At 46.2% G+C, this 72,089-nt stretch overlaps 2 non-coding genes across 2 annotated transcripts; both read right to left on the bottom strand.

Moving 5' to 3' along the window:
* Positions 1-15,449: 15,449 nt before the first annotated feature.
* Positions 15,450-15,522, bottom strand: TRNAA-AGC (transfer RNA alanine (anticodon AGC)). The gene has a single exon. It is a non-coding gene; the product is annotated as a tRNA-Ala (tRNA).
* Positions 15,523-16,316: 794 nt separating this feature from the next.
* Positions 16,317-16,388, bottom strand: TRNAE-UUC (transfer RNA glutamic acid (anticodon UUC)). The gene has a single exon. It is a non-coding gene; the product is annotated as a tRNA-Glu (tRNA).
* Between the last annotated feature and the right edge of the window lie 55,701 nt (positions 16,389-72,089).

Genomic DNA, 72,089 nt, shown 5'->3' on the forward strand with positions numbered 1-72,089 from the left:
CATCCTTTAGGGCTTCAGAAAGACCCTTTCTAAAAATTGCTGCCAGGGCACACTCATTCCATTGAGTAAGCACAGACCATTTTCTAAACTTCTGACAATATATCTCCGCTTCATCCTGACCCTGACACAAAGCTAGCAAGATTTTCTCTGCCTGATCCACTGAATTCGGTTCGTCATAAAGCAATCCAAGCGCCAGAAAAAACGCATCTACATTAAGCAATGCAGGATCTCCAGGCGCAAGGGAGAATGCCGAGTCTTGAGGGTCGCCACGCAACAAAGAAATAATAATTTTTACTTGCTGAATGGGGTCACCAGAGGAGCGGGGTTTCAAAGCAAGAAACAGTTTACAATTATTTTTGAAATTCAGAAACTTAGATCTATCCCCAGAAAACAAATCATGAATTGGAACTCTAGGCTCTAACATCGGATTCTGAACTACATAATCTTGAATGCTTTGTACCTTTGCAGTGAGATGATCCACACAAGAGGACAGACCTTGAATATCCATATCTACACCTGAGTCCTGAACCACCCAGAGGTTAAGGGGAAAAGAGAGACAAAACACACTGCAAAGAAAAAAAAATGGGTTCAGAACTTCTCTTATCCCTCTTTTGAGATGCATTAACACTTTATGGCCAGCTGTACTGTTATGGACCTGGTGGTTAGGAGTACCCGGAATTACCTGATGAGTAAGTCGGGAGAAAGGAAGTTGTTGATTAACCCCATGAGAGCTGGATCCAGCACTGAAGATGTGCTGCTACAGCATGATAAAAGGTAATATTGCTAAAATAAACACAGTAGATGTTTTCAGTGGCACATAATAGCAAGATTTATGAAAAGAAAAAAAAAAAGGTTATAGTAGTGGACAACTTCTTTAACATGTCCGCAAGTCCCATAGGGAATGAATGAGGCCGAATCCTCATATATGCCCATGTAACTCTTTCAAAGACAATTTCAGCAATATTTTTACATGTTAAGTCCATTCATCCGAAATCAATTTGCATACGTATGCAAATGAGGGAGTAGATCTGTTACTCCAGCTCTATACCCGCTCAGTGCCACCTCTTCCTGATCGACTTACAGCTCTTTTTTCCAGAAAGAAACACAGCATAGAGGCTGTCAGTGAAGCAAAAGGAGGTGGCACTCTGCGGGAAATAGAGCTGGAGTGACAGAGGGTTAAGATCCACCACAGTCGTTAGGCATTATTTATATATCAATTGAAATGCTGATTTCTGAATAAGGCTAGGTTCACATTGCGTTAACAGCAGCCCATTCAACACTTGCGTTAATGGGCTGCTGTTAACGCAAGTGCCGACTTGTCACATCGCTAGCGCAGATAGAGCTAGCAGATGCTCTATCTGCACTAGCAGTGACGGACCTGGAAACGCTGCAGCCCAGGGTCCGTCACTCAATGACGGCACATCACTAGCGCACACCCATTGTAGTGATGCGTCCGCCATAGGGCTTAATGGCGGCATTATCGGACTGCGTTACACCGCGTTATGCCACTGTGTAACATAGTCTGTCTAACGGACTGCTAAAACGCAGTGTGAACCTGGCCTTAAGGAGTTTGTCTTTGAAAGAGCTACATGCACATATAAAAGGTTTGGAGGGGTGAAATCCTGCAGATAGTCTGCCTTTAAATAAATATACTGTCACTGTCCCTGTGTTTGTATGGCTAAGTAATGAAGAGAAAATGAGTGGCGGCCATAGATCTCACTTCCAGTTAATGTCCCATGAACCCGAGAGTCGACACTGGTGGAACAGAGGCAACACAAGTGGTCAGTCTTCACAGAACTGCGGCGACAGTGAGGGCAAGGCTTTCGCTAGGAATTTTGGGGCCCCATACTGGCAAAATTTCTAAGCCCCCTTGAGACTGCCCAGAATCCACCTCAGTTCTGCCTGCACGCCCTCAAGCCTTCCACAGTCCCAACTGTTATTGACCTGGTGGTTAGGAGCACCCGGAATGACCTGATGAGTAAACTCAAAATCGGGACTAGCTCTGGGGAAGTGGGAACTCTGCTGACCGCAAACCCTACTCCTATCACACACACTAGAAATAGCCGTGGAGCGTACCTAACTCTCCCTAGACGCCTCTTCACAGCCTAAGAGCTAACTACCCCTAAAGATAGAAATAGAAGCCTTACCTTGCCTCAGAGAAATTCCCCAAAGGTAAAGGCAGACCCCCACATATATTGACTGTGAGTTAAGAGGAAAGTCACAAACACAGGAATGAAACAGGTTTTAACAAAGGAGGCCAGATTTCACTAAATAGTCAGAGGATAGAAAAGGGAACTATGCGGTCAGCACAAAAGACTACAAAAAACCACACAGAGTAAGCAAAAAGACTCCCCACACCGACTCACGGTGTGGAGGTGCCACTCTGCACCCCCAGAGCTTCCAGCTAGCAAAGGAATATCATGATAGCAAGCTGGACTAGAAATTAGCAGTACTAAGAAATATATTCAGGAAGCAGTAACAACAAATGAACTAGCAAAGACTTAGCTTCTGCTGGAGTAGGCAGGTCCTCAGAGAAGTCCAAGAGAGATCTGAACCAATACTGAAACATTGACAGCTGGCATGAAGTAACGATCTGAGTGGAGTTAAATAGGGAAGCCAGCATAGCAATAAACGAGAGCAGCTGATAAAGCCAACCTCAGTGACCAGCAGTTCCGCTCGAAGCCACCAGAGGGAGTCCAAGAGCAGAACTAACCAAAGTACCATTCATGACCACAGGAGGGAGTCCGAGAACGGAATTCACAACACCCAACGCCCACTCTGGGAAAAACTCATCTTCTGCACCACGTCCTCACCAATCTGATATTAACAGTTCTCAGCAGACAGCAGATCACATACATAGCTGGCAGCTTTTGTTTTGGCCAAAAGAGTATTTAAGGCGCCACCACAACAAGATAGTCTCTTTTGGTCAGACCCTACTCTGCTCTAACCCATTAAACATTTCTTAAAATATCCAGTACTCTTTTTAGGTATGTTTTTATTTATTTTTAAGGGATTGAGTCACATATATTTTTTAGAATGACCATTAATACCACATACAAGAGAGGAATACCATCAAACCATGACCAGACAACATATTACCACCACATAGTGATGGAATAATACCACAAACAAGGAACAAATACCTCCTTACCATGACCAGATCACATATTACCATCACACGGTGACCAAATAATACCACATACAGGGAGAAATACCTCCATACCGTGACCAGATCACATATTACCATCACACAGTGACCAAATAATACCACATACAGGGAGAAATACCGCCACACCATAACCAGATCCCATACTACCACCACATAGTAACCGAATACTACAATACTGATCATTAATAAGAAAAACACAACATTAGTGCCATTATACACAGGAGCTCTGTATATAGTGTCAGTGTACAGGTAGTACAGTGACAACCAATGACATTATACACAGGAGCTCTGTATATAGTGTCAGTGTACAGATACTACAGTGATCACCAGTGACATTATACACAGGAGCTCTGTATATAGTGTCAGTGAACAGGTGATAAAGTGTATAGTGTCAGTGTACAGGTAACACACTGACTCACCAATGACATCTCTAGCTGAAGTCCTTCATCTTTGCTGTTCTTTTTCATGCAGCGCTGACCGCCATAATTTTTGTCTCTGCATATAATAACACATAGTTACCTAGAGCACCGCTTCCAGAGCCCATTCCCCACTTTTTTCCTTTTTTCTACTACACTACACATCTGAATACAGTCGTGCACCCACCATTAATATATAATTAGTTAATATTAATCCACCAATATGCCCCCACCAACTATAAATAGCCATTTTCCCCACTTAATATACATATACATAAATTAGCCCCTGTACACTTTCCCACAATTCATTACCAGTCACTGCATCCTCAATGCCCCCACTATGTGCCTCCAGCTCCCCCGATTCATTATATTTACATGCCCCTTCTGACCCAATTCATTGTCATGTCTTCTCTCTCTCCCACCCCCACCCTCTATTCATTATCAACTGCTATCCCCCCACATTCAATACATCATTTACTCCCAACACCCTCAAAATTCATCATTATTTGCTCTCAACACCAACTATCTTCAATTCAATTGCTGTCCACCGTCCCTCACTTCATCTTTTGCTGTCGTCCTCCCCCTCACTTCATCATTTGCAGTCCCCCTTCCCCTCACTTCATCATTCGCAGTCCCCCATTTTCCCTTCACTTCATAATGTTCAGTCCCCTTCCATTCATGTGCTGTCCCCGTCCTCTCCCTCACATCATTTGCAGCCCCCTCCATCATTTGCAGCCATCCCTGTTGTGAATTCCGTTCTGGAGCTCCCTCCTGTGGTTGCTAATGGTATTTTTGTGAGTTCTGCCCTTGGGCTCCCTCTGGTGGTTTCGAGTGGAACTGCTGCTCCTTTAGGTAGCTGTAGCAGCTGACTCCACTGATCGCCTTGCCTGGGTTTGTTATTTAAACCTGCTCTGGGCTTTAGTTCATGCCAGCTGTCAATGTTCTTGGTTGGATTTGGTTCTCTCCTTGGATTTCTCATATGGCCTGTCATTGTCAGCAAAAGATAAGTTTTTGCTAGTTTTTGTTTGTCCATTTGTTTGGACTCTATTGCTCTGCAAATATGTCTCTTTTTGTCCAGCTTGTCACTGTGTCATATTCAGACTAGCTGGAAGCTCTGGGAAAGCAGATTTGCCCCTCCACACTGTGAGTCGGTGTGGAGTTCATTTTTGTAAACTCTGCGTGGATTTTGTAGTTTTTAATACTGACCGCACAGTATCCTTTTCTCTCTGTCTATCAAGTTTAGTATTGGCCTCCTTTGCTGAAATCTGATTTCATTTCTGTGTATGTCTTTTCCCTCTCCACTCACAGTCAATATTTGAGGGGGGCTGTCTTTCCTTTGGGGGTTTTCTCTGAAGCAAGATAGCTTTCTATTTCCTACTTTAGGGGTAGTTAGCTCTTAGGCTGTGATGATGTGTCTAGGGAGAGTCAGGAACATCCCACGGCTATTACTAGTGTTGTTGTTAGGATTAGGAACTGCGGTCAGTAGAGATACCACCTCCTCAGAGCTCGTCCCATGTTGCGTTTTAGCCAGCAGGTCATATCAGTGTGGCCTCTTAACCACCAGGTCATAACAGTACAGCTGGCCCACAATGTGTTAAATGCATCTCAAAAGAGGGAAAAGAAAGTTCTGAGTTGTTTTTTTTTCCTTTGTAGCTTGTTTTGTCTTTTTTTTCCCCTTAATCTCTGGGTGGTTCAGGATTTTGGTGCTGATATGGAGGTTCAGGGTCTGTCCTTGCGTGTGGATCAACTCGCTGCAAGGGTACAGAGTATCCAAGATTATGTTGTCCAGACTCCGGTATTAGAGCCTAGAATTCCTATTCCGGATTTGTTTTTTGGAGATTGATCTAAATTTTTGAACTTCAAAAATAATTGCAGATTGTTTTTTGCTCTGAGACCCCGTTCCTCTGGTGACCCCATTCAGCAGGTGAAGATTGTTATTTCTTTGCTGCGTGGCGACCCGCAGGACTGGGCATTCTCCCTTGAGCCAGGAAATCCTGCATTGCTCAATATTGACGCATTTTTTCAAGCGCTCGGATTGCTGTATGACGAGCCTAATTCTGTGGATCAGGCAGAAAAGACTTTGCTGGCTCTGTGTCAGGGTCAGGAAGCAGCAGAAGTATACTGCCAGAAATTTAGAAAGTGGTCTGTGCTCACAAAATGGAATGAGTATGCCCTGGCAGCGATTTTCAGAAAGGGTCTTTCTGAAGCCCTTAAAGATGTTATGGTGGGGTTTCCCACGCCTGCTGGTCTGAATGAGTCAATGTCTTTGGCCATTCAGATCGATCGGCGTCTGCGTGAGCGCAAGGTGGTGCACCATATGGCAGTGTCCTCTGAGCAGAGTCCTGAGCCTGTGCAATGTGATAGGATTTTGACTAGAGCAGAAAGGCAGAAATTCAGATGTCAGAATGGCCTGTGTTTTTACTGTGGTGATTCTGCTCATGCTATTTCTGATTGCCCTAAGCGTACTAAGAGGGTCCCTAGGTCTGTTACTATTAGTACTGTACAGCCTAAATTTCTCTTGTCTGTTACCCTGATTTGCTCATTGTCGTCCTTTTCTGTTATGGCATTTGTGGATTCTGGCGCTGCCCTGAACTTAATGGACTTAGAATTTGCCAAGCACTGTGGTTTTTCCTTGGAGCCTTTGCAGAGCCCTATTCCCTTAAGGGGGATTGATGCTACGCCATTGGCCAAGAATAAACCTCAGTACTGGACACAGTTAGCCATGTACATGGCTCCAGCACATCAGGAAAATATTTGCTTTTTGGTGATGCATAATTTGCATGATGTTGTTGTGCTGGGTTTTCCATGGTTACAGGTACATAATCCAGTGCTGGATTGGAGATCTATGTCTGTAACTGGCTGGGGTTGTCAGGGGATACATAGTGATATTCCTTTGATGTCAATTTCCTCGCCCCCTTCTTCTGAGGTTCCTGAGTTTTTGTCGGATTTCCAGGATATATTTGATGAGCCCAAGTCCAATTCCCTGCCTCCTCATAGGGACTGCGATTGTGCCATTAATTTGATTCCTGGCTGTAAGTTCCCTAAGGGCCGACTTTTCAATCTGTCTGTGCCAGAGCATGCCGCTATGCGGAGTTATGTAAAGGAGTCCTTGGAGAAGGGGCATATTCGCCCTTCTTTGTCACCATTGGGGGCTGGATTCTTCTTTGTTGCCAAGAAGGATGGCTCCTTGAGACCATGTATAGATTATCGCCTTCTCAATAAGATCACGGTCAAATTCCAGTACCCTTTACCTTTACTTTCTGATTTGTTTGCTCGGATTAAGGGTGCCAGTTGGTTTACTAAAATCGACCTTCGAGGGGCGTATAATCTCGTGCGTATTAAACAAGGTGATGAATGGAAAACAGCATTTAATACGCCCGAAGGCCATTTTGAATATCTTGTGATGCCATTCGGGCTCTCTAATGCTCCATCGGTATTTCAGTCCTTTATGCATGATATCTTCCGGAATTATCTGGATAAATTCATGATTGTGTATTTGGATGATATTTTGTTTTTTCCGATGATTGGGAGTCTCATGTGAAGCAGGTTAGGATGGTGTTTCAGGTCCTTCGTGCTAATGCGTTGTTTGTGAAGGGGTCTAAGTGCCTCTTTGGAGTTCAGAAGGTTTCTTTTTTGGGTTTCATTTTTTCTCCCTTGGCTATTGAGATGGACCCTGTTAAAGTCCAGGCCATTCATGATTGGACTCAACCCACATCTGTAAAGAGCCTTCAGAAATTTTTGGGCTTTGCTAATTTTTATCGCCGCTTTATTGCTAATTTTTCTAGTGTGGTGAAGCCTCTGACCGATTTGACGAAGAAGGGCGCTGATGTGATGAATTGGTCCTCTGCGGCCGTTGAGGCTTTTCAGGAGCTTAAACGTCGTTTTACTTCTGCCCCTGTGTTGCGTCAGCCAGATGTTTCGCTCCCTTTTCAGGTTGAGGTTGATGCTTCTGAGATTGGGGCAGGGGCTGTTTTGTCTCAGAGAAATTCTGATGGCTCTTTGATGAAACCATGTGCTTTCTTCTCCAGAAAGTTTTCGCCTGCTGAGCGTAATTATGATGTCGGCAATCGGGAGTTGTTGGCTATGAAGTGGGCATTTGAGGAGTGGCGACATTGGCTTGAGGGAGCCAAGCATCACGTGGTGGTCTTGACTGATCATAAGAATCTGATTTACCTCGAGTCTGCTAAGCGGTTGAATCCTAGACAAGCTCGGTGGTCTCTGTTTTTCTCCCGTTTTGATTTTGTGGTCTCGTATATTCCAGGATCTAAGAATGTCAAGGCTGATGCCCTTTCTAGGAGTTTTTTGCCTGACTCTCCGGGAGTTCTGGAGCCGGCTGGGATCCTCAAGGAGGGGGTGATTCTTTCTGCCATCTCCCCTGATTTGCGGCGGGTACTTCAGGAGTTTCAGGCTGATAAACCTGACCGCTGTCCAGTGGGGAGACTGTTTGTTCCTGATAGATGGACTAGCAGGGTAATTTCTGAGGTTCATTGTTCGGTGTTGGCTGGTCACCCTGGGATTTTCGGTGCCAGAGATTTGGTGGCTAGGTCCTTTTGGTGGCCTTCCTTGTCGCGGGATGTGCGTTCGTTTGTGCAGTCCTGTGGGACCTGTGCTCGGGCTAAGCCTTGCTGTTCCCGTGCCAGTGGGTTGGTGGGTTGCTTTTGCCTTTGCCTATTCCTGAGAGGCCCTGGACGCATATTTCCATGGATTTTATTTCTGATCTTCCTGTTTCTCAGAAGATGTCTGTCATCTGGGTGGTTTGTGACCATTTTTCTAAGATGGTCCATTTGGTACCGTTGCCTAAGTTGCCTTCCTCCTCTGATTTGGTTCCATTATTTTATCAGCATGTGGTTCGTTTACATGGTATTCTGGAGAATATTGTGTCTGACAGAGGTTCCCAGTTCGTTTCTAGGTTTTGGCGGTCCTTTTGTGCTAGAATGGGCATTGATTTGTCTTTTTCTTCAGCATTCCATCCTCAGACAAATGGCCAAACGGAGCGAACCAATCAGACCTTGGAAACCTATTTGAGATGCTTCGTGTCTGCTGTTCAGGATGATTGGGTGACCTTTTTGCCGTTGGCCGAGTTTGCCCTTAATAATCGGGCTAGTTCGGCTACCTTGGTTTCGCCTTTTTTTTTGTAACTTTGGTTTTCATCCTCGTTTGTCTCCGGGGCAGCTTGAGCCTTCTGACTGTCCTGGTGTGGATTCTGTGGTGGACAGGTTGCAGCAAATTTGGACTCATGTGGTGGACAATTTGACGTTGTCTTGGTGTGTTGGTCCCCGGCTTCGTGTTGGGGATTTGGTCTGGTTGTCTTCTCGTCATGTTCCTATGAAGGTTTCTTCCCCTAAGTTCAAGCCTCGCTTTATTGGGCCTTATAAGATTTCTGAATCAATCCGGTGTCTTTTCGTTTGGCCCTTCCAGCTTCTTTTTCCATTCATAATGTGTTCCATAGATCCTTGTTGCGGAGATATGTGGTACCTATGGTTCCCTCCGTTGATCCTCCTGCTCCGGTGTTGGTTGAGGGGGAATTGGAATATGTGGTGGAGAAGATTTTGGATTCTCGTTTTTCGAGGCGGAAGCTCCAATATCTGGTCAAGTGGAAGGGGTATGGCCAGGAAGATAATTCTTGGGTTGTTGCCTCCGATGTTCATGCTGCCGATTTGGTTCGTGCTTTCCATTTGGCTCGTCCTGATCGGCCTGGGAGCTCTGGTGAGGGTTCGGTGACCCCTCCTCAAGGCGGGGGTACTGTTGTGAATTCCGTTCTGGAGCTCCCTCCTGTGGTTGCTAATGGTATTTTTGTGAGTTCTGCCCTTGGGCTCCCTCTGGTGGTTTCGAGTGGAACTGCTGCTCCTTTAGGTAGCTGTAGCAGCTGACTCCACTGATCGCCTTGCCTGGGTTTGTTATTTAAACCTGCTCTGGGCTTTAGTTCATGCCAGCTGTCAATGTTCTTGGTTGGATTTGGTTCTCTCCTTGGATTTCTCATATGGCCTGTCCTTGTCAGCAAAAGATAAGTTGTTGCTAGTTTTTGTTTGTCCATTTGTTTGGACTCTATTGCTCTGCAAATATGTCTCTTTTTGTCCAGCTTGTCACTGTGTCATATTCAGACTAGCTGGAAGCTCTGGGAAAGCAGATTTGCCCCTCCACACCGTGAGTCGGTGTGGAGTTCATTTTTGTAAACTCTGCGTGGATTTTTTAGTTTTTAATACTGACCTCACAGTATCCTTTTCTCTCTGTCTATCAAGTTTAGGATTGGCCTCCTTTGCTGAAATCTGATTTCATTTCTGTGTACGTCTTTTCCCTCTCCACTCACAGTCAATATTTGTGGGGGGCTGTCTTTCCTTTGGGGGTTTTCTCTGAGGCAAGATAGCTTTCTATTTCCTACTTTAGGGGTAGTTAGCTCTTAGGCTGTGACGATGTGTCTAGGGAGAGTCAGGAACATCCCACGGCTATTACTAGTGTTGTTGTTAAGATTAGGAACTGCGGTCAGTAGAGATACCACCTCCTCAGAGCTCGTCCCATGTTGCGTTTTAGCCAGCAGGTCATATCAGTGTGGCCTCTTAACCACCAGGTCATAACACATCCCCCTCTCCATCATGTCCAGATCCCCCCTCTATCCTTCATGTGCAGATCCCCCCACCATCCATCATGTGCAGACCCCCCTCCATCCATCATGTGCAGATCCCCTCCATCCATCATGTGCAGATCCCCCTCCATCCATCATGGCAGACCCCCCTCCATCCATCAAGTGCAGACCCCCCTCCATCATGTGCAGATCCTCCTCCATCCATCATGTGCAGACCCCCCTCCATCCATCATGTGCAGATCCCCCCTCCATCCATCATGTGCAGATCCCCCCTCCATCCATCATGTGCAGATCCCCCTCCATCGATCAAACGAAGACCCCCCTACATCATGTGCAGATCTCCCTCCATCCATCATGTGCAGATCCCCCTCCATCCATCATGTGCAGATCCCTCCTCCATCCATCATGTGCAGATCCCCCTCCATCCATCATGTGCAGACCCCCTCCATTAATCAAGTGCAGACCCCCCTCCATCATGTGGAGATCTCCCTCCATCCATCATGTGCAGACCCCCCTCCATCCATCATGTGCAGATCCCCCCTCCATCCATCATGTGCAGATCCCCCTCCATCCATCATGTGCAGATCCCCACTCCATCCATCATGTGCAGATCCCCCTCCATCCATCATGTGCAGATCCCCCTCCATCCATCATGTGCAGACCCCCTCCATTCATCATGTGCAGACCCCCCTCCATCATGTGCAGATCCCCCTCCATCATGTGCAGACCCCCCTCCATCCATCATGTGCAGATCACCCCTCCATCCATCATGTGCAGATCCCCCCTCCATCCATCATGTGCAGACCCACTCCATCGATCAAGTGCAGACCCCCCTCCATCATGTGCAGATCTCTCTCCATCCATCATGTGCAGATCCCTCCTCCATCCATCATGTGCAGATCCCCCTCCATCCATCATGTGCAGACCCCCTCCATTAATCAAGTGCAGACCCACCCCCATCATGTGCAGATCTCCCTCCATCCATCATGTGCAGACCCCCCTCCATCCATCATGTGCAGATCCCCCCTCCATCCATCATGTGCAGATCCCCCTCCATCCATCATGTGCAGATCCCTACCCCATCCATCATGTGCAGATCCCCCTCCATCCATCATGTGCAGATCCCCCTGCATCCATCATGGGCAGACCCCCTCCATTCATCAATTGCATACCCCCCTCCATCATGTGCAGATCTCCCTCCATCCATCATGTGCAGACCCCCCTCCATCCATCATGTGCAGATCCCCCTCCATCCATCATGTGCAGACCCCCCCCCATCCATCATGTGCAGATCCCCCCTCCATCCATCATGTGCAGACCCCCCTCCATCATGTGCAGATCCCCCTCCATCCATCATGTGCAGATCCCCTCCATCCATCATGTGCAGATCCCCCTCCATCCATCATGGCAGACCCCCCTCCATCCATCAAGTGCAGACCCCACTCCATCATGTGCAGATCCCCCTCCATCCATCATGTGCAGACCCCCCTCCATCCATCATGTGCAGATCCCCTCCATCCATCATTTTGCAGATCCCCCTCCATCCATCATGGCAGACCCCCCTCAATCCATCAAGTGCAGACCCCCCTCCATCATGTGCAGATCTCCCTCCATCCATCATGTGCAGACCCCCCTTCCATCCATCATGTGCAGATCCCCCCTCCATCCATCATGTGCAGATCCCCCCTCCATCCATCATGTGCAGATCCCCCTCCATCCATCATGTGCAGATCCCCCCTCCATCCATCATGTGGAGATCCCCATAATGTCCAGACCAGACCAGAGGCAGATATATATTACACCTCCCACCCCACTCACTCTATCTGGGACTGGGTGCAAACAATAGCAGTGCTGCTGCTGCTGTCTGTGCTCCAGCCTCCAGACAGAAATGAGCCTGAGGAGTCTGATCAAAGTGGTGAGTCACTGACAAAGCCGTGCAGCAAGCAGCGTGCGGGCAGGAGGGAGATCATGTTTACTTACTGTGTACTGCTCTGCCGCTGTGAGTCCAAGGCCAGGCCAGCAATGTGTCCCAGCCAGGACGGGGGAAAGGGCGCCGCCACTCCACCTCAGCCCCAACCCCTTGTATGTAGACTGTGTGTCAGCAGGGAGTAGGGAGAGTTGGCACCAGCACCATATGTACTGACTGTCGCTCTGCCACCCCGTCTTCAGTGATGCACCGACATCCTCTCCTCACTCACTCCTCAGCAGTGACTTGCCAAAGACCCAATCCCCCCGCAGCAGCCGGAAGACTGAGGTGGGTGGGCGGGGCGACCCTGGACTTTAAAAAAAAAAAAAAAAAATTAAACTTGCTCAGGTGCCACCACCTTCGAATTGTCCCGCCCTAGGCATGTGCCCTCAAGTGCCTAGTGGCAAATACGGCCCTGACAGTTTTACAAAATTGTAAAAATATTCAAAAACTAAAAAATTACAAATTGATAAAAAAGCATTATACCCATGAATTCATGTTTTTGTAAAAAGCAAACAAAAAAGTACACATACTTGGTATCGCCACGACCGTAATGACCCAACCTACAAGACTGTCAGACTAGTTTACTCCTTCACTTAACACCAAAAAATAACTAAACTAAAAACGAGGCACATCATAGCTTTTTAATCATACAGGCTAACATAAAGTGGAATAAAACGCAATAAAAAAATCGAATCTAAATCAAAATTAGATAATTGAAGACGCCATCTTGCCTCGTAGAAAACAAGCCACCTTAAATGCAAAAAAGAGCTATAGCTTTGCATGCAGGGATGAAAAGATTATTTTATTTATTTTTTTCTATAAAATTGTTTTTATTGAGTAAAAGCACCAAAACATAAAACAATTATACAAATGGGTATCGCTGTACTGACGCGAAGAATAAAACCATGAAAATAAAAGCAAAAAAAATCCTGAATTGCTTGTTTTTGTGCTTACTACCTCCAAAAACTGTAATGTGCTTGAACATGGTACCAATAGAAAAGATAACTTGTCCAGCAAAAAAATAAGCCTTCACATGAATCTGTCAGCAGAACTATAGAAAAATTATAGTTCTCAAAATATGGGGATGCAAAAACATTTTTGCAAAAAAAGGCATCTTTTAATGCGTGACAGCAGCCAAACATAAAAACTCAATATAAATCTGGTATCGCTGTAATTGCACTGACCTGAAGAATAAAGTCATCTAATTAATTATACCGCATGAGGAATGGCGTAAAAAATAAATAAAATCAATTCTTCACTTGCTCTTGATTTGTTCATTCTGCCTCCCAAAGATTGCTGTACAAATCGGCTCACATTTATCCTGCGCACTATGCTGAGTGCTTACACCGGGATTTCCGTGTAAATCTCTGAAATGCATGATTCAGATGGACCCTGTGCCAGAAGATTACCTACAATGAGGGAAATGGAGACACTTTGGATGTTGTCTGGCCTATGATCTGACAGTGTCTGACTTTTGAAGTGTGCATAAAACCGCGGGGAACCACAGTTTTGTGCACTTGTGAAAAGAAGGACACTGCTGAACAGAGGCCAGATGGAGTCCAGAGAAACTCTGCTGCCCCAATATAGTGAATGGATCCATCAATGGTATTATCTGAAACACATCAGTGGGAGATTCAGATGGAAACCCTGATGTAAGTGCTCAGCACAGGATAAACATGATTAATTATGCTCCCAATAAAAGCTTCAACTCAATCAACAAAAACAAAACAAGTCCCCACTCAGGTCCGTCATCTGTTATCGGAAATATGGTGGACTTGAACATTACTGGTACCACTTAGCAATGCAACTAGATGTAGCAGAGTCATGGGACATATGGATTATCAATGGACAGGTGAGTATAAGTTTGCTTTTTTATTTTTGGTTAATAATTGGGTAAAAGAGGGTGGGTAGATTTTATTTCAAATAATGGACTTTACTCTGGTTGTGTCATTATTCAATTTGGCTACTGGGTTTGTAATGGGACATCTGACATAAACATCAAAATCAGACTTTCGGCTGGGAGGGGGCCAATATTTATAGGCTATTAATAGCCTGGGAAGCTCCATGGTTTGTGGCATCTTACCAGAATAACACTTAAATAATTATATATGTAATAATAATAAAATAATATAAATAATTTCCCTCAGCAGGTTAGCAAGAATAAGGGGGACCATTTTTTAAAAAGATTTACTTATTTATTGAATACATATACAGTAACATACACATGCACTGATTCTACATCTAACTGACATCTATTAGAATGCACAGGTGCCAGCTGATAAATAATCTAATCAGCAGCACCTGCTCACACGTCTGACAGTGAGAGCAGGTGCCGGCTTATGGGAGTAGTAGTCATCAACCGACGCCTGACCAGCGGTAACCTTTTTCTGTGTGATAGCATGGGAACAGCAGCGCTCTGACCAGTGGTCAACAACATTGTGACATGGCACCCTCAAACCATTCCAGCAAAATCTGAGCTCCAATATGGCACTTCTTCCCTTTGTACTTTGCCTCAAAAGTAGTTTTTGACCACATATGGGAAATCAGCATACTCAGAAGAAATTGCAGAATATATTATGTGGTGCAATTTTGTTTCTGTTACTCTTGTGAAAACAAAAAAAATTGGGCTAAAACAACATTTTTGTGGTAAAATGTGATTTTTTTTATTTTTATGGCTCAATGTTATAAATTTACATTAAGCACCTTGGAATTCAATGCGTTCACAAAACATCTAAGTAAATTCTTTGAGAGGGCTAGTTTCCAAAATGGTGTCACCTGCGGGGAGTTTCCACTGTTTAGGCACATCAGGGGCTCTCTAAGCCCGACATGGCGTCCGCTAATGAAGTCAGCCAATTTTGTGTTCAAAAAGTCAAATGGCGCTCCTTCCCTTCTAAGCCCTGCCATGCGCCAAAACAGTAGTTTTCCACCACATATCTCGAGAAATTTCATAACAAATTTTATGGTGCAATTTTTCCTGTTACCCTTGTGAAAAAGCAAAATGTGGGGCTAAAACAATATTTTTGTGGGAAATATCATTTTTCATTTTCTCGGCTCAACTTTGAAAAATTCAGTGTAGCACCTTTTGAGTTCAAGGTGCTCATGACACGTCTAGATAAAGTCTTTGTGTGGTCTAGTTTCCAAAACAGGTTCATTTGTGGAGGGTTTCCACAGTTTAGGCACATCAGGGGCTGTCCAAAGGAAGACTTTATAGTTCTCCAGTGATAGTCCATGATTCATGACTGAGAGACTAAGTGGGTTGATCTGAACTAAACAGAATAAAATATAATTACATTTCTCCCTCCATTTGAAAAAAGGTGGAGGATGCGGGCATCGATCCCGCTACCTCTCGCATGCTAAGCGAGCGCTCTACCATTTGAGCTAATCCCCCTTACTGATGGCTTTTGCTTCCCACGTCACTAGGTGGCAGCTCGGCTGATAGTGGAGCATGAAATGATACTTTCTGCTGTAATAATGATTCCCACGGACAGGTGGGACGTCCTCACTGCACAGAGAAAGATAACCACAAACAAACCTCTACTGGTAGATGAGATCTCTCTGCTGATCCTGCTGCTCGTGTTAATTACAGACATTTCACCAGTTCTTGCAGTTTCCCAGGACAGGACATCTAGCTTTGTCTTTGTGTCATCACACAGCAGCGCCCAGATGCAGAGTTTATTATTAGACCATTACCTGTAACCACGATCAATTCTAGAGGAAAGTGATCAGAGAAGGCGACTTCTGTCTGGATGATCTGCGCTACAGTAAGTTAGGAACCGTAATTACCCTAATAGAAGCCCCACATCAGAAGAGTGATAAGGAAGAGGGATTGTTAAGGAAAATTTATATTGTGGTAATGTAATCCCATCAGTAATGTTGCTGATTAATTTTGGACTTAATTCTATAATTCTACTAATAAGTAACAAAATGTCCTTCGAACCGGAATCGAACCAGTGACCTAAGGATGTCTGCACTCCACTACAGTCCTCCGCTCTACCAGCTGAGCTATCGAAGGCTCGTGTCCTGCAGCTCTCCTGCTGTCATCTCCTCGCTGCGTCTCCAGGTTTATGGTCACAAAACACTGGACATTTCTATCATATATTATACATGTGCATTATTTACTGATCAATAAGATTCTGACTGTAACAACAGAAAGGAAACAGCAAAAATAAAAGTATTCACACCTTCCCATACCGGGAGTCGAACCCGGGCCGCCTGGGTGAAAACCAGGAATCCTGACCGCTAGACCATATGGGAGAAGCTGCGAATGTGCAGCTCCAGCAATGAGCCGAGACCCTGAGATCCGACCGGTGGAGATGACACATGAGACACCGAATGTTCTTCCCTTTCAGACTCCTCCATTTATTTGGCAGATACAAGTGACGGCGGCTGCTGGAGCCACATCTCAGGCTTGTGCCGCCCGTCACTTCATGGATCCTCCTCCCATCGCTGCTGGAGGTCTGACATTCTGGAGATATCTCAGTTTTTCATTTTTTCATAGGAGGGATGATTATCTTTTTACTTCTTTATCTTTTAAGTCCTCACCAAGTAGGAGGAGAACTCTGGGGAACTGTGCGGACTTGTGGCTCAGATCACTATGATCTTTCCGCAGAGAGGACATCGCTCCTTGTGCAGATCAGTGGGGAAATCCCGTGTGGCTTTGGTGACTGCTCACTCACCTGAAATGGTGCAGCGTCCGTCACAACTGGGGTAAGCCGGGAAGGGCTCTCCGCTGGCAGCAGCAATATCTCCGGATCTCGTATGATGAGGATCCAGATGGACAGAATATGGATTAAAACACTAAAACTTCTGGCCTATAAAGTCCTGCCATCAGCCGGAGAGGAAATGGTTTGAAAAAAACACATTGTTATTAGACTAGGTTCACATTGCGTTAGTGCAGACCGTTCAACGCATGCGTTAAACAGACTGTGCCGCACAAGTGCCTTTTAAAGATCACATTATGCGATCGCGCTAGCGCAGATGCTCCATCTGTGCTAGTGGTGACGGACCCCAAAACGCTGCAGACCGCTTCCGGGGTCCGTCACAAAATAACGGCACATCACTAATGCATGCCGATTATGACATGCGTTAGCGATGCGCTACATAATGGCAGACAATGGATGCGCTATCGCATCCGTTACATAGCGTTAGTGCCGCTATGTAACGGATGCCGTCAGCGGCTTGCCATTAACGCAATGTGAACCCAGCCTTAGAGCTACACGTTACAGAAAGACTCCAGCTCCTTCCTCAGGCTCCTACAATACAAGTGATGAAGGCTGACCGATACACCTGCCACAATGACTTCAGGAAAAAGGTTTAAACCCTTCTCGACACGCACCGTATATATACTTGTAACGACCGGTACGCTGGTCGTTGTTTGAGAATGGGATACGGCACTGCTATGCACGACTCTGACCCTGATAAGATACTAAACCAACTATTCTTTATAACTTGTGGAAAAGGTAACAGGATTCTACTTCTCAACAAAATATGGGCCACAACAGCAACAATCCACAGAATGCACATTATGAAGCCTGAGAGATCCCAAGTGCCAGCTTCATGGGCGGGAGCAAGACTATCCCAAAACTTTGCCACTCCTTCCCTTATCCGGTACAGGGCATCTCTGGGGTTCTACCGTAACCGTGACACGTGGTCCTCTCAGGTATACAATCTTACACCCGCCTTAATTACTATACATTCTGGGTACCCTGTTTCCCCCTAGATATATGTATATTCACACGACTAATCGCTTGAACCAACACAATATGTACACAGTGCACTGTCCTCTTTGCGAGCACTCAGACGAGACGTCCTGACAGAATATGCTCAAACAGAAAAAAACTGGATTTGTTATTCTGACGTCCGGCCACCAGGTTTAATCAGCTTTCTAGGTCACCAAATCCTCTGATACAGGTGCTGGTGAAGATCCAGATCAGTCCCAGTCCACGAGTCGTCTCAGTAACAGGAACATTCTTCAGTATGCTGCGACTTCTATCTAACTCTCCCTAACTACCTAAACAGTCGGTGACCGGTCACACATCTCAGTTTACTCACGGAAGCCGCTCCCTCTGGACAACACCGTCCAATTTAGGTCACTTCAGGCTTTCGATCCTTCCACGTCTCTTCAGGCAGGACTTCTCACAATCTACCTCACAAGAATCAGACACAAAAGATTTCCTGTTTTCAGGGCTTTCTTCTCTGCTTCAAAGGTGACCTCTAGTGCTAAGCTATTACATCATCATTTCTTATAACCGAAAACATTGAAAACAGTAACATGCTACATACTGCTCTGCATATAATATATACTTTGTGACAATCACACGAGCTCATGCCAAGCTCCACCACGATCAAATACAGGGGTCAGCTCTATATCAGAGCTGACACCTTGCAGAAACACCCACGATCAGTGTAGCACCAATCGAGGGCGTTTAACCCCTCTGATGAAGCTGTTAATAGTGAAAGCGACATCGATGGGCATCGCACAGGGAGTGAGCTCCCTCTCTGCTCCCATCGGCACAACGCAATTGTGATCTCACTGTGCAGATGGTCTCCATGCCCGGCAATGTAAAAGCAGAGTATTAGATCAGTGATCAAGGCAGGAAATAACGATATCCCATCCAGGGACAATCTAAAAAAAAGTTTGTAAAAATTGTAAAATAATTTTTTTTAAATCACAAAATAAAGAGCAAAAAAAAGAAAAAATATTAATCCAAAAAAAAAACATATAAATAAAGAACACATGTGGCATCACTGCATCCAGAATGATCCGACCTATAAAACTATACCACTATACCACTAGTTAACCCCTTCAGTAAGCACCATAAAAAAAAACAAAAAGTCAAAAAACTATGTTTTTTCATCGTTCTGCCAATCAAAAAGTGGAATAAAGTGCAAACAAAATGTTGAATACAAATAAACATAGTATCTCTAAAAACGTCATCTTGTCACGCAAGAAACAAGCTGCCATACAGCTTCATCAGTGGAAAAATAAAAAAGATATATTTCTTAGAATAAAGCAATGCAAAATAATTATTTTTTCTATAAAATAGTTTTTATTGTGTAAAAGCGCCAAAACATTAAAAAATTATATAAATGTGATATCGCTGTAATCATACTGACCTAAAGAATAAAGCTGCCTTATTAATGTTACCACACATGGAATGGCATAAAAAAGCAAAAAACAATTCCTGAATTGCTGTTTTTTGCTCATTCTGCCTCCCAAAAATTGGAATAGAAAGCGATCAAAAAATATTATGTGAATGAAAATTGTGGAGTCTAGGACTTCATCATCTTCCCCCACTAATCACCCCTGCATTCCTTGCCGGTCTGTACACTGCAGTTTGCATCTGTGTTTTGTGACTGTGTTTTGTGATCCTCCGAGATGTTGGGCGGTGGTTCACTGACCATGTGCACTAGCCTTCCCATGTTCTCATCCTCCAACATACCAAGTGGTTGGGCATCAGTGACTTAGTCTCTTCCACTTCTGGGGCAGGACCAGGAGGATGGGCTAGGGAACCACAGCCAGCAAAGTCATCAAAAAGCAAAAGAGACTGCTGCATGACTTGGGGCTCAGACTGCTTGGCTGATTTGCAAGAGGGTGAAGTGGAAGCCAGATGACCATGGTCCTCAGGTGCAAAATCTGCAATTTCTGCAGGAGATTGGGTAGAAGACAATGCAAAGGAGCTGGAAGCGCTCTCAGCCATCCAATCTAACACTGCTTCAACATGTTCTGGTCGCAAAATTCATGCAGCAGTACTTGGACCTATGAAATGATGCAGAACATCTTGTCGCCTGTGTGTGTAAGCAGGTAGCAGTGACAGACCAGAGACTGAGTAAGAGTTAACAAGATATAACAATTTAATAAACAGGGAATTCACTCCTTGCAGGGAGGTTAATGGTTAAAAGAGGGTAACTGTAAAACAATAGTAGTCCAATGAATAGAACTTATGGTGTCCTGTATGGTCCTCTGCAGCTGATGATCCCGCTGGAGGACAGGTTGTTGTTGTGAATTCCGCTCTTGGGCTCCCTCCGGTGGTTGTAGGTAGCACTTTTGTGAATTCTGCTCTTGGGCTCCCTCCTGTGGTTTTGAGTGGTATAGCTGCTTCTTGGATTTAGCATCAGCAGCTGCTTCCACTGATCGTCTTTCTGGCTCGGCTATTTTAGTCTGGCCTTATCCCTCAATCAATGCCAGTTGTCAATTGTTCCTGCTTGGAGCCACTGCTGTTTTGGATTTCCCTGACACTGTGTCCAGTTCAGCAAAGATAAGTCCTTGCTTGTCCTTTTGCAGTCCATTTGTTGTGGACTTTATTGTTCAGCACATTCTATGTTTTGCTCATTTGTCCAGCTTATCAGTGTGGATCTATTCAGCTAAGCTGGAAGCTCTGGGCTGCAGATTTTGCCCTCCACACCTTTAGTCAGGTGTGGAGATTTTTGCATATCTCTGCGGTGGACTTTTTCTAGTTTTTATTACTGACCGCACAGTGTTCTTTCCTGTACTATCTATCTAGCTAGAAGTGGCCTCCTTTGCTAAATCTTGTTTCATGCTACGTATGTCATTTCCTTCTCCTCTCACAGTCAATATTTGTGGGGGGCTGTCATATCCTTTGGGGATCTTCTCTGAGGCAAGATAGCTTTCCTTTTCCTACCTTTAGGGGTAGCTAGTTCTCCGGCTGTGACGAGGTGTCCAGGGAGTGACAGGAACATCCCACGGCTACTGCTAATGTTGTGTTAAGATCAGGAACTGCGGTCTGTATAGTTACCACCTGCTCAGAGCTAGTCGCATGTCGCTCCTAAATTACCAGTCCATAACAGGTTGTAGAACTGACAGCGGCTGGGCAATGTCCTCAGATGAGGTCCATTAAGTGATGGTCCATCTTCTGGCGGCAGCGGTCGGTCTCCGGTACCTTCCGCTGAGCCCCTAGTCCATAACCACGTGCGGCCGAAACTAACAAGGCAACGGCACTCTCAGAGTCAAACATAAATGGGTGGGAAGCAAGTGGCAGGCTAGACCGCAAAAGTTTGTCCGCTACTGAGCCTTCTCTCCTCTTGCTACTCACAGTGTTGTGAATTTACATTTTGGCTCCCTCTAGTGGCTACTAGTGATTTGACTCTGGATATGTCAGTCATTCCTTTTATGCTCACCTGGGTCGTTAGGTCAGGGGTGTTGCTATATAAGCTCCCTGGACCTTCAGTTCAATGCCTTGCAACGTTGATATCAGAGCTAATCTGTAGTGCTGTTGTCCACTGATCCTGGTTCCTGCTTGATTAAGTTAAGTCTGTTTTTTTGCTTTTTGCAATTCGTTTTTGTTTGCATTTTCTGTCCAGCTTGTATATAATCTGTATCCTGACCTTGCTGGAAGCTCTAGGGTGGCTGGTGTTCTCCCCCCGGGCCGTTAGACGGTTCGGGGGTTCTTGAATCTCCAGCGTGGATTTTGATAGGGTTTTTGTTGACCATATAAGTTATCTTACTATATTCTGCTATTAGTAAGTGGGCCTCTCTGTGCTAAACCTAGTTAATCTCTGTGATTGTCATTTCCTCTTACCTCACCGTTATTATTTGTGGGGGGCTTGTATCCTACTTTTGGGGTCTTTTCTCTGGAGGCAAGAGAGGTCTTTGTTTTCCTCTTCTAGGGGTAGTTAGCTCTCCGGCTGGCGCGAGACATCTAGCGACCAATGTAGGCATGTTCCCCGGCTACTGCTAGGGTTGGCGTTAGGAGTAGATATATGGTCAACCCAGTTACCACTGCCCTATGAGCTGGATTTTTGTACTTTGCAGACTTGCTGATATCTCTGAGACCCTCGCCATTGGGGTCATAACAGTTTGCCAGGCCAGTATTAAATGTTAAATGCATTGCAGAAGTGGGATTATAAGAAAGAAAGCTCTGAGGTTTTTTTTCTCTCTCTCATTTTTTTTTCTTTTCCCCTTTACCTTTGAGTGGCTTGTGATTGCTGCAGACATGAATGTCCAGACCTTGATTACAAGTGTGGACCAGCTTGCTGCTCGTGTGCAGGGCATACAAGATTATGTTACCAGAAATCCTATGTTAGAACCTAAGATACCGATTCCTGAACTGTTTTCCGGAGATCGATTTAAGTTTGGAAATTTCAGGAATAATTGTAAATTGTTTTTGTCCCTGAGACCCTGTTCCTCTGGAGACTCCGCTCAGCAAGTGAAAATTGTTATTTCTTTTTTACGGGGCGACCCTCAGGATTGGGCTTTCTCGCTGGCGCCAGGAGATCCGGCATTGGCTGATATTGATGCGTTTTTTCTGGCGCTCGGTTTGCTTTATGAGGAACCCAATCTTGAGATTCAGGCAGAAAAAGCCTTGCTGGCTATGTCTCAGGGCCAGGACGAGGCTGAGGTGTATTGCCAGAAATTTCGGAAATGGTCCGTGCTGACCCAGTGGAACGAGTGTGCATTGGCCGCAAATTTTAGAAATGGCCTTTCTGAAGCCATTAAGAATGTGATGGTGGGTTTTCCCATTCCCACAGGTCTGAATGATTCCATGGCCCTGGCAATTCAAATTGACCGGCGGTTGCGGGAGCGCAAAACCGCAAATTCCCTCATGGTGTTATCTGAACAGGCACCTGATTTAATGCAATGTGATAGAATCCTGACTAGAAATGAGCGGAAAATTCATAGACGCCAGAATGGCTTGTGTTACTACTGTGGTGATTCTACACATGTTATCTCAGCATGCTCTAAGCGTCTTACTAAGGTTGTTAGTCCTGTCGCTATTGGTAATTTGCAACCTAAATTTATTCTATCTGTAACTTTGATTTGCTCACTGTCATCGTATCCTGTCATGGCGTTTGTAGATTCAGGTGCTGCCCTGAGTCTTATGGATCTGTCATTTGCCAAGCGCTGCGGTTTTGTTCTTGAGCCATTAGAAAATCCTATCCCTCTTAGGGGTATTGACGCTACGCCATTGGCAGAAAATAAACCGCAGTTTTGGACACAGGTTACCATGTGCATGACTCCTGAACATCAGGAGGTGATACGTTTTCTTGTTCTGCATAAAATGCATGATTTGGTTGTTTTGGGGTTGCCATGGTTACAGACCCATAATCCAGTCTTAGACTGGAAGGCAATGTCAGTGTCAAGTTGGGGCTGTCATGGAATTCATGGAGATTCCCTGCCCGTGTCTATTGCTACTTCTACGCCTTCGGAAGTTCCGGCGTATTTGTCTGATTATCAGGATGTCTTCAGCGAGTCTAGGTCAAGTGCATTGCCTCCTCATAGGGAATGTGACTGTGCAATAGATTTGATTCCAGGCAGTAAGTTTCCTAAGGGAAGACTGTTTAATCTGTCGGTACCTGAACATACCGCGATGCGTTCATATATCAAGGAGTCTCTGGAGAAAGGGCATATCCGTCCTTCTTCTTCCCCTCTTGGTGCGGGATTCTTTTTCGTGGCTAAAAAAGACGGATCTTTGAGGCCTTGTATTGACTATCGGCTTTTAAATAAGATCACTGTCAAATTCCAGTATCCTTTGCCGTTGTTGTCAGACTTGTTTGCCCGGATTAAAGGTGCCAAGTGGTTCACCAAGATAGACCTTCGCGGTGCGTACAACCTTGTGCGCATTAAGCAAGGAGATGAATGGAAAACCGCATTCAATACGCCCGAAGGTCATTTTGAGTACTTGGTGATGCCATTTGGGCTCTCTAATGCACCTTCAGTTTTTCAGTCCTTTATGCATGACATTTTCCGGAAGTATCTGGATAAATTTTTGATTGTTTATCTGGATGATATTCTGGTTTTTTCTGATGATTGGGACTCGCATGTGGAGCAGGTCAGGATGGTTTTCAAGATTTTGCGTGAAAATTCTTTGTTTGTTAAAGGCTCAAAGTGTCTCTTTGGTGTACAGAAGGTTCCCTTTTTAGGGTTCATCTTTTCCCCTTCTGCTGTGGAGATGGACCCAGTCAAGGTTCGAGCTATTCATGATTGGACTCAACCCTCGTCAGTTAAGAGTCTTCAGAAGTTCTTGGGTTTTGCTAACTTCTACCGTCGTTTTATCGCTAATTTTTCTAGCGTTGTTAAACCATTGACGGATATGACCAAGAAAGGCTCTGATGTGGCTAACTGGGCTCCTGCTGCCGTGGAGGCTTTCCAGGAGTTGAAGCGCCGGTTTACTTCAGCGCCTGTTTTGTGCCAGCCTGATGTCTCGCTTCCCTTTCAGGTTGAAGTGGATGCTTCGGAGATTGGGGCAGGGGCCGTTTTGTCGCAGAGAAGCCCTGGTTGTGCTACTATGAGACCTTGTGCCTTTTTCTCTAGGAAGTTTTCGCCGGCAGAGCGAAATTATGATGTGGGCAATCGGGAGTTGTTGGCCATGAAGTGGGCATTTGAGGAGTGGCGTCATTGGCTCGAGGGTGCTAAGCATCGTGTGCTGGTCTTGACTGATCACAAAAATCTGATGTACCTCGAGTCTGCTAAACGCCTGAATCCTAGACAGGCCCGCTGGTCATTGTTTTTCTCCCGTTTTGACTTTGTGGTTTCATATTTACCAGGTTCTAAGAATGTGAAGGCCGATGCTCTGTCTAGGAGCTTTGTGCCTGATGCTCCTGGAGTCGCTGAACCTGTGGGTATTCTTAAGGAAGGAGTTATCCTGTCAGCTATTTCTCCAGATCTGCGACGTGTGTTGCAGAGATTTCAGGCTGGTAGGCCTGACTCTTGTCCACCTGACAGATTGTTTGTGCCTGCTAAATGGACCAGCAGAGTCATTTCCGAGGTTCATTCCTCTGTGTTGGCAGGGCACCCGGGAATTTTTGGCACTAGAGATCTGGTGGCCAGGTCCTTTTGGTGGCCTTCCTTGTCAAGAGATGTGCGGTCATTTGTGCAGTCCTGTGGTACTTGTGCTCGAGCTAAGCCTTGCTGTTCTCGTGCCAGCGGGTTGCTCTTGCCCTTGCCTGTCCCGAAGAGACCTTGGACACACATCTCTATGGATTTCATTTCGGATCTTCCGGTGTCTCAGGGCATGTCTGTCATCTGGGTGATATGTGATCGTTTCTCCAAGATGGTCCATCTGGTTCCTTTGCCCAAACTGCCTTCCTCTTCTGATCTGGTTCCTGTGTTCTTCCAGAACGTGGTTCTTTTGCACGGCATTCCTGAGAATATTGTGTCGGACAGAGGATCCCAGTTTGTTTCCAGGTTCTGGCGATCCTTTTGTGGTAGGATGGGCATAGATTTGTCGTTTTCGTCCGCTTTTCATCCACAGACTAACGGTCAAACGGAACGAACTAATCAGACTCTGGAGGCGTATTTGAGGTGTTTTGTCTCTTCTGATCAGGATGATTGGGTGACCTTCTTGCCGTTGGCTGAATTTGCCCTTAATAATCGGGCTAGTTCTGCCACCTTGGTTTCGCCATTTTTCTGCAACTCTGGTTTCCACCCTCGTTTTTCCTCGGGACATGTGGAGCCTTCTGACTGTCCTGGGGTGGATTCTGTGGTGGATAGGTTGCAGCGGATCTGGAATCATGTGGTTGACAACTTGAAGTTGTCACAGGAGAAGGCTCAGCGTTTTGCCAACCACCGCCGCGGTGTGGGTCCCCGACTTCGTGTTGGGGATTTGGTGTGGCTGTCTTCTCGATTTGTTCCTATGAAGGTCTCCTCTCCCAAATTTAAGCCTCGATTTATTGGTCCTTACAAGATATTGGAGATCCTTAATCCTGTATCTTTTCGCCTGGATCTTCCGGTGTCGTTTGCCATTCACAACGTATTTCATAGGTCCTTGTTGCGGCGGTACGTTGTGCCTGTGGTTCCTTCTGCTGAGCCTCCTGCTCCGGTGTTGGTTGAGGGCGAGTTGGAGTACGTGGTGGAGAAGATCTTAGACTCTCGTCTCTCCAGGCGGAGGCTTCAGTACCTGGTCAAGTGGAAGGGCTATGGTCAGGAGGATAATTCCTGGGTGGTCGCCTCTGATGTGCATGCGGCCGATTTAGTTCGTGCCTTTTACGCTGCTCATCCTGATCGCCCTGGTGGTCTTGGTGAGGGTTCGGTGACCCCTCACTAAGGGGAGGGTACTGTTGTGAATTTACATTTTGGCTCCCTCTAGTGGCTACTAGTGATTTGACTCTGGATATGTCAGTCATTCCTTTTATGCTCACCTGGGTCGTTAGGTCAGGGGTGTTGCTATATAAGCTCCCTGGACCTTCAGTTCAATGCCTGGCAACGTTGATATCAGAGCTAATCTGTAGTGCTCTTGTCCACTGATCTTGGTTCCTGCTTGATTAAGTTAAGTCTGTTTTTTTGCTTTTTGCATTTCGTTTTTGTTTGCATTTTCTGTCCAGCTTGTATATAATCTGTATCCTGACCTTGCTGGAAGCTCTAGGGTGGCTGGTGTTCTCCCCCCGGGCCGTTAGACGGTTCGGGGGTTCTTGAATCTCCAGTGTGGATTTTGATAGGGTTTTTGTTGACCATATAAGTTATCTTACTATATTCTGCTATTAGTAAGTGGGCCTCTCTGTGCTAAACCTAGTTCATCTCTGTGTTTGTCATTTCCTCTTACCTCACCGTTATTATTTGTGGGGGGCTTGTATCCTACTTTTGGGGTCTTTTCTCTGGAGGCAAGAGAGGTCTTTGTTTTCCTCTTCTAGGGGTAGTTGGCTCTCCGGCTGGCGCGAGACATCTAGCGACCAATGTAGGCATGTTCCCCGGCTACTGCTAGGGTTGGCGTTAGGAGTAGATATATGGTCAACCCAGTTACCACTGCCCTATGAGCTGGATTTTTGTACTTTGCAGACTTGCTGATATCTCTGAGACCCTCGCCATTGGGGTCATAACACACAGTCACGGAGCGCATAACACTTTTGTTTCTGGCAGCTACTTAGCATACGGCGCTTTTGTCTCTGGCAGCTACTGAGCGCACGGCACTTCTCTCTGCCGCTGTAGTGCTTGAGGCAGCAGGGACCAAACAACGCAGCCCATCGTGGCGCCGATGCTCAGAGGATGATGCATGCTGCTCACCTGGCTAAGGGCGGCTGCTGATTCCCACCAAACTGCCCTGAAATATGGACGAGTGAGAGGTGCAAAAACAACGCATTGCACTCGGACCAATGTTTCTCTATGGGGCAACTTCCATCTGCCGTATATTTCTCGGCCGTATTTTATGGGCTGAGAAAATCACAGCATTCAGCATTTGTCAGCATATTGCACAAAAAATGCCAATGAAAGTCTATGGGGGCGAGAAAAATATGGATTACACACATGCATGTGAATTGCGAGAAATAGGAAAGACTTTTCCAGGTGACAGGAAATGGGCTAAGCCATTATCATGAAGCTTAGACATGCTAATTAGCTAAAAAAACGCTCCAGACCTCCCAGAAGAATGTCTCCACGGAGTCCTGCAGCATGTCCTCCTTCATAAACATGGAGATGCTTCTTGTTCTGGTCCAAGAAAGGTCAGAAATATGGGACCAGAGGGATGCACACTACTCCAACCAGGCCAGAAAAGAGGTGGCATGGAGGAGGATATATGGGCTAATTTTTGCTGATTTTGAAGACCATCCACGTGAGGGACAGCAACAAAAAAGTAAGTTCACTCCTGTTTTGAAATTAATATTACAAACTGTGCTAAATAACAGTTTCACACTATCCCCTTAAATCCTAGTCTGATGTTCTAAATCTAATTATTATGAATGCAGATAATGTTTTAAAAATATAGCTTACTAGGCCACATGACTATGTCAAATCTCACTAAACTTCTTGTTCAGATGTGCAATGTCCTTATACATTATTTTATTGTGTGTCATTGCAGTGGAAGATGTTATGAGACGCTGGCGCAGCATCCGCGACCAGTATAGGCGGGAAAGACAGCAGCGGTCCAGGAGTGGTGCTTCCGCACCTACAAAGTGGAGGTACATTTATTATGACCGGCTGGCTTTTCTGGATTCCAGTATGGATCTCAGACCGTAAGTACATACATCACACCACATTACACATATGTATTTTATGGTCATATGTTTAATATTTTTTTTTATTTCACACTTCGAAAACTAAAGTCCAACCTCACTGAGAGGAAGACATAGTCGGTTTCTGAGGCCATTATTGATCCGGCCAGGGAAGGTGAAGAGGTGGCTGGCCCACCTTCTCAGCCTTCCAACTGCATCCCTCAAGATCCTCCTGCACCAGCACCAGAAGCTCCTCCAACAACAGGCCCAGAAGCTGCACCAGCACCCGTCAGCCTGGAAGATCCAGGAAATAGCAGCAGCCCTACCTATCTCTGGAGGCCTCCCCACAGCCTGCTGTGATATCTCGCTGTGGGCGACAAAGGAGAGAGAACCCTGCCTCAGATACAAGGAGGCATGTGGATACGGGGGTTCTGAATTATCTGGCCAGGGTTTCCCAGGATGAGGGTGAGGAAGCATATTCCCGCAATCTGGCCCGGTACCTCCGTCCCCTACCCTGTGAGGTGAGGCTACGTGTAAGAGGGTGCATTCAGATCCTTATTGATGCATGCACACCCCCCAATACCCCTGTCACACCGTTCTGTCTGTATCTGGTTTTCGGCATGACAATGCATATGTTTGCTTTAACCCTTTGCTCTTTTCCCCCTAATTTGAGCTGGGATACTGTTGGCTGTTACCGGGATGGAGCCTTCTCAGCGCTGCGCAGCCATACATGGTGGTTAGGTCTTTTCTATTGCTTGACCATCCACAAGTGCGGTCCCTGGTTGCCGCTGTGGAAGCTGTCCGCGGGTTGTGAGGTCATTTGCAGCTGGTGCATGACTTTCCACGTGGGTCAGTGCTTGCAGTTACAGCCTGGTGCCCTGAGCCTCAGTTCCTGCACTGATTGTGCTGTAATGGTTCCTGTTTGTGTTTAGGGCGTGCGCGGCCACACGTCCCCTGCTTTTATCAGGGTTAGGGTGTGTACTTGAAATGTTGTCCCCAGCCAATTGCTGAGGGGCAGCTCCTATATAAAGTTCCCCTGCCCTATGGGCGGGGCCTGAGCTACTCACAAAGCTCCTGAACTTTGCTATGTGTGTTTGTGTTCCTGCACCTCTCCTGTCTATGTTTTGGTACCAAAGTCCTTGCCTTGATTCCTGTTTTGTCCTGTTCTGGCGCCTGTCCTGGAGGCGGTATATCCAGGCCCGAATCCTTGATCCTGTATCTGTCCTGTACCTGAACCTGTCTGAACTGTGTCTGCTGTGATTAGGTTTACTTGAATCCCTCTGCATCTGGAGCCTCGCACCCAGTGATTTTGAGTCTCTTGTAACCGGTGCTTCTGCTGAGCATCTACTACTCTGTGCTCTGGATACCATGCGGTGCTAGCACCTGGCAGGCCCAGCAATCCTGCGGATCTAGCACCATCCCACTTGAGTTCCTTCCTAGGTCCGATGCCCGGAGCCTGACGACCGCAGTCTGGAACCTGATGACCGCTGTCTGGAGATTGGAGCCTGATGACTGTGGTGGTGCCTGTAGGTTGTGTCGGATGTCAGGACCAAACGACTCCTGTCTGATGTCTGCCAGTGACCCTGGGTCCAGATGTCCTTATGTCCTGTCTGTACCCTGTAACCCTGCCTGTGTCCTGATGTCCTTCCTGTGTCCAATGTCCTGATGTAACTGATGACCTGGGCTGCCATGCCAGTGTCCCAGATGTCTATCCGGTATTCCTGATGTCCTACCCTGATGTCCTGATGACCTCATGTACCCTGATGTCCTGACGTCCTCGTGTATCCTGATGTCTTGTCTGTATCCTGATGACCTTGTGTACCCTGATGTCCTGCCTGTGTCCTGCTGTCCCGCCTATGTGTGCCTCGGTTGGTGCCTTGGGGTCCATTGGGTGGTACCCTTCTGGGAGGTGTGGAATCAGGAGCCTGACATCATTATGTTTTGTTTATGTACTGTGTGACTTTACTTTAGTAAACTTTACGTTCTCTAAACCTGAAGCTGTACGTTGTAATCAATTCCTACATGCATGTCTCTTTCCTTGTCCACATGCTCAGCTGCCACAGAACCCTGGTCTCTGCCCTCCCCTGGTTTGGGTTGGCCCAGGTCCCCCTCTGGGGTATAAAGGATCCGTATTGCGTCCCTCGCCCTTGTGGTTGTTTGGCGTGGGGGCGTCTATGGGCTGGGCCACATCAGCGGCTGCAGCTGACCGTGACAACCACATATCAGGTGCTTGAATTCTTGGAGAGGTGGCAGCTGTCACCCCATAACCTCATGAGAGTTCAAACAACTCCACAAGTGCATGCTCAACAGGGATCTGATGCACCTCCTCCACATGTGCCTACATCTCAACCCATTCCCCCCAAACCAACCATGGGCACAACAGGGACAAGTGGCATCCTATAACCAACCTTCTCAATATGGCCACGTGTACAGACCCAGTGATGGAGGCTGGTCCCAACCTGGGTTTGGATGACATGGCCATATTGGGGGGTATGAGTCATGTGGGTTCCATAATCCCCAGGAGTCTCATGTACAATATCTCTATGGTTACTTGGCTAGTCTCCAATCTGAGCATGAGCAAAATCTGCAGCAAGGCCAAGACACATTGTGAAGGACAATTTGGTCAACAAAGGCAGCAAGAGAGAGAGTCTGGACTGCCGCTATCACCTTCACCGTTTCAAAATCTGTAATTTGGTTTTTGTAATGTCTTTTGTAGTGATGAGTGAATAGACTCGTTGCTCGGGTGGTCTCTGAGTATTTGTAAGTGCTCGGAGATTAAGTTTTCATTGCCGCAGCTGAATGATTTACATCTATTAGCCAGCTTGATTACATGTGGGGATTCCCTAGCAACCAGACAACCCCCACAGGTACTCAGGCTGGCTAACAACTGTAAATAATTCAGCTGCGGTGATGAAAACTAAATCTCCGAGCAGTCATAAATACTCGGAGGTCACTCGAGCATGCTCGGGAAAACCCAAGCAATGAGTATATTCGCTCATTACTAGTCTTTTGCTGTTGCAAAATAAGTTTTGTTTCTGCTTTGAAATTTAAAGTATGTGTTACAAATATGTATGACCAAAGTTCTCTGGCCACAGAATCCTTATGACTTTAATATGGTTTTGATTAGTACAAAATTTGTTTTTGGTGTTATAAAAAAGTTTTAAAAGCCAATTTATGTTTCTTCTTACAATAATTAATACAACATACCAAATTAGATTAAAAACCATCTCTTAAAGAAGTAAAATCAACACACATAGTAACTTAAATGAAAAAATTATTTTTATATAGACAAATTTTAAACTTATAACATAGAGATAGCATGATCTTGTCAGAGAGTAGCACCCTGAGGTGTAGCAAAGTAATTTGTAAAGATATCACGGACTTTCAGTCCTGAAAGTGGATGACGCTGAGGGATAACATGAGGTGTAGGCCTACCCATATTGCCCAACACACCTTCAGCACCACCAGATGAAGAGCATTCATGAAGTCGGGTGAAATTATGTAGGGTCACACAAGGTTTGATTACTTCATTGACGTTGCCTTCACTCAGCTGAATGGCTGACTGGAGGACCCGCCATTTGGCACAAAGAATGCCAGTCTCCACCAGTCGCCATGAACGTGATAGATGCAAGTTAAATATCCGACACTGGTGGTCCAGGTTTCGACGGGGATATGGCCTCATTACATGCCTGGTTAACTGGAAGGCCTCATCTGCCACAAGGACATATGGCACAGATTCTACATTGGAGCCTGGAAGTTGACGAGGTGGTGGTAGGTCCAGCTGGTTATTGTGCAGCCGCCAACCCATAATGGAAGAAATGAAGACTCTAGAGTCTCCAGTTCTCCAATGAGCCCAAATATCTACAATTATAATAATAATAATAATAATTTTTATTTATATAGCGCCAACATATTCCACAGCACTTTACAATTAAATTATAAACCTGTAGTGACAGTCAACCAGAGCCAACAACACTACAGAAAAATATTGTTTATAATTATAGAATTGGGAACCTGAGTTCAGCGGCTTACGCACACAGATGTATTTGCCACCAAGGGCTCCAATGCAATTTGGGAATTGACAATGCTCCTGAAACCCACACACAATCCGCATCCAGTCTTCCATCTTGGGCTCAGGCGTGATCAGTTGAAGAAGTCTGGACCAGATATCTGCATAGGTAGACCGGACTATGCCGGAGATAGTAGCCCTCCCAATCAAAAATTCCAGATATAGGGCAGCATATCAAAGGCCAGTTGTCAGGAAGCTGAAAGCAGACAAAAATCCAAATTACAAGGTATGAATTATTTAGAACATTCGTAGAGACCACAAGTACTGTGTGGAACTTACAAGCCAGGCTAGCAGTACTGTAATAATTATAGGGGATAACTCAGGAGACTCTTTGCGTGGAACAAGACAACTACAGGACACAGTTTTATAAGTGGTAAAGTCTATATTATCACACGGTGATTCAAACAGGTGCAGAGAGAAACTCAAGTCCCCAACACTTGGTGTAAATATAAAATGCAGCTTAGCAGTCTATAGGAAACTTCAGAGGAAAATGCAATCACGCAGAAATTCTATGAAGCACAATTATTCTTGAGGATACTTGACACGAATAAATCCTTGTCTTAGTCCAATCACAGATAGATAAGCTTATAAGGCAGTTCAAATCATATCTTAGCTCAACCAGGGAGGCCTGGTTAATAGTCTCAGGTTCTTGCAGAGCAGAAATAGCTTACATGTCCAGCAAATGCAGATGGAAGTAAACACGAGCAGCAGATGAAGGAGGATTACTGGAAACTGGTGGGTGCAGCAGGAACTCAGAGCAGAGTACCAGGATCACCACACAGGAGCAGGTATATAGCCAGGGAGTAATCAGAGGTCAGGAGCTGGATGCAAGGCAGAATACTCTAGCACAGACTGAAGGCTGGGGTGGAGTTTTATAGCAGGAAGACAGTGCACATGAGACCAAAGACGCCATCTTGGAAAAGGGCAGTAATGCACAAAAGGTAAAAAATGTTCAGAGTCCTGACATTACTCCCTCCTTAGAAGCGGCCTCAGGACGATCCTGGACCTGGTTTCTCAGGGAATCTCTGATGAAATTGAGAAATCTTCTGTTGGGCATTGATGTTTTCCACAGGTTCCCAAGAGTCTTCCTCAGAGGGATATCCCTGCCATCTTATCAGATATTGGAGCCGATTCCTGCGAATCCTGAAATCAATAATTTCCTCCACCACAAATTGTTCTTGCCCATCAATCACCACAGGCTGCAGAGGTGGCACAACACATCCCTGGAAGGTATTAGGAGATACAGGCTTTAGTAAAGATACATGAAAAACTGGGTGTACCTTCATAGTCCTAGGCAGCTTCAGCCGGCAGGCCACAGAGCTCACAATACCATTGATCTTGAAAGGGCCAATGAATTTCTGTCCAAGTTTTTGTGAAGGAACGTTTAACTTCAGATTCTTAGTTGCTAACCACATGGAATCTCCTACCATGGGTGCAGGTTTACGGAATGTATCAGCCGATCTCTTATAACGTTCTTGAGCTGTGGTCAGGGATTCCTTCAGAACCTCCAGATTTTGTCTCATCGCAGTCAGCCTTTCCTCCACTGCCGGAACCGGAGAATTAATTGGAGACCTAGGTAATATACAAGGATGATAACCCAGATTGGCAAAGAAAGGTGTAAATTTAGTGGAGGCGCTCTGAGAATTATTATATGAAAATTCGGCTAACGGCAGCAACTCCAACCAATCATCCTGGAGATGACTGACATAGCATCTTAGATATTGTTCCAGCGTCTGGTTGGTACGCTCAGTCTGACTATTTGTCTGGGGATTGTAAGCGGAAGAGAGACAGACATTAATATTGAGTGCAGAGCAAAACCCCTTCCAGAATCTTGAAGTGAACTGTACTCCACGGTCAGAGATGATCTCATCTGGTACCCCATACAACCAAAAGACATTCTGTATAACCAATAACTGTGAGAATATAGAACAAGTCCACGGCACCAATGTGCCTACAAATTCACCGCTTCCACAAACACCGCTTCCACAAACCAAATATCGCTGCTGTGCCTTATATGCCTGACTTTAGACTCTGGGTGCACATGTATAGAGAACCATATAAATCCAAGCAAAGGAAAAAAAAACAGAAGTGCACTCACCGGTCTTTTTTGTGCAGTAATCCTTTATTAGAACATGTGCGGGCACACTTGGGGAGAACTGTTGTGAATTCTGTTGTGGGTTCTGCTCTTGGGCTCCCTACGGTGGTTATAAGTGGTAGTGCTGCTGTTTGTCCTTCACAGCAGTCATCAGGTGCGTCCACTTCGGACAGGGCTATTTAGTCTGGCCTCACCCTTTGGCTACATCCCATGGCTACTTCTAGTTGCGGTGTTAAGTCCAGGGTCTGCGGTCAGTACAGTTACCACATTCTCCAGAGTACGTCTCATGCCGCTCTTAGGCCACCAGATCATAACAGTACAACTGGCCAACAATGAGTTAACCACATCTCAAAAGAAGGGAAAGAAAGTGCTGAGCCATTTTTCTTTCTGTACTCTGTGGTGGTTTTTTTTCCCTCTTTACCTCTGGGTGTCTCAAGAGTTAGGCGCTGATATGGATGTTCAGGGACTTGCTTCTCGTGTGGATCAACTTGCTGCTAGAGTACAGGGTATTTCTGATTATATCGTGCAGACTCCTGTTTTGGAGCCTAGAATTCCTACCCCTGATCTGTTTTTTGGGGACAGGTCCAAATTTCTGAGCTTTAAAAATAATTGTAAACTGTTTTTTGCTCTGAAGCCCCGTTCCTCTGGTGATCCCATCCAGCAGGTAAAAATTGTCATATCTCTGTTGTGTGGCGACCCTCAGGATTGGGCATTTTCCCTGGAATCTGGGAATCCGGCCTTGCTTAATGTAGACACCTTTTTTCAGGCGCTTGGGTTATTGTATGATGAACCTAATTCTGTGGATCATGCTGAGAAAACCTTGTTGGCCCTGTGTCAGGGTCAAGAAGCGGCAGAATCGTATTGCCAGAAATTTAGAAAATGGTCTGTGCTTACTAAATGGAATGAGGATGCTTTAGCGGCAATTTTCAGAAAGGGTCTTTCTGAATCTGTTAAAGATGTTATGGTGGGGTTCCCCACGCCTGCAGGTCTGAGTGATTCTATGTCTCTGGCCATTCAAATTGATCGGCGCTTGCGTGAGCGCAGAGTTGTGCACACTATGGCGTTGTCTTCCGAGCGGAGTCCTGAGCCAATGCAGTGTGATAGGATTGTGTCTAGAGCTGAACGCCAAGGATTCAGACGTCAGAATAGGTTGTGCTTTTACTGCGGCGATTCTGCTCATGTTATTTCTGATTGCCCTAAGCGTGCCAAGAGAATCGCTAATTCCGTTACCATCAGTACTGTACAACCTAAATTTCTGTTATCTGTGACCCTGATCTGCTCATTATCGTCATTTTCTGTCATGGCATTTGTGGATTCAGGCGCCGCTTTAAATTTAATGGACTTAGAATTTGCCAGACGTTGTGGTTTTCCCTTACAGCCTTTGCAGAGCCCTATCCCTTTGAGGGGCATTGATGCTACACCATTGGCTAAAAATAAACCTCAGTTTTGGACACAGTTAACCATGTGCATGGCACCAGCCCATCAGGAAGATTGTCGTTTCCTGGTGTTGCATAATTTGCATGATGCTATTGTGCTGGGGTATCCATGGTTACAAGTACATAATCCGGTGTTGGATTGGAAATCTATGTCTGTGACTAGTTGGGGTTGTCAGGGGGTTCATGATGACGTTCCTCTGATGTCAATTTCCTCCTCCCCCTCTTCTGAAATTCCTGAGTTTATGTCAGATTTCCAGGATGTTTTCGATGAGCCCAAGTCCAGTTCTCTTCCACCGCATAGGGACTGTGATTGTGCTATTGACTTGATTCCAGGCTGTAAGTTCCCTAAGGGCCGACTTTTCAACCTGTCTGTGCCTGAACATGCCGCCATGCGGAGTTATGTTAAGGAGTCTTTGGAGAAGGGGCATATTCGGCCATCTTCTTCTCCATTGGGAGCAGGTTTTTTTTTGTTGCCAAGAAGGATGGCTCCTTGAGACCCTGTATTGATTATCGCCTCTTGAATAAGATCACGGTCAAATTCCAATACCCTTTGCCTTTGCTTTCTGATTTGTTTGCCAGGATTAAGGGGGCTAGTTGGTTTACTAAGATTGACCTTCGAGGGGCATATAATCTTGTTTGTATTAAGCAGGGTGAGGAATGGAAAATTGCGTTTAATACGCCCGAGGGCCATTTTGAATATCTTGTGATGCCATTTGGACTCTCTAATGCCCCATCTGTGTTTCAGTCCTTCATGCATGATATTTTTCGGAATTATCTTGATAAATTCATGAGTGTATATTTGGATGATATTTTGATTTTTTCAGATGATTGGGAGTCTCATGTGAAACAAGTCAGGATGGTATTTCAGGTCCTTCGTGATAATGCCTTGCTTGTGAAGGGGTCTAAGTGCCTCTTTGGAGTACAGAAGGTTTCTTTTTTGGGCTTCATTTTTTCTCCATCATCTATAGAAATGGATCCGGTTAAGGTTCAGGCCATTCATGATTGGATCCAGCCCACATCCGTGAAGAGCCTTCAGAAATTTTTGGGCTTTGCTAATTTTTATCGCCGTTTCATTGCCAACTTCTCCAGTGTGGTTAAACCCCTGACCGATTTGACGAGGAAGGGCGCTGATGTAACGAATTGGTCCTCTGAGGCTGTTTCTGCCTTTCAGGAGCTTAAGCGCCGATTTACTTCTGCCCCTGTGTTGCGTCAGCCGGATGTTTCTCTTCCTTTTCAGGTTGAGGTTGACGCTTCTGAGATTGGGGCAGGGGCCGTTTTGTCTCAGAGGAATTCTGATGGTTCCTCGATTAAACCGTGTGCCTTTTTTCTCGAAAGTTTTCGCCTGCGGAACGCAATTATGATGTCGGCAATCGTGAGTTGTTGGCTATGAAGTGGGCATTTGAGGAGTGGCAACATTGGCTTGAGGGGGCCAAGCACCGTATTGTGGTCTTGACCGTTCATAAGAATCTGATTTACCTCGAGTCTGCCAAACGGCTGAATCTTAGACAGGCTCGATGGTCCCTGTTTTTCTCTCGTTTTGATTTTGTTGTCTCGTATCTTCCGGGTTCTAAGAATGTTAAGGCTGATGCCCTCTCTAGGAATTTTTTGCCTGATTCCCCTGGGGTTCTTGAGCCGGTTGGTAAACCTGATCGCTGTCCAGTGGGGAAACTGTTTGTTCCTGACAGATGGACTAGTAAAGTGATTTCTGAGGTTCACTGTTCTGTGTTGGCTGGCCATCCTGGGATTTTTGGTACCAGAGATTTGGTTAGTAGATCCTTTTGGTGGCCTTCTTTGTCACGGGATGTGCGTTCTTTTGTGCAGTCCTGTGGGACTTGTGCGCAGGCCAAACCTTGCTGCTCCCGCGCCAGTAGGTTGCTTTTGCCTTTGCCGGTCCCTGAGGGGCCTTGGACGCATATTTCTATGGATTTTATTTCGGATCTTCCTGTTTCCCAGAGGATGTCTGTTATCTGGGTGGTCTGTGACCGGTTTTCTAAGATGATTCATTTGGTACCTTTGCCTAAATTGCCTTCCTCTTCTGAGTTGGTTCCGTTGTTTTTTCAGCATGTGGTTCGTTTGCATGGCATTCCGGAGAATATTGTGTCCGATAGAGGGTCCCAGTTTGTTTCTAGGTTTTGGCGGTCCTTTTGTGCTAAGCTGGGCATTGATTTGTCTTTTTCTTCTGCATTTCATCCTCAGACAAATGGTCAAACCGAGCGAACTAACCAGACTTTGGAGACTTATTTGAGATGCTTTGTGTCTGCCTATCAGGATGATTGGGTGGCTTTCTTGCCATTGGCCGAGTTTGCCCTTAATAATCGGGCTAGTTCTGCTACCTTGGTTTCACCCTTCTTTTGTAATTCTGGGTTTCATCCTCGTTTTTCTTCAGGGCAGGTTGAGTCTTCTGATTGTCCTGGGGTGGACTCTGTGGTTGACAGGTTGCAGCAAACTTGGGCTCATGTTGTGAACAATTTGGTGTTGTCTCAGGAGGTTCAGTGTTTTGCCAACCGTCGTCGGTTCCCGGCTTCGGGTTGGGGATTTGGCCTTGTTGTCTTCCCGTCATCTTCCTATAAAGGTTTCTTCCCCGAAGTTCAAGCCTCGGTTTATTGGTCCTTATAGGATTTCTGAGATTATCAATCCAGTGTCTTTTCGTTTGGCCCTTCCAGCCTCTTTTTCCATCCATAATGTTTTTCATAGATCTTTGTTGCGGAAATGTGTGGTGCCCGTGGTTCCCTCTGTTGATCCTCCGGCCCCGGTGTTGATTGATGGGGAGTTGGAGTATGTGGTGGAGAAGATCTTGGATTCTCGTTTTTCAAGACGGAGGCTTCAGTATCTTGTCAAGTGAAAGGGTTATGGCCAGGAGGATAATTCTTGGGTTGTTGCCTACGATGTTCATGCTGGCGATTTGGTTCATGCCTTCCATTTGGCTCGTCCTGATCAGCCTGGGGGCTCTGGTGAGGGTTCGGTGACACCTCCTCAAGGGGGGGTACTGTTGTGAATTCTGTTGTGGGTTCTGCTCTTGGGCTCCCTCCGGTGGTTATAAGTGGTAGTGCTGCTGTTTGTCCTTCACAGCAGTCATCAGGTGCATCCACTTCGGACGGGGCTATTTAGTCTGGCCTCACCCTTTGGTGAGTGCCAGTTGTTCATTGTTTCTGGAGGATTCACATTCCTTCCTTGTCACCCCTGCTTGCAGTTTATTTCTTCAAGATAAGTTCTGCTTGTTTTTCTGCCCACATGTTGTGGGCCTCATTGTTCAGTGCATTGCATGTTTTTTCTTGTCCAGCTTAATCTGCGTAAGGATTTATGCAGCCGAGCTGGAATCTCTGGAGAGGCAGATTTACCCTCCAAGTGTTTAGTTAGATTTGGAGGTTTTTTTAGTATTATCTGTGGTGGACATTTCTTAGTAATTTTAATACTGACCGCATAGTTCTCTGTCCTATCTTTTCTATCTAGCTAGATTGGCCTCCTTTGCTAAATTCTGTTTTCAGCCTGTGTATGTTCCTTCCTCTCCTCTCACAGTCAATATTTGTGGGGGGCTGCCTATCCTTTGGGAATTTTCTCTGAGGCAAGATAGTTTTCCCTTTTCTATCTATAGGGTTAATTAGTCCTCTGGCTGTGACGAGGTGTCTAGGATTGGTAGGTACATCCCACGGCTACTTCTAGTTGCGGTGTTAAGTCCAGGGTCTGCGGTCAGTACAGTTACCACATTCTCCAGAGTACGTCTCATGCCGCTCTTAGGCCACCAGATCATAACAGAGAACGTGGACAAAAGACAATGGCCGTTTCGTGCTGCCGCGCTTCTACGGGTCTCAATCCTTGAGACCCGTAGAAGCGCGGCAGCACGAAACGGTCATCGTCTTTTGTCCACGTTCTCCCCAAGTGTGCCCGCACATGTTCTAATAAAGGACTACTTCACAAGAAAGACCGGTGAGTGCACTTCTGTTTTTTTATCCTTTGCTGGGATTTATTTTGTATAACCAAGTTCACTGTATCTTTAGCTGAGGGGAGGACGGTGCATGGAACAAAATGAGCAGCTTTAGTCAGGCGATCAACTACCACCATGATTGTATTCATGCCCCCCGATGTAGGCAGCTCCACAATAAAGTCCATTGATATAGACCCCCAAGGGCGGGACGGAACAGGTAATGGCTGTAGAAGACCCGTAGGTGCCACATGAGGAGTCTTGTAATGGGCACATACCTCGCAAGAGAGAACATAGTCCTTGGTATCCTTCAGGCAAGTTGGCCACGAGAAGAATCAGCTCAGGAACTCTTGTGTCTTCTGTACCCCCTGTGACCAGCCAACTTGGAGTCATGTACCAACTTGAGGATCTGCAGACGGACAACCTCAGGGATGTAGATACATCGATCTCTGAACCAGATGCCACATTTAAAGACAAGATTAATATCCACAGGTGGGTTGGCCAGAAATTCATGACCGTCATAGGCCTCCCTGAACTCCTTCCACAAGTCCTGATCGTGGATAACTCCGATGAAATTGGCATCAGATAGAATAGTCTTGGACGGGGCTCCAGGTACGGAATCCGCAGCATGGATTCAGGATAAAGCATCAGCCTTCCCATTACGAAAACCTGGACGGTACGAGATAACAAAGCTAAATTGATTTAAAAATAAGTTCCAATGAGCCTGACGAGGAGAAAGACATCTAGCGGATCTAAGGAACTCTAAATTGCGATGGTCAGTTAGCACTATGATCTGTTGTGCAGCTCCTTGCAGAGGATGCCTCCATTCTTTGAAAGCCGCAATAATAGCCAGCAATTCCTTGTCTCCCACGTCGTAATTCTTCTCTGCTGAGGTTAGTCTACGGGAAAAGAAAGCACAAGGATGTAGCATACCCTTTTCTCCAGTTCTTTGGGAGAGAATAGCCCCCAAAGCATTATCAGAAGCGTCCACCTCCACAATGAATGAAAGTGTTGGATCTGGGTGTATCAACAGCGGTGCTGATGTGAAACAGATCTTAAGCCGATCAAAAGTTTCTTGAGCCTGTGATGACCACTTAAAGGGCTTTTCCTTCTTTGTCAAGGAAGTAATGGGACGGACAATATCAGAAAAATTTCGAATGAAACGTCTGTAGAAATTTGCAAAACCAATGAAACGTTGGACCTCCTTAACGTTCTTGGGAACTGGCCAGTCAAGGATAGCCTGAATCTTACCAGATTCCATGTTCAGCCCCTGGGGAGAGATGTTATAACCTAAGAACTGTATCTCAGAACGATGGAATTCGCATTTCTCCGGCTTAATATACAGATGGTTCTCTTTCAGACATCTTAAAACAGTTTTGACATGTTCTTCATGTTCCTGTAAAGAGTCAGAAAAGATTAGTATATCGTCCAAATAGATCACCACAAACTGGTCCAACAAATCTCTGAAAATGTCATTAGCAAGGTGTTGAAACGTTGCAGGGGCGTTACAAAGCCCGAAGGGCATCACAAGATATTCAAAGTGTCCATACCAGCATCTGAATGCTGTCTTCCACTCATCCCCTGGACGAATACGCACCAAATTATAAGCCCCACGAAGATCCAGTTTAGAGAACACCTTAGCATGGTGGACTCTTTCCATTAATTGGGGAATCAGAGGCAAAGGGTAACGGTTTCGTACGGTTACCTTATTGAGTTCCCGATAGTCAACACAGGGTCTCAGGGTCCCATCCTTCTTCTTTACAAAAAAGATAGGTGCCTCTGCTGATGAGGAAGAAGGACGTATGAAGCCTTTGGCCAGATTTTCATCAATATACTCCTTTAAGGCTTGAAGCTCAGGTGCCGCCAAAGGGTATACGTTACCAAAAGGAATAGCTGCCCCAGGAAGCAGCTCAATGGGACAGTCATAATGCCTGTGTGGAGGAAGCTGAGCTGCATTCTTCTTATCACAGATGTAAGAGAACTCTTTATATGCTGGAGGTAAAGAAAATACCTGTACATGTGGTTCCCTAGCCGTGGAGTCAGGGACAGCTTCTTTTAACGCTGAGTTGTTCCTTGTTGGAAAGATAATCTCCTTGGTCTCCCAGTTGATAATTGGGTTCTGAGAACGCAACCAAGGAATGCTTAAAATCACAGGAAAATGAGGAGAAGAAATTAGCAAGAAAGAAAGTTGCTCCTGATGATTAGGCTCCAACAAAATTTCAAGGGGTACGGTCTCCTGATCCGCAGGCCCAGAGATTAAAGGTGATCCATCCACTGTTTCCATGGTAATTGGAGAGGCTCTTTGCTGAATTTCAATACCATGTTCCTTGGCAAATGTGATATCCATGAAATTGCCACCTGCACCAGAATCAATCATAGCTGCACTGGAAATCCACTGTCCTGAACACAGGATCTTAATATGGAGAGAACAGTGAGAGTTCTTCTTCAGCTCCAACAGAATGTTTAGACTGGCGTAAAGACAACAAAGCAGATTCAGCGGTTGCACGGCGATTAGGGTCATCAAACATTAATGCCATAGTGGCCAAGAAATCATCCAAGTTATTTAACCGTGGGTCACGATACTCAATCATCGGATTCGCCCAGGCGAGCGCTCGTGAGGTCAGTAGCATTATTACACACAATACTTTGGATCTATCAGTAGGAAAACGGTCAGCATGCACATCAAAATATAGCATACATTGATTCACAAAGCCACGAAATTTGTCGCGATCACCATTAAATCTGAATGGGGGCAACTTAGGTGGGCTAGCTGGTGGCGGTTGCCCAGAGGGTAAAGTCACTTGTGCAGCTATTTGCGTGCTTATGTCCTGAAAAGCCCATCCATACTGGGACTCTATGCCAGCAAGTTTGTTTTCCTGGGCTGCCATGCGGTTGCTTAAGTCCTGCAAAGTTTGTCCAAACACTTGTTGATTGTGTTCAAAGCTTCCAAACTTCTATTGCAGACCTTCCACATCTTTCTGCAGTGATCTAATTATGGAAAGCACCTGCTCTAATCTGCTTTCTGCAGTCATTGTTCCAGCAGTCTCCTTTTTTTTTATGGCTAGAGTATCCTGTAATAATTATAGGGGATAACTCAGGAGACTCTTTGCATGGAACAAGACAACTACAGGACACAGTTTTATAAGTGGTAAAGTCTATATTATCACACAGTGATTCAAACAGGTGCAGATAGAAACTCAAGTCCACAACACTTAGTGTAGATATAAAACACAGCTTAGCAGTCTATAGGAAACTTCAGAGGAAAATGCAATCAAGCAGAAAGTCTATGAAGCACAATTATTCTTGAGGATACTTGACACGAACAAATCCTTGTCTTAGTCCAAACACAGATAGATAAGCTTTTAAGGCAGTTCAAATCATATCTTAGCTCAACCAGGGAGGCCTGGTTAATAGTCTCAGGTTCTTGCAGAGCAGAAGCAAATTACATGTCCAGCAAATGAGATGGAAGTAAGCACGAGCAGCAGATGAAGGAGGATTACTGGAAACTGGTGTATGCAGCAGGAACTCAGAGCAGAGTAGCAGGATAACCCCACAGTTTCACAGGAGCAGGTATATAGCCAGGGAGTCACCAGAGGTCAGGAGCTGGATGCAAGGCAGAATATTCTAGCACAGACTGAAGGCTGGGGTGGAGTTTTATAGCAGGAAGACACAGTGCACATGAGACCAAAGGCGCCATCTTGGAAAAGGGCAGTAATGCACAAAAGGTAAAAAATGTTCAGAGTCCTGACAAGTACTTTAAAAAAATTAAACTGGCTATCTGAATTTAACATTAACATATTCTTAATAATAATAATATAGTATAGTTTTTGCATAAATAATACATTTATTAGAGACACATCAACAACATAGAGTATGAGGAGGAGGACTATATACCGTAAAGTAAGGAGAAGACGCTCCTCAGCAGATATATATTTCCGCATCCTGGTGTCCTGAAAGGTGATCCCAGGGCGCACTGTCTCCAACGAAAGATCAAAGGTGGCAAGGCTCATGTGACAATACTGATAAAACTAGTCGGGATGTGTCCGCAGAGATGCATAGAGATGGTGGAAACGGCCTTTAGTGATGCGTTGCCTCAAAAGCGTATAGACCCATATTCTTCTCCTCCTCCGTTGATCCACTATCACTGGGTATGGCTGACCAAAGCCACGTGACAAAACCAGTTATATTACACCCGCTCAGTTGGGGTTAACCTAAGTCTGTCTGACATGCTGCCAACAAACCACCAATACACCAACAGAAGCACAGCAATAAAAGGGCCAAATTGGAGGCTGCCACCTTTTGTAGAGGCAATAAATAGGGTTGCTGATGAAGATTTAAATTAGTTTCAGGCCTCAAAACCGTTAAATGTCCATTTTGGAAGGATCCGAGAAAAAAATGCTATACGGATGACATACGGATGACATAAGGAGGAATACATGAGCAAAATACGCAGCTACACCTTGCCAACTGATGACATACGGATCACTGTTCAGGGAACATTTCTGCGTATTAGGCCCATAAAAAACGGACCGTATTTTTATATGTTAGGTCTGACCCCGGCCTTAGAATTCAGCATACAGAGATCACTTTCTATGTGCTTCCTTGCCGGTTGCATTCTTTTCTCCTGGACCTGCCAGGGCCCCATCCTAGACTGGAGATCCAGCAAAGTGCTTCATTTGGTAGAGTCTTGCCAATAGAGGTCTTACCACCTAGCTATGACCCTCCATGGTAAGTCCGGTCTGTGGATCCACACGTACCAGTGTGACATGTACCATAGTCTTCTTTCTTATCTATGTATATAACTTTTTCTCTGCATGTACTACATGTTTTATGGTACACTACTTTTCCAATAATCCCATCCCCATAATGAGAAAGAGTCAGAAATTCCATACCCCCGTCATTGGTAGGAGGCAGTACACTGCTGGCATCCAACAAGGGCGTTAAACCCCTAATTCATCAGTCCCATAAAAGGCATCTTGTCAATAATTAAAGGGTTAAGACTGACAAAATCTCAAACAGCTTTGGATGGATAAGGCACAAGTCGTGAGACAGGAATTTTTGCCAAGACCTAGAGAGTTGGAAATGTGATGATGAGACGCTAAAGCTGTAAGTCTTGGAATGAAAGAAACCAGGGAAAACATCAATAATTTACAAAAGGTTCAATCTCAAAGGGATATAATTCTGCTGGAGCTTCAATTCGACACTATCTACCGGGTGCAGGCAGACATCGGGCCCCAGCTTGGTCTGCAGAAATGGATGAAAAAAGGAAGATTCCTTTCAGAATTTTCAAAAAGGTTTCCCATGAGTATATTTCTGGAGTGTGGTAGGAAACAAGAATTCTCAGAGGAAACCCATAAACACAGAGAGAACATACAAACTCATTGTAGATTTTGTCCTAGGGGGGATTTTATCTCAGGACTCCAGCACTGTACCCAGTACTTTATTTCCAGACTTTTTTTTCTATAAAATAGTGGGACTATTATCTTTTTACTCCTGATCACATTGTTACTAGTGATGAGTCGGCACTAAAATGATCGGGTGCTCATTGCTCGGGTCATGTAAGTCTACGGGAAACTCGAGCATTTTTGCCGCAATCCCCCCGGGGTCTTTTTAGGGTCTAAAAACGTCGGAAATCAATGGGAACAGTGCTCAAATGACACGGGAACATCATGGGGATATCCCCCGGAAGCATTCCTGACTCCCAGGTCACTGCTGTGAACAATGTTGTCAGAGTCTAAGGGTATGTGTACACGTTGCGGTTTTTGATGCGTTTCCGTGGCGTTTTTAGATGCGTGGAATTGTCTCAAATCCATAGTTCGATGTGCACACAATGTGTAATAATTATAGGGGATAACTCAGGAGACTCTTTGCGTGGAACAAGACAACTACAGGACACAGTTTTATAAGTGGTAAAGTCTATATTATCACACGGTGATTCAAACAGGTGCAGAGAGAAACTCAAGTCCACAACACTTGGTGCAAATAATAAACGCAGCTTAGCAGTCTATAGGAAACTTCAGAGAAAAATGCAATCAAGCAGAAAGTCTATGAAGCACAGTTATTCTTAAGGATACTTGACACGAATAAATCCTTGTCTTAGTCCAGACACAGATAGATATGCTTATAAGGCAGTTCAAATCATATCTTAGCTCAACCAGGGTTGCCTGGGTAATAGTCTCAGGTTATTGCAAAGTAGCTGCAGCTTACATGTCCAGCAAATACAGATGGAAGTAAACACGAGCAGCAGATGAAGGAGGATTACTGGAAACTTGTGTATGCAGCAGGAACTCAGAGCAGAGTAGCAGGATCACCACACAGGTTCACAGGAGCAGGTATATAGCCAGGGAGTAATCAGAGGTCAGGAGCTGGATGCAAGGCAGAGTACTCTAGCACAGACTGAAGGCTGGGGTGGAGTTTTATAGCAGGAAGACACAGTGCACATGAGACCTAAGACGCCATCTTGGAAAAGGGCAGTAATGCACAAAAGGTAAAAAATGTTCAGAGTCCTGACATTACTCCCTCCTTAGAAGCGGCCTCAGGACGATCCTGGACCTGGTTTCTCAGGGAATCTCTGATGGAAACGAGAAATCTTCTGTTGGGCATTGATGTTTTCCACAGGTTCCCAAGAGTCTTCCTCAGGGGATAACCCTGCCATCTTATCAGATATTGGAGCCGATTCCTGCGAATCCTGGAATCAATAATTTCCTCCACCACAAATTGTTCTTGCCCATCAATCACCACAGGCTGCGGAGGTGGCACAACACGTCCCTGGAAGGTATTAGGAGATACAGGCTTTAGTAAAGATACATGAAAAACTGGGTGTACCTTCATTGTCCTAGGCAGCTTCAGCCAGCAGGCCACAGAGCTCACAATACCGTTGATCTTGAAAGGGCCAATGAATTTCTGTCCACGTTTTTGTGAAGGAACGTTTAACTTCAGATTCTTAGTTGCTAACCACACGGAATCTCCTACCTTGAACATGGGTGCAGGTTTACGGAATCTATCAGCCGATCTCTTATAACATTCTTGAGCTGTGGTCAGGGATTCCTTCAGAACCTCCAGATTTTGCCTCATCGCAGTCAGCCTTTCCTCCACTGCCGGAACAGGAGAATTAATTGGAGACCTAGGTAAAATACACGGATGATAACCCAGATTGGCAAAGAAAGGTGTAAATTTAGTGGAGGCGCTCTGAGAATTATTATATGAAAATAATAACAACGGCAACAACTCCAACCAATCATCCTGGAGATGGCTGACATAGCATCTTAGATATTGTTCCAGCGTCTGGCTGGTACGCTCAGTCTGACCATTTGTCTGGGGATGGTAAGCAGAAGAGAGACAGACATTAATATTGAGTGCAGAGCAAAACCCCTTCCAGAAACTTGAAGTGAACTGTACTGGTCAGTAGGGTTGAGCGACTTTCATTTTTTTAAGATCGAGTCGGGTTTTGGGAAACCCGATTTTGTCCAGAGTCGAGTCGAGTGAAGTCGGCCGATTATCGCTAAAAGTCGGGGATCGACCGAAACACGAAACCCAATGCAAGTCAATGGGGAAGCATAGCCGGCAGTGAGTGGAGGCCAGGAAAACACCTACAGTGCCCATTTTAATGCCAAAAACATCCATTCTTGTTTTCTGAAGCTTGTCAATCTAAATTAACTTTATAATAATAGTTGGGCACTGGAAATTGGGGGTGATTTGGCAAAAGTTGTGGGGGATAGGGCTGGTTCAAGGTTTTAGTGGGCACAGGAAACATGGACTACGTCACGGCGGTGGAGCAGTGAGAGGTAAGTATGTCAAGTTTGCAAGTGCTGTGATCCTAAGCAAGCAGGGGGGCCCACTCGTTGGCATTGGCACTGGCACAGGGCCCCTCAAAGTACAGCGGTGTGTTTGCACGGCGGGGGCGCCTCCCACCAGCAGCGACACTTTTGTGTACTCTGAGGGGCCCTGTGCCAGTGACGTCGCCAACGAGTATGCCCCCCCCACCTGATGAAGGAACCTGTACTTTCATCTGCACCTTCCTCTTTGTCCCTGTGTAAGGTGGTATAACATGCGGGAAGGGGAACCTGACTTTCAGCAGGGTCAGATTCTGGCTGTGTAGAGTGCAAGGGGAATGTAGTGGTCTAGGTCAATGTACCAGCAGACTCATGTAGCAGTGGCTGGGCAGTGGGCAGGATGAGGAGGAAACAGATATAGGGCCAAAGAATAAAGTAGACTAAATGCAGTTCAAAATTGGTAACAGGACTAAACAGGCGGCATTGCTTTGTTGAGTGGAGTAGCAAACCCAGGAGCAGCAGACACTGTTTTAAGGGCCCAAACACACTAATAGGCCAAATGCAGTTTAATATCTGATACTATAGGCCGAAAGCCATAAGGTTGAAGCTCAGCTTTTTTTAGTTGAGGACAAACACCAGGGAGGAGCAAACAGAGCTATTAGGCCCCATCCAGCAATTAAAAAAAAAAAAAAAGAGCCAGAAGGTGGAAACTCAGCTTTGTTCAGTGGAGGACAACACCAGGCAGGGGCAGACACCGTTAGTAGGCCCTAACCACCAATTTTTAAAAACACAGCACTTAATGAGAGCCAGAAGGTTGAAGCTCAGCTTTATTCAGTTGAGGGCAACACCAGGGAGGGGCAGACACCGTTAGTAGGCCCTAACCACCATTTTGTTTTTTAAAAACACTTAATGAGAGCCAGAAGGTTGAAGCTCAGCTGTATTCAGTGGAGGACAACACCAGGCAGGGGCAGACACCGTTAGTAGACCCTAACCACCAATTTTTAAAAACACAGCACTTAATGAGAGCCAGAAGGTTGAAGCTCAGCTTTATTCAGTTGAGGGCAACACCAGGGAGGGGCAGACACCGTTAGTAGGCCCTAACCACCATTTTGTTTTTTAAAAAACACTTAATGAGAGCCAGAAGGTTGAAGCACAGCTTTATTCAGTTGAGGGCAACACCAGGGAGGGGCAGACACCGTTAGTAGGCCCTAACCACCATTTTGTTTTTTAAAAAACACTTAATGAGAGCCAGAAGGTTGAAGCACAGCTTTATTCAGTTGAGGGCAACACCAGGGAGGGGCAGACACCGTTAGTAGGCCCTAACCACCATTTTGTTTTTTAAAAAACACTTAATGAGAGCCAGAAGGTTGAAGCACAGCTTTATTCAGTTGAGGGCAACACCAGGGAGGGGCAGACACCGTTAGTAGGCCGTAACCAAAGTTGAAGGTCAAATGCAGTTTAAAATCTGATACTATAGGCCGAAAGCCACAAGGTTGAAGCACAGCTTTATTCAGTTGAGGGCAACACCAGGGAGGGGCAGACACCGTTAGTAGGCCGTAACCAAAGTTGAAGGCCAAATGCAGTTTAATATCTGATACTATAGGCCGAAAGCCAGAAGGTTGAAGCACAGCTTTATTCAGTTGAGGGCAACACCAGGGAGGGGCAGACACCGTTAGTAGGCCCTAACCACCATTTTGTTTTTTAAAAAACACTTAATGAGAGCCAGAAGGTTGAAGCACAGCTTTATTCAGTTGAGGGCAACACCAGGGAGGGGCAGACACCGTTAGTAGGCCCTAACCACCATTTTGTTTTTTAAAAAACACTTAATGAGAGCCAGAAGGTTGAAGCTCAGCTGTATTCAGTGGAGGACAACACCAGGCAGGGGCAGACACCGTTAGTAGGCCCTAACCACCAATTTTTAAAAACACAGCACTTAATGAGAGCCAGAAGGTTGAAGCTCAGCTTTATTCAGTTGAGGGCAACACCAGGGAGGGGCAGACACCGTTAGTGGGCCCTAACCACCATTTTGTTTTTTAAAAAACACTTAATGAGAGCCAGAAGGTTGAAGCTCAGCTGTATTCAGTTGAGGACAACACCAGGGAGGGGCAGACACCGTTAGTAGGCCGTAACCAAAGTTGAAGGCCAAATGCAGTTTAATATCTGATACTATAGGCCGAAAGCCAGAAGGTTGAAGCACAGCTTTATTCAGTTGCAGCTTCTTTGCAATAATATAAAGAAGACGCGACAGGACAACACTCGGTGGATGCCATATCTGTGTTTTCAATGGAAAAAAAACTTTCAGTTAACTACTTGCAGGAGAAAGTTTTTGTAGCTGGTGGCCAATTTTGGTACTGTACCAGTTTTTGGTTGTATGTGTTTTTGTTTTTAATGTTAAAATGTATGCATTTGATATCTCTCCAGTATTTTCTTTATTATAAGCAAAATACTTATTTTTATATTTTCTGATGTTTTATACCGGAGTGTTCCTCGGGACACGCTTATAAACTTGATAATTGGTTCCAGGGGTACACGGGCAGCAGTGATCTGGTCAGTGGAGGCCTAGTGGAAGGAGGGACCGCAGACAGGCTTCGAAGGCCTAACATGATAAAATGGGCTGGCTGTAGGCACTTTATAATTGGTTCCAGGGGTACACGGGCAGCAGTGGTCTGGTCAGTGGAGGCCTAGTGGAAGGAGGGACCGCAGACAGGCTTCGAAGGCCTAACATGATAAAATGGGCTGGCTGTAGGCACTTTATAATTGGTTCCAGGGGTACACGGGCAGCAGTGATCTGGTCAGTGGAGGCCTAGTGGAAGGAGGGACCGCAGACAGGCTTCGAAGGCCTAACATAATAAAATGGGCTGGCTGTAGGCACTTTAAAATAGGTTCCAGGGGTACACGGGCAGCAGTGGTCTGGTCAGTGGAGGCCTAGTGGAAGGAAGGACCGCAGACAGGCTTCGAAGGCCTAACATGATAAAATGGGCTGGCTGTAGGCACTTTATAATTGGTTCCAGGGGTACACGGGCAGCAGTGGTCTGGTCAGTGGAGGCCTAGTGGAAGGAAGGACCGCAGACATGCTTCGAAGGCCTAACATGATAAAATGGGCTGGCTGTAGGCACTTTAAAATAGGTTCCAGGGGTACACGGGCAGCAGTGGTCTGGTCAGTGGAGGCCTAGTGGAAGGAGGGACCGCAGACAGGCTTCGAAGGCCTAACATAATAAAATGGGCTGGCTGTAGGCACTTTAAAATAGGTTCCAGGGGTACACGGGCAGCAGTGGTCTGGTCAGTGGAGGCCTAGTGGATGGAAGGACCGCAGACAGGCTTCGAAGGCCTAACATGATAAAATGGGCTGGCTGTAGGCACTTTATAATTGGTTCCAGAGGTACACGGGCAGCAGTGGTCTGGTCAGTGGAGGCCTAGTGGAAGGAGGGACCGCAGACAGGCTTCGAAGGCCTAACATAATAAAATGGGCTGGCTGTAGGCACTTTAAAATAGGTTCCAGGGGTACACGGGCAGCAGTGGTCTGGTCAGTGGAGGCCTAGTGGAAGGAGGGACCGCAGACAGGCTTCGAAGGCCTAACATAATAAAATGGGCTGGCTGTAGGCACTTTAAAATAGGTTCCAGGGGTACACGGGCAGCAGTGGTCTGGTCAGTGGAGGCCTAGTGGAAGGAAGGACCGCAGACAGGCTTCGAAGGCCTAACATGATAAAATGGGCTGGCTGTAGGCACTTTATAATTGGTTCCAGAGGTACACGGGCAGCAGTGGTCTGGTCAGTGGAGGCCTAGTGGAAGGAGGGACCGCAGACAGGCTTCGAAGGCCTAACATAATAAAATGGGCTGGCTGTAGGCACTTTAAAATAGGTTCCAGGGGTACACGGGCAGCAGTGGTCTGGTCAGTGGAGGCCTAGTGGAAGGAGGGACCGCAGACAGGCTTCGGAGGCCTAACACAATAAAATGGGCTGGCTGTAGGCAATTTAAAATTGGTTCCAGGGGTACACGGGCAGCAGTGGTCTGGTCAGTGGAGGCCTAGTGGAAGGAGGGACCGCAGACAGGCTTCGAAGGCCTAACATGATAAAATGGGCTGGCTGTAGGCACTTTATAATTGGTTCCAGGGGTACACGGGCAGCAGTGGTCTGGTCAGTGGAGGCCTAGTGGAAGGAAGGACCGCAGACAGGCTTCGAAGGCCTAACATGATAAAATGGGCTGGCTGTAGGCACTGTAAAATAGGTTCCAGGGGTACACGGGCAGCAGTGGTGTGGTCAACGGAGGCCGATTGTAATGAGTGTCTGCCAGTTAGTAGTCAAAAAACAACAAATAAATGTGAATGTCTCGCATTAAAACAAAGACACTAAAGGGTGCAATCATTAGGTTCAGGGGTGGGATCCTCTGCGTTGTTTCAGACCTACTAATTTAGCGCAAAGTATTTACTGTGGTAAATAGAGGACACTGCCCCTGACTATGTTATGTACCATCATACATGTCAACACAATGGTATTGTCAGTGGCAGGTATGGTAGGATGTCAGCGCATAGACTAAACATTGGTGGAAGTGTGAGAGATAACTGTGGAAGTGGTAGAGCAATGTTTGACCTGGGGGTGGGTGAACTCTCTTGTGGCCGGCGGTACAGGCCCAGGGCCCCTCATGTTACAACAGTGTGTCTGACGTTGGGTGCGCACCACCACCGCCAGAGACACTTTATTGTACTATGAGGGACCCAGTAGCAATGCCGTCGACCAAAAGCGAGCACACCCACCTCTTCAGGCAAACAGCTGTCTCACGGGTGCTTGCGCCAAGTCGCGATACCACGGCCCCGTGTGGGGAGTTTGGCCATTTAGGGAGGTGTAAACATGTCATATGCCGGACAATCAGCTGCAGAAAATTAGACATTAGAAAAGTAATTCACAGTAGTCCACAGGCAAGAGCTTTTCATAGGAAAGCTAGGTGTCGGCCGGGCAAGGTGGGGCAAAAGATTTTGAAATCCAGTTGTGGTTCATTTTAATGAATGTTAGATCGTCAACATTTTGGGTAGCCAGACGAGTCCTTTTTTTGGTTAATATTGAACCTGCAGCACTGAATACTCTTTCTGATAGGACACTTGCTGCCGGGCAAGCAAGCTCCTGCAATGCATATTCTGCCAATTCTGGCCAGGTGTCTAATTTTGAGGCCCAGTAATCAAATGGGAATGACGGTTGAGGGAGAACATCGATAAGGGATGAAAAATAGTTAGTAACCATACTGGACAAATGTTGTCTCCTGTCACTTTCAATTGATGCAGCAGTACCTGTCCTGTCTGCGGTCATAGCAAAATCACTCCACAACCTGGTCAGAAAACCCCTTTGTCCAACGCCACTTCTGATGTGTGCACCCCTAACACTACTAATCTGCTGCCCCCTGGAGCTCGTGTGATAACGATCACGTGCGCTGTGTGCTGGGACTGCCTGAAGCAAACGGTCAACAAGAGTTGATTGTTTGGTTGCTAATATTAGTTCCAAGTTCTCATGTGGCATAATATTTTGCAATTTGCCTTTATAGCGTGGATCAAGGAGGCAGGCCAACCAGTAATCGTCATCGTTCATCATTTTTGTTATGCGTGTGTCCCTTTTTAGGATACGTAAGGCATAATCCGCCATGTGGGCCAAAGTTCCAGTTGTCAAATCTCCGGTTGTGATTGGTTGAGGGGCAGTTTCAGGCAAATCTACGTCACTTGTGTCCCTCAAAAAACCAGAACCCGGCCTTGCCACGCAACCAATTTCCAGTGCCCCCGGGAAAGCTTCCGCATTAAAAATATACTCATCCCCATCATCCTCCTCGTCCTCCACCTCCTCTTCGCCCGCTACCTCGTCCTGTACACTGCCCTGACCAGACAATGGCTGACTGTCATCAAGGCTTTCCTCTTCCTCTGGTGCAGACGCCTGCTCCTTTATGTGCGTCAAACTTTGCATCAGCAGACGCATTTGGGGGATGCTCATGCTTATTACGCCGTTGTCTGCACTAACCAGCCGTGTGCATTCCTCAAAACACTGAAGGACTTGACACATGTCTTGTATCTTGGACCACTGCACACCAGACAACTCCATGTCTGCCATCCTACTGCCTGCCCGTGTATGTGTATCCTCCCACAAAAACATAACAGCCCGCCTCTGTTGGCACAGTCTCTGAAGCATGTGCAGTGTTGAGTTCCACCTTGTTGCAACGTCTATGATTAGGCGATGCTGGGGAAGGTTCAAAGACCGCTGATAGGTCTGCATACGGCTGGAGTGTACAGGCGAACATCGGATATGTGAGCAAAGTCCACGCACTTTGAGGAGCAGGTCGGAGAACCCAGGATAAGTTTTCAATAAGCACTGCACCACCAGGTTTAAGGTGTGAGCCAGGCAAGGAATGTGTTTCAGTTGGGAAAGGGAGATGGCAGCCATGAAATTCCTTCCGTTATCACTCACTTCCTTGCCTGCCTCAAGATCTACTGTGCCCAGCCACGACTGCGTTTCTTGTTGCAAGAACTCGGACAGAACTTCCGCGGTGTGTCTGTTGTCGCCCAAACACTTCATAGCCAATACAGCCTGCTGACGCTTGGCAGTAGCTGGCCCATAATGGGACAACTGGTGTGCAACAGTGTCATCTGCCGATGGAGTGGTTGGCCGACTGTGGTCTGTGGAAGAGCTGTAGCTTCTGCAGGAGGACGAGGAGGAGGAGGAGGAGGAGGTGGTGCGAACGCCTACAGCCAACTGTTTCCTAGACCGTGGGCTAGGCACAACTGTCCCGAAATTGATGTCCCCTGAGGACCCTGCATCCACCACATTCACCCAGTGTGCCGTGATGCCATGCCTACTGGTCCATGCATCTGTAGTCAGGTGCACCTTTGTACTCACAGATTGCCTGAGTGCATGGACGATGCGCTGTTTAACATGCTGGTGCAGGGCCGGGATGGCTTTTCTGGAAAAAAAGTGTCGACTGGGTAGCTCGTATCGTGGTTCAGCGTACTCCATCAGGGCTTTGAAAGCTTCGCTTTCAACTAACCGGTAGGGCATCATCTCTAACGATATTAGTCTAGCTATGTGGGTGTTAAAACCCTGTGTACGCGGATGCGAGGATAAGTACTTCCTTTTTCTAACCAGTTTCATGTAGTGTGAGCTGAACTGGAGAGATGGAGATCGTGGAACTTGCGGGTGTGCCGGTGGACATGGCAGACTGCGAGACGGTTGGAGATGGTATTGTTTCCGCCGGTGACCTAGATGCAATATTTCCTCCTACAAAACTGGTGATTCCCTGACCCTGAGTGCTTTTGGCTGGCAAAGAAACCTGCACAGATACTGCCGGTGGTGCGGAAAATGGTGGCCTTACAGTGACGGAAGGGATGTTGCGTTGCTGACTAGCTTCATTGGCCGAGGGTGCTACAACCTTAAGGGACGTTTGGTAGTTAGTCCAGGCTTGAAAATGCATGGTGGTTAAGTGTCTATGCATGCAACTAGTATTGAGACATTTCAGATTCTGACCTCTGCTTAAGCTAGTTGAACATTTTTGACAGATGACTTTGCGCTGATCAATTGGATGTTGTTTAAAAAAATGCCAGACTGCACTCTTCCTAGCATCGGATCCCTTTTCAGGTATTGCAGACTGAGCTTTAACCGGATGGCCACGCTGTCCTCCAACAGGTTTTGTCTTTGACACGCGTTTTGGGCCAGATACGGGCCCGGCAGATGGAACCTGTTGCGATGTTGATGCCTGCTGCGGCCCCTCCTCCACCTCCGCTTCTGAACTACTGCCGCCTGCACCCTGTTCCCCCAATGGCTGCCAATCGGGGTCAATAACTGGGTCATCTATTAACTCCTCTTCGAGCTCGTGTGCAACTTCGTCTGTGTCACTGTGTCGGTCGGTGGTATAGCGTTCGTGGCGGGGCAACATAGTCTCATCAGGGTCTGATTGTGGATCAGTACCCTGAGAGGGCAATGTGGTGGTCTGAGTCAAGGGAACAGCATAGTACTCTGGCTGTGGCTGTGCATCAGTGCACTCCATGTCAGAATCAACTTGTAATGGGCATGGCCTGTTAAGTGTTTCACTTTGTAAGCCAGGGACGGTATGTGTAAAGAGCTCCATGGAGTAACCCGTTGTGTCGCCTGCTGCATCCTTCTCTCTTGTTGTAGTTTTTGCTGAAGAGGACAAGGAAGCGACTTGTCCCTGACCGTGGACATCCACAAGCGACGCGCTGCTTTTACATTTACCAGTTTCAGAAGAGGAGGCAAAAGAGCTAGAGGCTGAGTCTGCAATGTAAGCCAAAACTTGCTGTTGCTGCTCCGCCTTTAAAAGCGGTTTTCCTACTCCCAGAAAAGAGAGCGTTCGAGGCCTTGTGTAGCCAGACGACGAAACTGGCTCCACAGCTCCAGACTTACGTGGAATATTTTTATCCCCACGACCACCTGATGCTCCACTACCACTACCATCATTACCAGCTGACAATGAACGCCCACGGCCACGACCTCTTGCACCAGACTTCCTCATTGTTTTAAAAACTTAACCAAAGTAACTTTATTTGTTGCTGTCAAACAACTTACACGGTAAGCTATAACTTCAGTATGATTTCAATATCCCTTAACAGGTTGGTGAGACCACAAGGAAAATCAGGCACAATGTTACACACTCTGTTTTCTGTGGCACAAAATCACAGAGATGCCACACACGCAGGACTGTCACTCAAGCAGAAATGTCAATATTAATCTCCCACCTTTTTTTTTTTTTTTTTTTTCCCTCAGGGAGACTTTAGAAACCAAATAAGATAAATTGTTTTTTTCAGGGACAATTTAGAAACCAAATAATAATAATAAAAAAAAAGCTTTCTATGGCCCAGTGCCCACTGAGTGAGAGATGGCACACACAGGAGTCAGGATCAGGAGTGGCACACAAGCCCTGAGGACAGTATTAATCTCCCACTGATGGATGTATTTTTTTTTTTTTTTCAGGTAGATTTTAGACCCCAAATCAAGCAAAAAAATAAATAGGCTTTCTATGGCCCACTGAGTGAGAGATGGCGCGCACAGGAGTCAGGATCAGGAGTGGCACACAAGCCCTGAGGACAGTATTAATCTCCCACTGATGGATGTAGTTTTTTTTTTTTTTCAGGTAGATTTTAGAACCCAAATCAAGCAAAAAAATAAATAGGCTTTCTATGGCCCACTGAGTGAGAGATGGCGCTCACAGGAGTCAGGATCAGGAGTGGCACACAAGCCCTGAGGACAGTATTAATCTCCCACTGATGGATGTAGTGTTTTTTTTTTCAGGTAGATTTTAGAACCCAAATCAAGCAAAAAAATAAATAGGCTTTCTATGGCCCACTGAGTGAGAGATGGCGCTCACAGGAGTCAGGATCAGGAGTGGCACACATGCCCTGAGGACAGTATTAATCTCCCACTGATGGATGTAGTGTTTTTTTTTTCAGGTAGATTTTAGAACCCAAATCAAGCAAAAAAATAAATAGGCTTTCCATGGCCCACTGAGTGAGAGATGGCGCGCACAGGAGTCAGGATCAGGAGTGGCACACAAGCCCTGAGGACAGTATTAATCTCCCACTGATGGATGTAGTTTTTTTTTTTTTTCAGGTAGATTCTAGAACCCAAATCAAGCAAAAAAATAAATAGGCTTTCTATGGCCCACAGAGTGAGAGATGGCGCTCACAGGAGTCAGGATCAGGAGTGGCACACAAGCCCTGAGGACAGTATTAATCTCCCACTGATGAATGTAGTGTTTTTTTTTCAGGTAGATTTTAGAACCCAAATCAAGCAAAAAAATAAATAGGCTTTCTATGGCCCACTGAGTGAGAGATGGCGCTCACAGGAGTCAGGATCAGGAGTGGCACACAAGCCCTGAGGACAGTATTAATCTCCCACTGATGGATATAGTTTTTTTTTTTTTCAGGTAGATTTTAGAACCCAAATCAAGCAAAAAAATAAATAGGCTTTCTATGGCCCACTGAGTGAGAGATGGCGCGCACAGGAGTCAGGATCAGGAGTGGCACACAAGCCCTGAGGACAGTATTAATCTCCCACTGATGGATGTAGTGTTTTTTTTTTCAGGTAGATTTTAGAACCCAAATCAAGCAAAAAAATAAATAGGCTTTCTATGGCCCACTGAGTGAGAGATGGCGCGCACAGGAGTCAGGATCAGGAGTGGCACACAAGCCCTGAGGACAGTATTAATCTCCCACTGATGGATGTAGTGTTTTTTTTTTCAGGTAGATTTTAGAACCCAAATCAAGCAAAAAAATAAATAGGCTTTCTATGGCCCACTGAGTGAGAGATGGCGCGCACAGGAGTCAGGATCAGGAGTGGCACACAAGCCCTGAGGACAGTATTAATCTCCCACTGATGGATGTAGTGTTTTTTTTTCAGGTAGATTTTAGAACCCAAATCAAGCAAAAAAATAAATAGGCTTTCTATGGCCCACTGAGTGAGAGATGGCGCGCACAGGAGTCAGGATCAGGAGTGGCACACAAGCCCTGAGGACAGTATTAATCTCCCACTGATGGATGTAGTGTTTTCTTTTTCAGGTAGATTTTAGAACCCAAATCAAGCAAAAAAATAAATAGGCTTTCTATGGCCCACTGAGTGAGAGATGGCGCGCACAGGAGTCAGGATCAGGAGTGGCACACAAGCCCTGAGGACAGTATTAATCTCCCACTGATGGATATAGTTTTTTTTTTTTTTCAGGTAGATTTTAGAACCCAAATCAAGCAAAAAAATAAATAGGCTTTCTATGGCCCACTGAGTGAGAGATGGCACGCACAGGAGTCAGGATCAGGAGTGGCACACAAGCCCTGAGGACAGTATTAATCTCCCACTGATGGATGTAGTGTTTTTTTTTTCAGGTAGATTTTAGAACCCAAATCAAGCAAAAAAATAAATAGGCTTTCTATGGCCCACTGAGTGAGAGATGGCGCGCACAGGAGTCAGGATCAGGAGTGGCACACAAGCCCTGAGGACAGTATTAATCTCCCACTGATGGATGTAGTGTTTTGTTTTTTTTTCAGGTAGATTTTAGAACCCAAATCAAGCAAAAAAATAAATAGGCTTTCTATGGCCCACTGAGTGAGAGATGGCGCGCACAGGAGTCAGGATCAGGAGTGACACACAAGCCCTGAGGACAGTATTAATCTCCCACTGATGGATGTAGTTTTTTTTTTTTTTCAGGTAGATTTTAGAACCCAAATCAAGCAAAAAAATAAATAGGCTTTCTATGGCCCACAGAGTGAGAGATGGCGCTCACAGGAGTCAGGATCAGGAGTGGCACACAAGCCCTGAGGACAGTATTAATCTCCCACTGATGGATGTAGTTTTTTTTTTTTTCAGGTAGATTTTAGAACCCAAATCAAGCAAAAAAATAAATAGGCTTTCTATGGCCCACTGAGTGAGAGATGGCGCGCACAGGAGTCAGGATCAGGAGTGGCACACAAGCCCTGAGGACAGTATTAATCTCCCACTGATGGATGTAGTGTTTTTTTTTTCAGGTAGATTTTAGAACCCAAATCAAGCAAAAAAATAAATAGGCTTTCTATGGCCCACAGAGTGAGAGATGGCGCGCACAGGAGTCAGGATCAGGAGTGGCACACAAGCCCTGAGGACAATATTAATCTCCCACTGATTGATGTAGTGTTTTTTTTTCAGGTAGATTTTAGAACCCAAATCAAGCAAAAAAATAAATAGGCTTTCTATGGCCCACTGAGTGAGAGATGGCGCACACAGGGATGGCACACACACGGATGGCACTCTAGCAGAAATGCAAATCTTAATCTCCCACAAAAAAAAAACAAAAAAAAAAAACAGGGACTGTCCTACAATTACTATCTCCCTGCAGTAATCTCAGCCAGGTATGGCAGGCAGCAATAGGAGTGGACTGATGCACAAATTAAATAAAAAGTGTGGACAAACAAAAAAGATAGCTGTGCAGAAAGGAAGGAACAAGAGGATATGTGCTTTGAAAAAAGCAGTTGGTTTCCACAGTGGCGTACACACAGCAATACAGCTATCACGGAGCCTTCTAGGGCAGCCCAATGAGCTACAGCGCTGAGAGAAAAAAAAAAAATGTAGCTTCCAGTGTCCCTGCACACCGAAGGTGGTGTTGGACAGTGGAAATCGCTACAGCACAAGCGGTTTGGTGGTTAGTGGACCCTGCCTAACCAGAGGCGTAGCTAGGGTTTCAACTTAGGGGGGGCGAAACATCTGAGTGGGCCCCTAACCAGCTAACCCTGATTACAGCTACGGTTGCGCACTCTAGTTGTGAATATAGGGGAACCTCAGAATATGTCCCTACTGTTATTGAAAATAAATCTTTATACAAAAATGAACATTGACTTTACAGCCATTTTGTGACCATATGCAACTTTGATGGTCACAATACTCTGAGTGCCCCTATAACAATAATGCTTAAGTGCCCACTTAACATTTAATAATGTCCCCTAAGTTCCCCCATGTACTGCTCCATTATACACAGTATGGTGTATAGCTTCCCTATACACAGTATGATGATTCTATAACTCCCCTATACACCGTATGATATTCCCACTGCTCCCCTCTCCACAGTATGATGTTCCCACTGCTCCCCTATAGATAATGAGCCCAATGCTCCCCTATACACAGTATAATGCTGACAGAACTCCACTAAAGAAAGTATAATGCCCCCCAGAGCTCCCCTATATACAGTGTAACGGGCCAACAGCTCCCATATGCACAATATGCCTTCACTTCGCAGTTCCCTATACACAGTATGATTGGCCCGCAGCTCCCTTATACACAGTATGATGGGCCCACAGCTCCCTTACACACAGTATGATGGGCCCGCAGCTCTCGTATACACAGTATGATGGGCTCACAGCTCCCTTACACACAGTATGATGGGCCCACACCTCCCTTATACACAGTATGATGGGCCCGCAGCTCCCTTATACACAGTATGATGGGTGCACAGCTCCCTTATACACAGTATGATGGGCCCGCAGCTCCCGTATACACAGTATGATGGGCCTGCAGCTCCCTTATACAGAGTATGATGGACTCACAGCTCCCTTATACACAGTATGATTGGCCCGCAGCTCCCTTATACACAGTATGATTGGCCCGCAGCTCCCTTATACACAGTATGATGGGCCCGCAGCTCCCTTATACAGTGTGATGGGCCCGCAGCTCCCTTATACACAGTATGATGGGCCCGCAGCTCCCTTATACACAGTATGATGGACTCACAGCTCCCTTATACACAGTATGATGTGCCCGCAGCTCCCTTATACACAGTATGATGGGCCCGCAGCTCCCTTATACAGTGTGATGGGCCCGCAGCTCCCTTATACACAGTATGATGGGCCCGCAGCTCCCTTATACACAGTATGATGGACTCACAGCTCCCTTATACACAGTATGATGGGCCCGCAGCTCCCTTATACACAGTATGATGGACTCACAGCTCCCTTATACACAGTATGATGTGCCCGCAGCTCCCTTATACACATTATGATGGGCCCGCAGCTCCCTTATACACATTATGATGGGCCCGCAGCTCCCTTATACACAGTATGATGGACTCACAGCTCCCTTATACACAGTATGATGGGCCCGCAGCTCCCTTATACACATTATGATGGGCCCGCAGCTCCCTTATACACATTATGATGGGCCCGCAGCTCCCTTATACACATTATGATGGGCCCGCAGCTCCCTTATACACATTATGATGGGCCCGCAGCTCCCTTATACACAGTATGATGGGCCCACAGCTCCCTTATGCACAGTATGATGGGCCCGCAGCTCCCTTATACACAGTATGATGGGCCCGCAGCTCCCTTATACACATTATGATGGGCCCGCAGCTCCCTTATACACAGTATGATGGGCCCGCAGCTCCCTTATACACAGTATGATGGACTCACAGCTCCCTTATACACAGTATGATTGGCCCGCAGCTCCCTTATACACATTATGATGGGCCCGCAGCTCCCTTATACACATTATGATGGGCCCGCAGCTCCCTTATACACAGTATGATGGGCCCGCAGCTCCCTTATACACAGTATGATGGACTCACAGCTCCCTTATACACAGTATGATTGGCCCGCAGCTCCCGTATACACAGTATGATGGGCTCGCAGCTCCCTTATACACAGTATGATGGACTCACAGCTCCCTTATACACAGTATGATGGGCCCGCAGCTCCCTTATACACAGCATGATGGACTCACAGCTCCCTTATACACAGTATGATGGGCTCGCAGCTCCCTTATACACAGTATGATGGACTCACAGCTCCCTTATACACAGTATGATGGGCCCGCAGCTCCCTTATACACATTATGATGGGCCCGCAGCTCCCTTATACACAGTATGATGGACTCACAGCTCCCTTATACACAGTATGATGTGCCCGCAGCTCCCTTATACACATTATGATGGGCCCGCAGCTCCCTTATACACATTATGATGGGCCCGCAGCTCCCTTATACACAGTATGATGGGCCCGCAGCTCCCTTATACACAGTATGATGGACTTACAGCTCCCGTATACACAGTATGATGGACTCACAGCTCCCTTATACACAGCATGATGGACCCGCAGCTCCCTTATACACAGTATGATGGACCCACAGCTCCCTTATACACAGTATGATGGGCCTACAGCTCCCTTATACACAGCATGATGGGCCCACAGCTCCCTTATACGATGGGCCCGTAGCTCCCTTATACACATTATGATGGGCCCGCAGCTCCCTTATACACAGTATGATGGGCCCGCAGCTCCCTTATACACAGTATGATGGGCCCACAGCTCCCTTATACACAGTATGATGGGCCTACAGCTCCCTTATACACAGCATGATGGGCCCACAGCTCCCTTATACATAATATGATTGGCCCGCAGCTCCCTTATACACAGTATGATGGGCCCGCAGCTCCTTTATACACAGTATGATGGACCCGCAGCTCCCTTATACACAGTATGATGGGCCCACAGCTCCCTTATACACAGTATGATGGGCCCGCAGCTCCCTTATACACAGTATGATGGACTCACAGCTCCCTTATACACAGTATGATGGGCCCGCAGCTCCCGTATACACAGTATGATGGACTCACAGCTTCCTTATACACAGTATGATGGGCCCACAGCTCCTGTATACACAGTATGATGGACTTACAGCTCCCTGTCATGATTTGTATGCCCCGGTCATTTACTCATCCTCCGGCGTATTCACTATTTTGTGGCACTGCTGCAGTGCCGCTGCTCAAACTTGTGAGCGCAGCTTCTGACAGGCCAGAAGTTAGAAGCTATGTCACAAGCGCTCAATGTAAGACTATGAGGCTATGTGCACTTGTTGCGGATTTGTGCAGATTTACTGCGGATTTCCTGTGATTTTGTGCAGATTTCACCTGCATTTTACCACCTGCAGAATCCTATACAGGAGCAGGTGTAAAATGCTGCGGAATTCGCAAATAGAATTGACATGCTGCAGAAAATAAAACGCAGCGTTTCTGTGCGGTATTTTCTGCCCCATGGGCACTGCGGATTTGGTTTTCCATAGGTTTAAATGGTACTGTAAACCAGATGGAAAACTGCTGCAGATCCGCAGCGGCTAATCCGCACCGTGTGCACTTAGCCTGAGAGTGAGAAAGAGGCCAGAACGAGGCTCCCACAGACTCACATTGATTAGTGACCTCTGCGCTGCTCCATGAAACACTGGAGCCTCGGACAGGCCACAAAGTGCAGGAGACGGAGCCGAGCGGAGACTAAAACAGATGAAAACGCCAGCAGGTGAGTATCAGGCAGGGGACGGGGATTGTCAGCACCGCTCCAGTAATGAAATAAAAAATAATGCCGGAGTGGTGCTGTAAATGTGATGCAGCTCTTGGTTACTGTATGCGGCTCCTTATACTAATACCCATAAAAGACCTAGGTGGTACGTATCAATAGCCCCCTACCATCCCCCCCATCTCCAGACAGCAAATATTACATGATGGAGTACATATAATATCATAACAAAACATTATAATATTCAGCCCCCAGTGACCTGTCTCCCCTTCCCCACTTCAGTATCCAATACCCCCATCAGCTCACATCCACCCCCTCAGTGCCCTGTCCCACCTCACCCACCTTCTGCCCTCACAACACCCAAATGGTCTTACATTCACCCCCCAGTGTCCTGTCCCCCCTCACCCACTTTCAGCCCCCACAATACCCCACGGTCTCAGTGACATACCTGAATTTAATAAACCTAATAAGTTCCATCCCCACTTACTGATGAAGCTTGCAGGCAGGACCAGGAAGTGTAGTGTAATGCAGGGTGGGCACTAGGACCCAGCGTGCCTGAGCCAATCCCAGCGTGCACAGAGTGAAGAAAAACTGCAGCCAGGGAAAAGCTTCATCATCAGGTCAGACGGGCAAAACCATTCACTGCAGGGGGGAGACTGCAGCCGGTCACTGTGCTAATAGCAGCCTGCAGAGTCTCCGTCAGATAGGAGCAGACATTACACTGCTCTGCTCCTATGCGGTGTTCTCCTGCCTCGTCACAGAAGTGGCCCTGGCTCCCGGTGGGCCCCTTCATGTGACAGGGCCCGGGGCGATGGCCCCCTCTGCCCCCCCAGTAGCTACGCTACTGTGCCTAACGCTATCCCTGCTTCTGACGAAGCGGCAGCAACCTCTCCCTAAGCTCAGATCAGCAGCAGTGAGATGGCGGTCGGCGGGAACGCCCCTTTATAGCCCCTGTGACGCCGCAGACAGCAAGCCAATCACTGCAATGCCCTTCTCTAAGATGGTGGGGACCAGGACCTATGTCATCACGCTGCCCACACTCTGCGTTCACCTTCATTGGCTGAGAAATGGCGCTTTTCGCGTAATTGAAACGCGACTTTGGCGCGAAAGTCGCGTACCGCATGGCCGACAAGCACAGGGGTCGGATCGGGTTTCATGAGACGCCGACTTAGCCAAAAGTCGGCGACTTTTGAAAATGAACGACCCGTTTCGCTCAACCCTACTGGTCAGAGATGATCTCATCCGGAACCCCGTGCAACCGAAAGACATTCTGTATAACCAAGTTCACTGTATCTTTAGCTGAGGGGAGGCCGGTGCACGGAACAAAATGAGCCGCTTTAGTCAGGCGATCAACTACCACCATGATTGTATTCATGCCCCCTGATGTAGGCAGCTCCACAATAAAGTCCATTGATATAGACCCCCAAGGGCGGAACGGAACAGGTAATGGTTGTAGAAGACCCGTAGGTCTCACATGAGGAGTCTTGTAACGGGCACATACCTCGCAAGAGAGATCATAGTCCTTGGTATCCTTCAGGCAAGTTGGCCACCAGAAGAATCAGCTCAGGAACTCTTGTGTCTTCTGTACCCCCCTGTGACCAGCCAACTTGGAGTCATGTACCAACTTGAGGATCTGCAGACAGATGACCTTCGGGACGTAGATACGTCGATCTCTGAACCACAAGCCACCCTTAAAGACAAGATTAATATCTACAGGTGGGTTGGCCAGTAATACATCACCTTCATAGGCCTCCCTGCACTCCTTCCACAAGTCCTGATCGTGGATAACTCCGATGAAATTGGCATCAGATAGAATGGTCTTGGATGGGTCTCCAGGTACGGAATCCGCAGCATTGATTTGGGATAAAGCATCAGCCTTCCCATTACGAGAACCTGGACGGTACGAGATAACAAAGTTAAATTGATTTAAAAATAAGTTCCAATGAGCCTGACGAGGAGAAAGACATCTAGCGGATCTAAGGAACTCTAGATTGCGATGGTCAGTTAGCACTATGATCTGTTGTGCAGCTCCTTGCAGATGATGCCTCCATTCTTTGAAAGCCGCAATAATAGCCAGCAATTCCTTGTCTCCCATGTTGTAATTCTTCTCTGCTGAGGTTAGTCTACGGGAAAAGAAAGCACAAGGATGTAGCAGACCTTTCTCTCCAGTTCTTTGGGAGAGAATAGCCCCCAAAGTATTATCAGAAGCGTCCACCTCCACAATGAAAGCAAGTGTTGCATCTGGGTGTATCAACAGCGGTGCTGATGTGAAACAGATCTTCAGCTGATCAAAAGCTTCTTGAGCCTGTGATGACCACTTAAAGGGCTTTTCCTTCTTTGCCAAGGAAGCAATGGGACGGACAATATCAGAAAAATTTCGAATGAAACGTCTGTAGAAATTTGCAAAACCAATAAAACGTTGGACTTCCTTAACGTTCTTGGGTACCGGCCAGTCAAGGATAGCCTGAATCTTACCAGATTCCTTGTTCAGCCCCTGGTGAGAGATGATATAACCTAAGAACAGTATCTCAGAACGATGGAACTCGCATTTCTCCGGCTTAATATACAGATGGTTCTCTTTCAGACATCTTAAAACAGTTTTGACATGTTCTTCATGTTCCTGTAGAGAGTCAGAAAAGATTAGTATATCGTCCAAATAGATCACTACAAACTGGTCCAACAAATCTCTGAAAATGTCATTAGCAAGGTGTTGAAACGTTGCAGGGGCGTTACAAAGCCCGAAGGGCATCACAAGAGATTCAAAGTGTCCATACCGGCATCTGAATGCTGTCTTCCACTCATCCCCTGGACGAATATGCACCAAATTATAAGCCCCATGAAGATCCTTTTTACAGAACACCTTAGCATAGCGGACTCTCTCCAGTAATTCGGGAATCAGAGGCAACGGGTAACGGTTTTGTACGATTACCTTATTGAGTTCTCGATAATCAACACAGGGTCTCAGGGTCCCATCCTTCTTCTTTACAAAAAAGATAGGTGCCACTGCTGGTGAGGAAGAAGGACGTATGAAGCCTTTGGCCAGATTTTCATCAATATACTCTTTTAAGGCTTGAAGCTCAGGTGCCGCCAAAGGGTATACGTTACCAAAAGGAATGGCTGCCCTGGGAAGCAGCTCAATGGGACAGTCATAATGCCTGTGAGGAGGAAGCTGATCTGCATTCTTCTTGTCACAGATGTAAGAGAACTCTTTATAAGCTGGATGTAAAGAAAATACCTGTACATGTGTTTCCGTAGTCGTGGACTCAGGGACAGCTTCTGTTAACGCTGAGTTGCTCCCTTTTGGGAGCATAATCTCCTTGGTCTCCCAGTTGATAATTGGGTTCTGAGAACGCAACCAAGGAATGCCTAAAATCACAGGAAAATGAGGAGAAGAAATTAGCAAGAAAGAAAGTTGCTCCTGATGATTAGACTCCAAGAAAATTTCAAGGGGTACGGTCTCCTGATCCACAGGCCCAGAGATTAAAGGTGACCCATCCACTGTTTCCATGATAATTGGAGAGGCTCTTTGCTGAATTTTAATACCATGTTCCTTGGCAAATGCGATATCCATGAAATTGCCACCTGCACCAGAGTCAATCATAGCTGAACTGGAAATCCACTGTCCTGAACACAGGATCTTAATAGGGAGAGAACAGTGAGAGTTCTTTTCCTTCAGCTCCTTGGGGGGTGAAGTCAAAGAAAGTCAATGGAATACAGCGTTTAAAGGCAGGCTACATTCAGAGATGTCAGATTCATCATTACAGTTGTCATACTCCCCTACTGCTGCTAGCACCTTGTTAGGCTGTCAAGGACACTTAGGACAATTGATCAAGAAGTGGTCAGACTGGCCGCATTAGAAACATAGACTTTCACGAAGGCGATGCTCCCGAGAAAGGTAATGAGGCAAGGTGCACCGCCACAATACAGATGATTCTATAAATGATATCTAGTATCATACGGGGTGCAAGCGAGTGATAAAACAACTATGTTAAATGAACAAGGAAACCAGTATCACTCCAATTATGCACACCACGTAGTCACAATAAAGCATAATGTTTAGAAAAAACACAGGATTTTATTGAAACACACTAATAAAACATATTTAAAAACAGACAAAAGACCCCGTCCATGCCAGAAATAAGGTAAACAGTAAATACAATGATATGTACATACAAAGTATTATACCCCTGCCTGCATATAAAGGACTAAGTGGAAATCATAAATGGTAATTATGGAGAAACACCAAGCTAACCAGCATGGGGCAAGTAGCCACCTGAACGGTACCCAATGCATATATGGCTCATGGGACGCTAGTATAAATGCAATATAGATTAACCCAAGGGTGAAATCCCAACTCACAGGAGGTGGACGGAGGGCAAAAAGCCCAAAAGTCACACCACCAACAAACATCCAGAATATACTAGAGCAGGGGTTACCGCAGAGCGAGGTCAACTCCAATATGAAGTCCGTGGAGAGGCAGGCAGGCAGGCACAAACAGGCAGGAGAGGGGCCAATGCAGCCCAGCTCATTGATCTCACGCCTCTGAACTGAATCAATTTGCATGGGCACCTCCTCCACCTCCCGAGAGGTTTTACCTGCAGTCTCTTTGGAAGGAAGGGAAAAGTTAGAAACACGGTTATATGCCGCAAATTTCTCCTGCCTACGCTCAGTAAGGCGAATGTGAATGCGCACACAATGCTGTATAAATGTCTCTAGTTCTTGTGGTGACTCTGAACGAGCTAGTTCATCTTTTATAATACTAGACAGACCTCTTTTAAAAACAGGCAATTGTGCATAACTGTCCCAATTGGTATCTACCGCCAATCTCCTGAATTCAGTGGCATACTCAATAACAGAATGTTTAGCCTGGCGTAAAGACAACAAAGCAGATACAGCGGTTGCACAGCGATTAGGGTCATCAAACATTAATGCCATAGCGGCCAAGAGATCATCCAAGTAATTTAACCGTGGGTCACGAGACTCAATCATCGGATTCGCCCAGGCGAGCGCTCGTGAGGTCAGTAGCATTATTACACACAATACTTTGGATCTATCAGTAGGAAAACAGTCAGCATGCACATCAAAATATAGCATACATTGATTCACAAAGCCACGAAATTTGTCGCGATCACCATTAAATCTGAATGGGGGCAACTTAGGTGGGCTAGCTGGTGGCGGTTGCCCAGAGGGTAAAGTCACTTGTGCAGCTATTTGTGTGCTTATGTCCTGAAAAGCCCATCCATACTGGGACTCTATGCCAGCAAGTTTGTTTTCCTGGCCTGCCATGCGGTTGCTCAAGTCCTGCAAAATCTGTCCAAACACTTGTTGATTGAGTTCAAAGCTTCCAAACTTCTTTTGCAGACCTTCCATATCTTTCTGCAGTGATCTAATTATGGAAAACTCCTGCTCTAATCTGCTTTCTGCAGTCATTGTTCCAGCAGTGTCCTTTTTTTTTTTTAGGCTAGAGTATCCTGTAATAATTATAGAGGGTAACTCAGGAGACTCTTTGCATCGAACAAGACAACTGCAGGACACAGTTTTATAAGTGGTAAAGTCTATATTATCACACGGTGATTCAAACAGGTACAGAGAGAAACTCAAGTCCACAACACTTGGTGCAAATAATAAACGCAGCTTAGCAGTCTATAGGAAACTTCAGAGAAAAATGTAATCAAGCAGAAAGTCTATGAAGCCCAATTATTCTTGAGGATACTTGACACGAATAAATCCTTGTCTTAGTCCAGACACAGATAGATATGCTTATAAGGCAGTTCAAATCATATCTTAGGTCAACCAGGGAGGCCTGGTTAATAGTCTCAGGTTATTGCAAAGCAGCAGCAGCTTACATGTCCAGCAAATGCAGATGGAAGTGAACACGAACAGCAGATGAAGGAGGATTACTGGAACTGGTGTATGCAGCAGTAACTCAGAGCAGAGTAGCAGGATCACCACACAAGTTCACAGGAGCAGGTGTATAGCCAGGAAGTAATCAGAGGTCAGGAGCTGGATGCAAGGCAGAATACTCTAGCACAGACTGAAGGCTGGGGTGGAGTTTTATAGCAGGAAGACACAGTGCACATGAGACCAAAGATGCCATCTTGGAAAAGGGCAGTAATGCACAAAAGGTAAAAAATGTTCAGAGTCCTGACACAATGTTAATCAATGGGAAATTCAAAAACACTCTGATAATGCTGAGAAACACGTGGATTTGCAGCATTTTTTTCTGCAGCACGTCAATTATGCAGATCTGAAGCATTTCTGCATCCTTTGACTTGCATTGAGTCAGGCACATCCGCAGCAAAACCGCAGATGTTAAAAAGATCAGCAGTTTTGCTGTGGATGTGGGTGCGAGAAACACGGCCCGGGAGGAGGGAACTGTGTGGGCAGAGTGTGGGCGGTGACTGTGTGCATGGGTCTGTGGGGCTGTGTGAGGGGTTCGGCGGGGCTGTGTGCGGTTTCGGCGGGGGTCGGTGGGGCTGTGTGCGGTGTCAGCGGGGGTCGGCTGGGCTGTGTGCGGGGTCAGTGGAGCTGTGTGTGGGGTTGGCGGGGCTGTGTGTGTTGTCGGCGGGGGTCGGTGGGGCTGTGTGCGGTGTCAGTGGGGGTCAGCGGGGTTGTGTGCGGGGTCAGCGGGGCTGTGTGTGGGGTCAGCGGGGCTGTGTGTGGTGTTGGTGGGGTCGGTGGGGCTATGAGTGAGGTTGGCAGGGGTCAGCGGGGCTGTGGGGGGGTCAGCAGGGCTGTGTGCAGGTTTGGCAGGGCTGTGTGCGGTGTCAGCGGGGCTGTGTGTGGGGGCCTATGGGGCTGCCTGGGGGTTTGTAGGCTGTCAGTGGGTCTGTGGGGCTGTGTGGGGTATGCCGGGGCTGTGCGGGGGTCTGCGGGGCTGTCTGAGGGTCTGCTGGGGCTGTGCGGTGGGTCTGCGGGGCTGTCTGGGGGTTTTCTGACTCTCCGGGGGTCTGCAGGCTGTCCATGGGTCTGCAGGGCTGTGCGGGGGGGGGGGTCTGGGGGCTGTCCGGGGGTCTGTGGGCTTTCCGTGGGTCTGTGGGGCTGTGCGGGGGTCTGCCGGGGCTGTGTCAGTGTGTGTATCTGTGTGTGCAGACATCGTCCGATGGGACTACAAGTCCCATCCGGCTTTGCCTGCTACAGTGACACTGATTGACACATTACCCAATGATGGGACAGTAGTAGTCCCATCATCCGGCTAATGTGTTGAATGTAAAAAAAAAAAACACATACAGTACATATATAGTTCATACTCACCATCTACACCTAATTCCCGAAGCCCTCGCTCACCTGAAAAAATTTTTAAATAATAAACAAACAATATACTTCCTGTGTCCGAAGTAATCCAATTAATACGATTGTCCTACGACAATCTCCCGTGGAGAGCTGTCACATCAGCTGATGCGACCGCTCTCCAGGGGCTCCGGGATGCAGTGACGGAAGGTATCCTTCTGCACTGTATCCCTCCACCACTGTGAGTACAGTAAAGTTCATACTGTCACTTGCGGCACGCAGCATTGCCATAAAGCGAGACAATGAACTAAAGTAACCTCTTCAGTGATGCACTGCAGGAGCCATTGTCTCCTGTCAGTGTGTCACTGGAGGCCTATAGAGCGGTGACATCACCCAATGTCACTGTTCTATAGGGGAGATCGTCGTGGGTCACTCATTATTAATTAAACAGTCGGACAGGGAGTATATGGTTGGTTTATTATTTTTTATTTTTTGTAGGCAATCTAGGGCGTCGCAGGAATTAGGCGTGGTTGTAAGTATGGTGAAATTAAGAATATTAAAATACTTTTTTCTGGCTGTGTCTTTTTTGAACTCTTTCATTACTATTTGATTAGTAATGGATAGGTGTCTTATTGACACCTCTCCATTACTAACCGGGCTTAATGTCACCCTTACAATACAAAGGTGACATTAACCCCTCATTACCCCATATCCCACCGCTACAGGAAAATGAGAAGAGAGAGGCTAAGTGCCAGAATTGGCACAACTTACAGATACACCATTTCTAGGGCAGCTGGGAGCTGGTATTTGTAGCCAGGGGGGCCAATATCTATGGCTCTCTCCTAGGCTATGAATATCAGCCCGCAGCCAGTAAAGGCTACCCGACAGCTGCGGGCTGATATTCATAGCCTGGGAAGATCCATGGATATTAAACCCCTTCCCGGGCTATAAACATTAGCCCCCAGTTACTGGCTTTCCCACTCTGGACTTGAAAATTGCACGGAAGCCAAAGCAATTTTGTTTCCCATTTTTTTAACCCCTTCACCCCCAAGGGTGGTTTGCACGTTAATGACCGGGCCAATTTTTACAATTCTGACCACTGTCCCTTTAGGAGGTTATAACTCTGGAACGCTTCAACGGATCTTGGCGATTCTGACATTGTTTTCTTGTGACATATTGTACTTCATGATAGTGGTAAAATTTCTTCGATATAACTTGCGTTTATTTGTGAAAAAAACGGAAATTTGGCGAAAATTTTGAAAATTTTGCAATTTTCCAACTTTGAATTTTTATGCCCTTAAATCACAGACATATGTCACGCAAAATACTTAATAAGTAACATTTCCCACATGTCTACTTTACATCAGCACAATTTTGGAACCAAAATTTTTTTTTGTTAGGGAGTTATAAGGGTTAAAAGTTGACCAGAAATTTCTCATTTTTACAACACCATTTTTTTTTAGGGACCACATCTCATTTGAAGTCATTTTGAGGGGTCTGTATGATAGAAAATACCCAAGTGTGACACCATTCTAAAAACTGCACCCCTCAAGGTGCTCAAAACCACACTCAAGAAGTTTATTAACCCTTCAGGTGTTTCACAGGAATTTTTGGAATGTTTAAATAAAAATGAACATTTAATTTTTTTTCACACAAAATTTATTTCAGCTCCAATTTGTTTTATTTTACCAAGGGTAACAGGAGAAAATAGACTGCAAAAGTTGTTGTACAATTTGTCCTGAGTACGCTGATACCCCATATGTGGGTGTAAACCATT

The sequence above is a fragment of the Ranitomeya variabilis genome, chromosome 2, assembly GCF_051348905.1.
Source record: "Ranitomeya variabilis isolate aRanVar5 chromosome 2, aRanVar5.hap1, whole genome shotgun sequence".
Taxonomy (NCBI): Eukaryota; Metazoa; Chordata; class Amphibia; order Anura; family Dendrobatidae; genus Ranitomeya; species Ranitomeya variabilis.